Source organism: Azolla caroliniana, unplaced genomic scaffold (assembly GCF_043228905.1).
Source record: "Azolla caroliniana isolate FFs.n. ecotype wild unplaced genomic scaffold, voAzoCaro1.0.p SCAF_4, whole genome shotgun sequence".
NCBI classification, from domain to species: Eukaryota; Viridiplantae; Streptophyta; class Polypodiopsida; order Salviniales; family Salviniaceae; genus Azolla; species Azolla caroliniana.
The window spans coordinates 14020849-14092937 of record NW_028230439.1 but is presented as its reverse complement, the minus strand read 5'-3'; the positions used below and the strand labels follow the sequence as shown (position 1 = coordinate 14092937).

General features: G+C 46.7%; 1 pseudogene; it reads left to right on the top strand.

The window, feature by feature from the left end:
* The first annotated feature begins 26791 nt into the window (after positions 1 to 26791).
* LOC147865114 (secreted RxLR effector protein 161 pseudogene) lies at positions 26792 to 27340 on the top strand (annotated as a pseudogene).
* Positions 27341 to 72089: the final 44749 nt, after the last annotated feature.

Genomic DNA, 72089 nt, shown 5'->3' with positions numbered 1-72089 from the left:
TTATTCCTCTTTTCTCTCATACTATGGCCACTGTTAGCGCTCAAGAATATCAATATGTTTTTTCGGAGTTGCAATGCTTGAAAGAGAAGTTTCTCGCATTGGAACAAGAAAATCAACAACTGTTGGCGGAGCTTCAGCAAATCTCCTTAGAGAAGCAGTAGACGCAACAACAACATGGGGAACTAGCATTACGCGTGCAACAGCTCGAAGCAACCATAGTAGCAATGCAACAACAAGGACCCAATACGCAAGGGGTTCATAAAGAACCTAAGATCGGCCTTCTCATGAAATTCAATGGAACGCAATCACAGTTTAGAGGATTCCTTAAGCAAGTACGATTAGTCAATCAAATGCATCCTTCTCGATATCCCACCGATGCATCACGAGTGGGACTAGTAGGAACTCTACTTAGTGGCACGACTTTGGCATGGTTCGCCCCGCTGTTAGAAAAAAGCTCTGCCTTGTTAAACAATTTTGAAGAGTTTATTACCGAGTTCAAAGCCTGTTTTGGAGATACCGATAGTGTTAGAACAACAATAAAAAAAATCCAAAGATTGCGCCAAGGTGAGCGGCTAACCTCGGCTTATGTTGCGGATTTCCGTCTTCTCGCCACTGATATTCCCTAGGATGATGAGGCACTAATAAAGCAATTTCGTTTTGGCCTACGTAATGATGTTAAAGATTTACTCTTAACATTTTTCCGAGGAGCCAAAGTCATTGACAAAAGCAATCAGTCGTGTGGTGCGATGCGATAATCGCCTCTTCGAACGACGTTCGGAATGTCAGTTCCAAATGCCAAGGACAAGATTGGAGCCCACCTATGCTTCATTCGTAGCAAAGCCTTTCCCAAGGAAGTCATTCAATACGTCTCCAACAAATACTCTGACTCCAATGGAAATCGACACCACACATCGTTGCGGACCACTATCGGAAGAAGAAAAGCAGCGCCACAGGGCAAATTGATTATGTCTTTATTGCGGTGCACCAAGGCATATTGCATTGAACTACCCCCATCGGACGGAAAGGAAGGTAAATCAAATAACCGCTAGTACTAATAGTACTAAACCCGAGTCTATTTCTCTAGGTGTGTTTGATAGTCCTAATAGCGCAAGCCTTTCAAACAAATTTGAAATGCTTAGTCAACTAGAAGAAGAGTTAAACGATTAAGTCCAGCCAAAATAGGAGTCGTTTTGTTGGACAACCCTAGATCTGTGCAGCCCATTAGTGGTTCCATTTCCTCTAAGCAAGTTAGCAATGTGTTCTTAGCTCAAGTAATGGTTAGTACTAAAAGTACTCCTCCAATACATGTCTTAGCACTCTTAGATTCTGGAGCCAACTCTTGTGTTATGGGCAGGACCATATAATATCCCGTGGTGAGAATTTACCGTAGTATTCTATACACGTGGATAAGTGTGAGGGTTGAACAAGAGTGCAAAGAAGGGGAGGATTACTTTTAATCCTCGGGATTGAGACAACCCATTAGGCCCAATGTGAACTTTGTTTGGGGGCCTTGGGTATCGCTATAAATAAGAGGCCTAGCTACCCTCATTTCATCATCTTTTGACTACGTTGAAACTCTATTTTGTGGTGGTTCAACTGTTGCAACGAGCGCGCCAGCACCAGGTACAACTAGACGCCACAACGGTGGTATAGGACGCCGATCGAGGCTCGAGTCCGTCTCGATCCCTTCACTCGGGGGTGGTCGGGTGGATCATCACCCTTCTTTCTCTCTCTCCTTTCTATTTATCTATCTATCATTCTTTTATCCTTATCATATGCTTACATTACGGCATATCTCTAATAGTTGGTATCAGAGCTCATGTTCTAATGTTTCTTTTGTTGTCTTTTTTCTTCGTGATTGATGGTGAACGATCGATGTGTGGTCGGCCTTGATCCAGACAACAATCAACAAAGGAACTTCGGTAATCTTTCTTGTTTTTTTTTCTATTTCTTCTTCTCCCTTCTAATCATGTATATGGTCATATGTAATTTTTTCCATTAATTAAATGATGTTGTAGTGGTAATTAATTGGTTATATAAAACGTTTACATATGTGCAGGAGGTCAATACCTCATTTGACATATATTTAATATGTGATTAGTATCGTATGTGTATGAGGTTAATACCGCAATTACGTATTACGTTCACAAACATATGTTACATTTGCGTATGAGGTCATTACCTTGATTTGTATGTAAATGATATGCGTTTGGTGTCGTATGCGTATGAGGACAATACCTCAATTGCGTATTACGATTAACCCTTATTATTAGATGTTTCGTGTGTGTAGAGGGTATATGCCTCGATTACATCATTTTTGGCTATTTGATGTAAAAATTTGTTTAATATATGCATATGTGGTCACTTGTATACGTATTGGATCATATATATGTGATAATATACATATGTGTATATAAGTTATTACGTGATTTTAATATCGAATGTTTTCCTTTTCGGGGAAAGGATTTTGGTGGCTGTCCTCACATTTTTGTGCGAATGGCATTGTCACCATCCCCTTTTTCAACAATTTTTTATTGTTGACATCCCCGTTGGTGACTTCGATTTTATTACGTAAAGAAATGCCTATAGCTACAATGATGTTGAGAACGTAGGGCTTGACCCACTTCATGTGAGGTCGGTCACTCTTATGATACACATATTCAACATCCCTCCCTCATTACATGGATACGATGTCACCATGAGATCATTCTTACGAAACGCATTCGTGATGGCGTAACCATGTCATGGGCCACGTGGGCTCATTTGGCTTGACCATTAGGTTGCACTTTGGTGTATGCCATCGTAATTAAGAGACTTGAGGTTAGGTAACGTACCAACAAAGTTCGTGGTAAACGACGGGGAAATAAGGAATCTTGTACGCATTAAATATTAAACATTCAAGAAGAGCGACCTACTTGGTTGGCTCAAGTGTTTAATGCATTTGTTCTCGAGGTCTCGAGTTCAAATATGACCAAGACTATACCACATCGTTGATACATATGACTATAACACATGTTTAGTCTTGAGGTCTAAGTGCGCTTCGGGTGTTACCCGTTCCTTTGGGTGAACACCTTCGATAGATCTGTGTCTATCGGTCTTCAAGGGCATGGTACGTGAAGGCTCGTACAGAGGCATCGAGAGAGATACAGGGCTCAGAGAGAAAACACTAGCGAGGTTTTGATAGACGTGGCAGCGTGAAACTCATAGGTATAGATCGAACCACAGACTGATGCAGCACAAATAGGCACAATTAAGATATATTACTATGGCAGAAAAGGGTTACATAACACGGCCTATGGCCGGTGACCTTACGAGTTTATCTAATTACGAATGACTAAGCTAGTGCTTCCGCCTATATTTTTCTCTCTCCTTTTCTGAGGTACTGCTCCTCGTTTAAATAACTTTTCCCCTAACACACAGCCGAGCCATCGGTGGCCCGTGATACTCGGACTCGACGTTTGCTAATTTCCTAATTTTACATTTCTGTCCTCTGGACAACACCTGGCACGCCCATGGGACAGGACCTTGTCCGTCGGACCCACGACTTACAAAATACTACAATATTACAAAAATTGCCTTTTAGGCGTGATCCTCGTTTCATTCCTCCTTTAAGATGTCGAGGATGCTTTCGGGGTCCGGGGTGGTGGCAGGGTGGTCTGGCTGGACTGTCGGTGCGGGGGGTTGAGTTTGGTCTGGGGGTGGCATATCTTCTCGGGCGTCTGCCTCGGGTGCAACCGATTCTTCTGGTGGGGGTGTGGGTTCGTGGGCGCTGACCTCTCCTTCGACAGGCTCTGGTACCGTGTGGGCGTCCAAGGGATGTCTGTTGGCCGGGGCAAGTTCCTCCTGTGCTGGTCTGTGATCGCCTTGCTGGGAGGTTCTTCTTTCTGCTCTGTGGCCGTTGGAGGGCTGGTGGGGATGGCTGCGAGTCGTTCTCATTCGAAGGCTTCAGCTTCCAGGCGAAACAACATCTGACCGTCATTGAAGTCCTCCATTATTTGCTCGATTGCCGCGGTGTGAGATTTTGCCAGGGACTGGTAATCCTCGGTTAAATCTGCACGCAGGTTTTGAATGCTGGCTTCGTCCATTTTGTAGAAGCTGCGGCCCTCCTTCCGTCGGTTCTCAGCGTTGGCGCGTAAAATATGCAATTCGGCAGCTTGGGTTGCCCATTCGTCTCCTGCGCGACTTAATGTTTCCTCGACCTTTTTGGTAAGGTGTTGGCGCTGTTTCTCGAGCAGTATGCGGATGCGTGTCTCATCCATGCCGGGCTGTGCTCGGATGGCTGCTAATTCCTGTTTTAAGCCGTCGACCTCGGCCTGAATCTTCTGTGTCCTTAGCTCATAGATGGCCTGACTGTTCTTTGCATCCACGGTTGCGAGCTAGAGAGCCTGCTCGTAATGCTTGGTGAGTTCTTCGGTGACCTGCTCCCGTTCTTTCTGACACGTGGCCCGGATTTGTTCCCGTTCGACGATTCTCTCTTCTTGAAGGGCGAAGTAGGAATCCGATAAGGCGTCTTTTTGCTCTGAAAGTAGCTTGCACTTGATGAAAAACTCGTCAGCCATCTCTTTAAGGGTCGTACGCTGACTCTGCAGCTCGGCATTCTCCGCGTTCATCCTCTCCTCCCGTTGGCGATTTCTTTCCTCCTACCGCTGGTTCCAGTCTTTTGCATTGTCGAGCGCAGCCTGTAGGTCTAGAACCTCCTTCTCTTTCTTCACCACTGTGGCTGCGTATTCCTCCAGCTTGCTTTTGAGTTCGGCTTCCTTGGCCGCGGCTTGCGCTTGTACCCGGCCCAGTGCTTCGTTCTGCTCGTGTATCCTTTGGTCGGCCTGGGCTCTTATCTCGGCCATCTGCTTGAAAGCTTCTTCTTTTAGGCGAGCCATCGTCAGCCATCTCTTTAAGGGTCGTACGCTGACTCTGCAGCTCGGCATTCTCCGCGTTCATCCTCTCCTCCCGTTGGCGATTTCTTTCCTCCTGCCGCTGGTTCCAGTCTTTTGCATTGTCGAGCGCAGCCTGTAGGTCTAGAACCTCCTTCTCTTTCTTCACCATTGTGGCTGCGTATTCCTCCAGCTTGCTTTTGAGTTCGGCTTCCTTGGCCGCGGCTTGCGCTTGTACCCGGCCAAGTGCTTCGTTCTGCTCGTGTATCCTTTGGTCGGCCTGGGCTCTTATCTCGGCCATCTGCTTGGAAGCTTCTTCTTTTAGGTGAGCCATCGCCTCTTGATGCCGTTGCTCGTGTCTCTCGGTTCGCCGTTGTTCTTCTTTAAGCTCCGCACGGTAATCCCGGAGCGGAGGTTCTGTCTGGGTTGCCACCTCCTTGGTTGCATGAGGTGCGGGTAGTTCGGTTAGCTCCACGGCCGTGGCCGCCTCGGTTGTTGTGCAGGCATCGACCATTTGTAACGAGTCCGTTTGTGTACTGGCCTGCACCTTCAGGATGGAGTCGGTGATGGTGCTTTCATCCATCATTGTTATGCGTGGAGGCGTTGGGAGGGCCTCGGTGGTCGTTACCGGAAGGCTCAGGACTTGTTGTTCCGGCCGGTTTTGCTCCCAGGCTGCCAGCTTCTGGTTCGCAGCGTGCCATAGTTCTGTAGCCATCTTAGCCTGTTTTTGGGCTACTTTTATCTTTCGGGCCATGTCTTTGGTTGCCCGCGTTGTGCGATCCAGGTCCCGATATGCCTCGATAAGGGTCGTGTTCAAGTCGGGGACCTCCATGAGGAGAGCGGCCTGTTTTGCCTGCTTCTTCCTCCTGATTTTTTGTAAAGCCCTGTCCTCCTGGGGCTCAATTTCACCTATTAGCGCGCGTTGAATCATTTTTGTTTCGGCGTGCTCTTCCGCCATCTGAGCGGCTGCCGCGACTTGGGCTTTGGCGAGGAAGTCGACCAGCTCGAATGACGTACCGAGGCGTAGGAGCGCACTAAATTCGTAAGCCTCCGCGGGGAGGTCCTTATATCCGAGGACTTCATCCTCCGAGATCTGTATTGTCTGCCCATGCTCGATCGTTCCCTAGTTCAGCGATGCCTCCGTAGGGGTGATGGCCAGGTTGCTCTATCTGACCACTAAGACTTGCTCCTGATGTGGCTCCTTCTGTTCTTCCGAGGACTTGCGGTTGAGTCGTCTTCTTTTGCTTGGCTGTGTTTGGGGTTCCTGGGCCGGTAGTGTCGTTTCCTCCGCCTGCTTCCTTTTCTGGGGTCGTGGTGGTGCAGCTTGTTGTGCGTTGGGGCGTGGGCTAGGTCCTAGGGACGTTACCGAGGGGCGCGACGTTGGCTGTCGAATGGTGACGTCATCAGCCATGTTGTCTTCCGTGGCTACCTCCCCCTCCCATTCTTGGCAGGTCTCGGAAACTATCCTTTTTTGTTGGGGTTGGGCGGGTGGTGGTGCAGATGCGGTTTTCTGGTCGGCGGCAGGGGGTGAAGGCGATGTGGGCTCCTCCCATGCTTCGTGGCTGATGGCCACGAATTTCTCTCTCTGCCTTCGTGGTGGTGGTGGGGACGTGAGTGCGCGAGGGGAAGGAAGTGAAGAGGGTGGGTATAGCACCATCAAAAAGTGGGTAAGAACAGACAACATCTTCTTACCGGACTGAACTGAAGCTAAGGCAGCGCGGAGTCCCTCGCCTGTGATGATTCCCCAATCGATTCTGTTTCCTTCATAAGCGCTGATGATGATGGCTGCCTTGTTCTGCGGCATGCTCGTTGGGTTCGTATGCACGAACGCATACTCCATCAATATACGAGCAATCTCCCCGAAAGCTTTGTTGGGCCCGCCATACGTGCGATATGCCTTCCCTATGGATGAGTACTCACCGAAGTACGCCTTCATCTTTGATGCCGGGGGTATGTCGACCTCATGGTCCCCTCCCCGTTGCAGGTCCAAAACAGCCCGAAACACGTTGTTGGTGATGGCTTCGGGACTTATACGTTTAGCCACAGTTTGGGCATCTGGGTGCGCGGGGGCATCGATGATCTTCAGGTAACCGCCCATTCCTCGTTCCTGGAGCCAGGCATGGGTTTCTGTTGAGGCGGTAAGAGGCATGGTGGAGATGGAGGCTGGGTTCGACTGTGTGGAAGCGTGAAGCAAAGTGATGAGGTGAGGGCGAGCCACAGGAGGAACAACAGGAAGGGGAAGTCCAGCAGAGAGGTTATGAGAGCGAAAGAGGGCTTGAGAGCAAGAGCGCTTAGCATGATGAGGGCGAGATGGGGTTTCTGATCTTGAGAGCAATGGAGATTGGGAGCGATAATTGTCTGTGCTGCGTTTTGGAAACGGTTTTAGTAACTTATTCCTAGGGTTTTGTGCCTGCAGCGAATCCTGAAGATTCTGAGTCGTGGGTGCCATAATAAGTGACTAGCACCACGTGTCCTGAAGGTGAGTGGGGTGCTTCTAGTGCTTTGCATGTGGTTTGCATGTGTGAACAACTTAAATAGGTTCTAACTGAGTGGTGGCGAGGGGTGCTCCTAAAATTGTGGGTGCCTAGGTGGGTGGTGTAGGTGTAGCTAAACAGTGGCTAAACTATGGTTAATCCTACCTACTACTACTTTTATTAATTTCAAGAAGGTGGGTGAGTCCTTATTCAGGGGGACACGTGGCGTCCTCCGTGGTGATCTCCCGAGTCTCGTTGGTGCCGTGTGGCTCGGTAAACGGGTTGGGTGGTGTAGTCCCTCGATATGGTCTAAGCCGAAAACCATTGGCCCAGCTTTTGACCGTGTCGCCGGCGAGTGTGCCGAGCTGGAACGTCCCATTGAACTCGTCGATGATCCAGAATGGACCGGTCCACCGAAATCTTAATTTTCCCGGCATTGACCCGAGTCGTGTTTGGAAAAGAAGAACTGGTTTGCCGATGGTGAGCTCCTTCTCTAGCCCATGTCGATGTCGATCCACGAAAGCCTTGCGTTGCCGTTGGCGTTGTTCGAGCTGGGCCATACTCTCTATCCTATCTTCCCCGAGTTTGAGGAGTTGTTCCAGCCGGTATTGCTCGGATTCGGCCTCGGGGAGCTGTGCTTTGACTTGAACTCGGAGGCTCGGGACTTGGAACTCGACGGGCATTACAGCTTCTAACCCGAACGCCATTCGAAAGGGGGTCGATTGTATGCTTGTTTTGAAAGTCGTACGATATGCCCATAGCGCGCTCTGGAGTTTGTCATCCCAATCGGTCCTGTTTTCATTGACGATCTTCTTCAGTATGGTTTGGAGGATTTTATTGGTCGATTCTGCCAAGCCGTTCGCCTGCGGGTAGTATGGTGTGCTTTTCTTGTGCACCACCGCGTAGTGGTGTGTAAGCTCACGTATTATATGATTGATGAAGTGCCCACCTTGGTCACTAACGAGCTCGATTGGACATCCGTAACGGCACCAGAGGTGCTCGTACACAAATTTAGCCGTGGATGCCGCCGTGTTATCTTGGAGTGCCTTAGCCTCGACCCATTTGGTGCAGTAATCCGTGGCAATGATAATATATCTATTCCCTGTTCGGGCCGCGGGTGGTTTGAAAGGGCCTACAAAATCCAAACCCCATTTTTGAAATGGGTCCAACGGAAGAATCGGCTGGTGTGGCATCCGTGACTGTTCCATTGGTTGCCCCAGTCATTGGCACAAATCGCACTGCCTGCAAAACTCGTGAGCATCTTTCTTCGTTGTTGGCCACCATAATCCACTTTGCCAAACTTTCCTTGCCGTGGAATCCCCGGCGTAGTGTCCCCCAACTACTCCTTGGTGGGCTTCCTGAAGAACGACGTTCTTCTCGAACTGCCGAATCGCTCGGCGCCATATGCCGTCCGAGCCTTTGTGGTAGAGAATGTCCGAGACGAGGCAAAAATTCCGGCTACGCACTACTAGGCGTTTTCTCGTGTCAAGGGTCATGTGCTCGGGAGGTACACCGGTAGTGAGAAAATGGGTCATCTCCGTGATCCATTCATCTCTGTTATCGTCTGGTACAATGGTCAGGTTAAATAGGCTGGTGTCCGGTAGCTCGTCGTACGTTGTTTTCGCCGGTTCTCCTGACTCAAGACGGCTCAAGTAGTCGGCGATGGGATGTTGTACCCCGGGTCGATGTTGAATCTGAAAATCAAAGTCTTGTAGTAGGAGCATCCACCGAGCCAACCTTCTGGTGAGGGCTTGTTTATTGACCAAATAAATAAAGGCCGAGTGATCCACGTGAAAGGTAAATTTTCGGCCCAAGAGGTAATGCTGAAATTTATTGATGCTATAAATCATACCGAGGGCCTCCCGCTCGGTGGTGGAGTAATTCTTTTCCGCGGTCGAGAGTCGTCGGCTGGCGTAGTACACGGGCCTATACCAAATTGGGGGTGTGCATTGCATCAGAGCACTTCCGATGGCGATGTCCGAAGCATCTACGAAGACGTGAAACGGTTCGGACCAAACCGGAGACTGGACCTCCAGGGCATGTGACAACATTCGTTTCAGGGTCTGATAAGCCGTATCCTCGACTGACGTCCATTGGAAAGGAAGGCGATGGACTGCGGCGTGTAAGGGTGTCGCGAAATCGGCCATGTGTCGTATCATTCGGCTGTGCCACCGGATCTGTCCCAAAAACCGGCTTAGTGCCTTAGCGTTCGAGGGTGTGGTGGCATCCATGATTGCCTTTACTTTATCCGGGTCCATAGCGATGCCTTCTTGACTGACAATGTGGCCGAGAAGGTTGCCGCTGGTGACTAAGAACGCGCATTTCGCCGGGTTTAAACTCAATCGAGCTTGGCGACATCGGTCCAGGCAGAGTTGTAACTGGGTCATGTGTTCCCGTCGATGGCCATACACGGCGAAATCGTCGAGAAAAACTTGCATGAACGTCGGGATGTAGTCATGAAAGATTTCAGTGATGATGCGCTGGAACGTAGCCGGTGTCATTTTTAGACCGAACATCATGACTTCTGCTACAAAAACACCCCATTCCGTGACGAAAGCGGTTTTCTCCTGATCCTCCAGGTGCATTCTTATCTGATTATAGCCGCTGAACCCGTCGAGGAAACTGTAGCATTCGTGGCCGGCTACCGTGTCGAGGACGCTATCCGTGAATGGGAGAGGGAAACCGTCGGTGACTGTTGCCGCGTTAAGCTTCCGATAGTCGACGCAGACGCGGATTTTTCCGTTCTTCTTTGGGACCACTACGATCGGGCTCAACCATGTAGCCCGTTTAACAGGGCGAATGAAGCCCACTCGGAGTAACTTGTCAATTTCCTCTTTGACTTTAGCGGCGTAGTTGGGGTTCATCCTGTAGCGCCTCTGCTGAACCGGCCGAGTGTCGGGTAAGATGTGAATTTGATGTTGGTATTATTGAGGATCCAACCCCTTCATATTAGTGTAAGACCAAGCGAAAACATCCTGGTAGTCGGTGAGTAATTTAACAAGACATGCCCGTTCACCGGTTGGTAGATTATTGGCAATTTGTACCGTACGGGGATTCTCGTCTGAACCGAGGTTTATTGTTTCCAGGGTTGATGCTTTCACTCGTTGTGAAATGGCGAGTTCGCGTTTGAAAGCCTCCCGAGCATGACGTAGCTCGGCAATTGTGGTTGCATCGGGTTCATCCTGGGGTGGTGACTCCTCCGTGACTTCCTCGTCTTTAGATGGCTCGATGGTTGGTAAGGCATTGATTTCGAAGAGAGGAATGATCGTGGGATGATCATCTAGGAAGTCATCGACCTCCTCATCGGCCAATCCGTCGAGCATATGGACCCCTTCCGCGTATAACGGCGAAGCGTTGAGGGCGACGGGGACTCGTTCTTTAGTGATGATTCGGACTTTTGTCTTCCCTCTTCGGAACGAGATCATGTTGCGTTGCCAATGTTGCTTGATATTCGCTGTACGCAACCATGGTCAACCTAGTAACATTGGGTAGGCGCCTTGTGTCTCCAGTCGTAGCACGACGGCCGAGATCGTGAACATGTGGCCTCCGAGTGTGAAGTCGAGATGGCGGATTAAACCAATGGGGCGAACGGAGCGGGTGTCGGCCATCCGAAGCCAAAAGGGGCATGGTTCCCATTGATTCAGGCCGAGTTTGAGACACGTTGATTCGCTAATAATGTTTACGCCGGATCCACCGTCGATGATGCATCCATGCAGGTCTTGTCCCTTAATGATGATTCGCATGGCTGGGTTCTGAGAATCCATGAGTGGTGAACCGGTTCCTGCTTCGGTGAGGTGTACTGGTGGTGTCACGGCCTTAGTATTGGCCTGTAGTGCCGCCAGGGTGTCCCGAAATCTCGGCATGAGTGGTAGCAGTTTATGTAGGGGCAGTGAGATGCGGGAGTTGGTAAGAACATCCCATAACTGGTTGTCCTCCGACGACGTGGATGGTGTCGGGGTTTGTGGTACTTCACTGGGCCCGTCCTTCATGTCAGTTTGCATGCATGCAACATTATTTTTATTGGCCGTGTCAACCCATTCTTTTGCTACCTGTCGTACTTCATCCTGGATTTGCCACTGAGTAGTCTGCGCTTTACTCCGGGTAGTGACCGTTTGAACATCGTCCATGATATTGTTTACCGCGGGTGCCTTGCCACGGTTGGTTGTCGGAAATTGCGTGGCGTAGTGGCCTGGTTGGTTACATTTAAAACATGTCACGTTAGCCGAGCTGCTGGTGTTCGCTCGGTCTGTGTGTGGAAGTTGTTGTTGTTGATCCTCGGTCTCGTTTGGTGGTGGGTTGTTCTGAGGTGCGTTGGAGTTGCGTTGGTCATGTTGAGGAGCGTCCCGTCGGCGGTTGTGATTTGGTCTTCTGTTGTTGCGTGTGTTGCGATTGCCGTTTCGCCGATCCATGCGTGAGTTCCTTCGGTCATACCGATCATCGCGATCGTCATCGTATCGAGCATAATCGTCGTGCCAGTCATCGCGATAATAATCACGGCGATTATCACGTTGGTAGTCATCGTTTCGGCGCCATCGATCCGGGGATCGCGGTTGGTCGTTATCCTGGTCGTGGTAGATATATCGCTCCTCCTGCCGAGAGTATGTATTGCATGGCTTGATCTGGCGGACAGGTGCTGCCGTTGTGCGGTTCAGCATATTATATTCGCACTGCTCGACCATGTGAGCTCGAGACTGACAGATCGGACACTGTGGTCGGTGGGGACATTCGAGGGCTAGGTGCCTTGATCCTGAACACGTCGTGCATTGGAGGGCTTGGCGAAAGCGATTGTCCTCTTGGGGAAGAGCGTTTTGCAAGGATGTCATCGAGAAGGCCGTGCCGTGCTGGTTCCGATCGAGGGCGAGAACGCGCGCTATGACTTGTTCGATAGTATGGTTGGCGAAATTTGTAAGTGCGAGAGTCGTTCGTAGAGGCTCTCGTAAACTGGAAAGGAAAGTGTCCGGTATATGTTGTGCCAAGACATCATCGGCCACTTGTCTGTAGAGATCTTGGAACCGGATCGTGAACTGCGCGACCGTTTCGTGCGGTTCCTGGCATACAGAGAAGAATTGCCGTAGCAGTTCCCGTTTAGGCACCTCGCGATGAAAAAGCTCAAGGAACTTTGTGCGCATGATTTGGAAAGTGGTGGCCTCTCCTATTTCGAGGCGAGAGTACCATCGTGCGGCCGGTCCATTGAGGGAGAGTGTGAACTCGGCAATCTTCGAGGCATCGATTTTGGCCGGTGTGAGGCGGTGCGTGGAGTGGTTAGCCTGCCACGTGGATATGAAGGCACAGATGTGTGACTCCGCGTCAGGTCCGTTGGCATATCGTGGGTATGGGTATGGCATAATGTCGTACTATGGTTCTTCTAGTAGCACCGAAAAAGGGTTTAGTTCCGGTTGATTGACCTCTGGAGGGCTCGACGGGGGTTCTGGTGGTGAATCCACTCGCGATCGAGTGTCCGGTGGCGAGGATTTCCCTGGACAAGCCCCCAATTGATCGGGAAAGGATTGGTAAGTGACCGCCGAGTCCGAAGTTCCTTCGACTGGCTCAGGGCGTCGGGCAGGTGGCTGAGACCTCGTGGTGCGAGAGGGCGCCGTAACGGCGGCTGGTGCTTCCCTTCAACGAAGTTCGTTGTGCACTCACAGCTGTAACCGGGCGTGCCAAATTGTGTTACCCGTTCCTTTGGGTGAACACCTTCGATAGATCTGCGTCTATCGGTCTTCAAGGGCATGGTACGTGAAGGCTCGTACAGAGGCGGCGAGAGAGATACAGGGCTTAGAGAGAAAACACTAGCGAGGTTTTGATAGACGTGGCGGCGTGAAACTCATAGGTATAGATCGAACCACAGACTGATGCAGCACAAATAGGCACAATTAAGATATATTACTATGGCAGAAAAGGGTTACATAACACGGCCTATGGCCGGTGACCTTACGAGTTTATCTAATTACGAATGACTAAGCTAGTGCTTCCGCCTATATTTTTCTCTCTCCTTTTCTGAGGTACTGCTCCTCGTTTAAATAACTTTTCCCCTAACACACAGCCGAGCCATCAGTGGCCCGTGATACTCGGACTCGGCGTTTGCTAATTTGCTAATTTTACATTTTTGTCCTCTGGACAACATCGGGGTCCTCGTAATAATACTTAAAGAGCCGAAACCACATATGTGGGCACCATAGTTTATTGTTAACATTTTTTTCGTGTATAAATTATTGATGACGCGAACATACATGGTTAAGCCTCAGGGAGCCGCCATGAAAAAATCGTTATAGAGATCAGGGAAAGACATTTATTTGTCACCCCCATGGTTTTTAAAACACCTTTGTGTTACCATAGTAACCTAATCTTCAACCTCATCTCATACTTCTAGAGGGGTATTGAGGTGAGATCATGATATCGATTAATGTTTGTCCATGATATGTTTACATCACGACATGATGTTATGACTATTTCTCTGACCTTATCCTATTTCTTTGCCAGAAAAAATCATTCAATGGCTCAAAATAACGACTTGATGTCATACGCTTAAGCGGAAGGAACTCAAGGAAATCCTCCTGGACAAATGTCCATTGAGATGTATTTTTCACAAATAAGCCAATACCTTAGTTTCGCCGCTCAACAAATGACCAAACTTCGGCAATCTCAAAGTGCTCTCGAGGCACGTGTCATTAGTTTACAACGTGAGACTAATTGACCTGATGAGCGACAGGTGAACCATCGTTTGTCGTTAAAAATCGAAGAAGCAATCTGCACGTTGTTGGGCCGATGGGAGTCTCATTTTGAGTTCTATCCCACGTCAAATAGTACGAAGATTGCATATGTTCGGCCGAGAACTAGGGGGTAACGCCGCCGCGTTACCTGGATAGATTTTGTCACAATTTTTAAGGGGCAATCTCTCGAACCGAGGCAACTCAATCTTTAATGAATCTCTCTAGCAAGAAGTTTTCCTCACTAGAAGACTATGTCCACCATGCTAGAACCCAAATCCAAAAATCGGGTCTAGAAGGGGACAATCGGTTAATAGCTTGTTTTGTCAATGGCATCCCCAATTCGGACTATCACTGGATAGTGCACGATAAGGATCCAAAATCCTTTGAAGAGGCCGTTGAAATAGTTCTTTGCTATCAATGCACTTCAAAGAAGGACCACAACAAACCCAACAAAGCGCTCGGGACTAAGCAGTTGCAATTCGCTGGGAAACGCAAGACACCCAACGAATTCACGAATCGTGATTGTAAGCGACAACATCCTTTTTGCGTATTCTACAAAAAGAAGGGTCATACAAAAGAGCAATGTCAAAAGCTGCAATGGAAACAACACAACATCAAAGCTAAAGCTGCAGACTATAAAGGTCAGATTCCTAATGTCCTTCGGGTCTATACACATCATTTAAGTAATTGTGAATGTTCTTTCCCTCACTATGTATTGGGTCCCAATGATTTACTACGTGCAAACTGTTACAAAGGTGCTTTGGCTCTTCTGTGTGCACAGCGGATCGTGATGTGCTAGATCGTTTAGTGCTCAAGACAGAAAAAGGGAAGGGGAAGGAGGCTTACCGCTGCACAATCCAAAAAACTTCTACTTCATTACACGTAGAGCTCAACTCGCTCTCGTCTACTTTTTGTTTTTCTGTTCTTACTCTCTCTACACTACTTACTACTTTTCTACTTTTTACCTAAGTACATAAGTGACTTATATATGCAGCTAATTAGATGTCTGTAGCTAAATAGTTGTTTCACCTTTATGTCCACTAGTAGCTAATTAGCTAATAGCTACTATAGCTTATTTCTGAATAAGCTTCACATAGCTTTGTTGAACTTGCTTCTCAACACTCCAAATCAAGCTCAACTTATCCTTTCTTGAGGTCTTCTTCAATCTTCTTTTGTTCATGCTTTTTAGCTACCATGCCGATGGTTATAACTCCCATCATGTCTCTAAACTGTGTATGTTTTTCCATGCTCAATCCCTTCGTAAGAATATCAGCCACTTGTTGATTTGTACTTACATACAACAGATCCACTTCTCCATCAATCACTTTTTCTCTAACAAAGTGATAATGCACTTCAATGTGCTTTGTTCTTGCATGGAACACTAGATTTCTTGCGAGCTGAATGTTGCTCTATTGTCACACCAAATTGTGACAACACCATCTATATATTCTCCCAAATCAGAAAGCAATCTTCTGATCCATACCTCTTCACAAATAGCTATTGCAGCTCCTCTATACTCAGCTTCCGTACTTGACAATGCAACATTAGCTTGTTTCTTGCTACTCCATGAGATGGCTACACTTCCCAATGTAAACATATATCCACGTGTGTATCTTCTGTCAGTTTGGCTTCCAACCCAATCAACATATGTATATCCTTCCAACTTTATGTCTAGATCAGCCCTATAAACAGTCCATGGTACTCAGTAGCTTTTACATACCTCAAAATTCTTCTTATGCAATCCAAATGTGGCTTTGTTGGTTGCATAAACTGGCTGACTAATCCAACAACATAACTCAAATCAGGTCTTGTTATGGTCAAATATATGAGGCTGCCCACCATAGACCTGTACATGTTTACATCTTCTATTTTGGCTCCCGAATCAGTCCTCAATTTGCAGTTCTTATCTAGTATACCAATAGGTTTGCATCCAAGCATACCATACTTCTTCAACATAGTTGTTGCATACTGTTTTTGCAACATATATATACCACTTTCAGATCTAATCATCTCAATGCCAAGAAAGTATCTCAGCTCTCCCTAATCCTTCATCTGAAATTGCATTTCCAAATTTTTTTTCAACTTACTTATCTCTTCCATAGAATCACCTCCAATGATTAGATCATCAACATATATCAAGATCACAACAATGAAATCATTTATCTTCTTTAAATCTAATGATGGATCAACCTTTGACATTTTGAAAGCAAATTTTTTCAGAGATTCTGAAAGTTCCCTGTGCCATGCTCGCGGTGCTTGTTTTAGTCCATAGAGAGCCTTTTTCAGCTTACACACATATTCAGGATGCTTCTTGTCTTCAAAACCTAGTGGTTGACAAATATACACTTGTTCTTCTAAGTTACCATGTAAAAAAACATTTTTTACATCCATATGGTGCAGAACCCATCTTTTGGCTGCACTCACAACAAGTAGTGTTCTCAAGGTTGCCATATTTGCAACTGGTGCAAATGTTTCATCATAATCAATTCCTTGCATTTGGGCAAATCCTTTTGCAACAAGTCTTGCTTTATGTCTACTAACATTTCCATTGGAATCATGCTTTGTCTTGTAGACCCATTTGTAACCTACCACATTTTTTCCTTTTGGTAACTTCACTAAATCCCATGTTCTGTTTTCAGCCAATGCATCAATCTCTTCTTGCATTGCATTCACCCATTTTTTCTCAGCTTTTGCTTCATCAAAACTGTTTGGATCAGGGATTTGTACCACTTTAGACATGTATGCATAATGCATAGCCATATATGTGCCATAGCCAAATATTTCAACAGTCTTTCTCTCTCTATCTGATCTTCTCAGTTTCTAATTTGCATCCTTCATTGCTTTTTCCATACTAGGGATTTTCAGGGCTCGTATACCAATCTCATCATCCAATGATATATCTGAATTTGCATCTTCCATGTTTTTGGACCCATCATCTAGCATTTCATATTCTGGCATTTTCTGTTTTCCCTTTTTATCATCATATTTTTTATGTCCTGCATGTTTTCCACTCCATGCATTTGAATCAGATTTACCACCTAAGTTTTTAGATGGTCTAGAGCATTCTGTTGATTTTGGACTTTGTTGTCCAACATTGCTTCCATCTCTATGGCTCTCTCTTACATTTTCAGATTTATCTCTGTCTTCATTTTCATTGTCTTCATCAATCTCTGCATTCTGTTTTGGGTTGTACTAGCTGCCCAACTCATCAAATATTACATCCCGACTTACCACGATCTTTTTTGTCAGAGGGTTATAACATCTATACCCTTTTTGCTCTTCTGAATATCCAACAAAAATACGTTTTTCAGCTTTTGGATCAAGCTTATTTCTCACTTCAGCAGGTACATGTACAAATGCAAGGCATCCAAACACTTTTAAGTGTTCTAAACTAGACTTTCTACCATAGAAACACTCTTCAGGAGTTACTTCATGTACTCTCAATGTTTTACATCTATTTAGAATGTAGTTTGCCGTGTTTACAGCTTCTGCCCAATAATACAATGGCATATTTTTCTCTATCATTAATGCCCTTGCTATGTTCACCAAAGTTTTGCTTTTTCTCTTAGCAACTCCATTTTTGTTACGGGCATGACCATTTAATATGCCGTGGTGAGAATTTACCGTAGTATTCTATACACGTGGATAAGTGTGAGGGTTAAACGAGAGTGTAAAGAAGGGGAGGATTACTTTTAATCCTCGGGATTGAGACAACCCATTTGGTCAAGTGTGAACTTGCTTGGGGGCCTTGGGTATCGCTATAAATAAGAGGCCTAGCTACCCTCATTTGATAATCTTTTGACTACATCGAGACTCTGCTCTTGTGGTGGGTCAACCTTGTAGCGAGCGCGCCAGAACCAGGTACGACTCAACGCCACGGCGGTGGTATGGGACGCCGATCGAGGCTCGAGTCCTTCTCGATCCCTTCGGTCGGGGGTGGTCGGGTGGATCGGCACCCTTCTTTCTCTTTCTCCTTTCTATCTATCATTACTTTATCCTTATCTTAAGCTTACTTTAGTACCTAGATCTCTAATATTTGGTATCAGATTTATGTACTAATGTTTCTTTGTTTTTCATTTGTCGTTTGATTGATGGTGATCGATCAATGTGCGGTCGGCCTTGATCCAGACAACGATCAACAAAGAACTTCGGTAACTCTTTCCAGAATTTTTTTTCTATTCTCTCTTCTCCCATCTAATCATGTGTTTAGTTTATATGTCATTTTTTTTCATTAAGTCAATGATGTTGTAGTGGTCTTTAATTGATTATCGAAAACGTTTACATATGTGCACGAGGTCAATACCTCATTTGACATATTAATAATATGTGATGAGCGTCGTATGCGTACGAGGTTAATACCTCAATTACGTATTACGTTCACGAACATATGTTACATTTGCGTATGAGTTTAATACCTTGATTTGTTGTAAACGATATGCGGTTGGTCTCGTATGCGTAAGAGGTCAATACCTCAATTGCATATTACGATGATCTCTTATTTCTGGATGTTTCGTGTGCGTAGAGGTATATACCTCGATTACGTATCTCGATCACATCATTTGTGGCTATTTAATATAACGATATGTTTAATATAGGCATATGTGGTCACATATATACGTATTTGATCGTATATATGTGATAAGTAAACATATGTGTATATTCGTTATTACGTGATTATATCGAAAGTTGTCCTTGTCGGGAAAAGGATATTGGTGGCCGTCCTCACATTTTTGTGAGAGTGGCGTTGTCACCATCCCTTTTTCAACAATTTTTTATTGTTGATAACCCCATTGATGACCTCGATTTCGTTACGTAAAGAAACGCCAATAGCCATAATGATGTTGAGTACATAGGGCTTGACCCACTTCAAGTGAGGTCGCTCCAATGACGCACGTATCCAACATCCCTCCCTCGTTACATGGATACGATGCCACCATGAGCTCGTTCTTACGAGAGGCATTCGTAATGACGTGACCATGTGATGGCCCACGTGAGCCTACTACGAAATGAGGGCTCATTTGGCTTGACCATTAGGTTGCACTTTGGCGTATGCCATCGTAATTACGAGACTTGAGGTTAGGTAACGTACCAACATAGTTTTGGTAAATGAGGGCGAAATAAGGACCCTTGACATATATGTTCTTTTAAAAAAAAACATATATGATCAATTGCCTCGCATATCTCTTATACGCATCAAACATTAAGCATTCGAGAAGAGCAACTTACTTGGTTGGCTCGTGTTTAATGTATTTGTTCTCGAGGTCTCGAGTTCAAATATGACCAAGACCATACAACATCCTTGATACATATGACTATAACACATGTTTAGACTTAAGGTCTAAGTGCACCTCAGGGTCCTCGTAATAGGACTTAAAGAGCCGAAACCACATATGTGGGCACCGAAACGTAGTTTATTGTTAACATTTTTTTCGCGTATAAACTATTCATGACGCGAACATACATGGTTGAGCCTCGGGGAGCCACCATGAAAAAATCGATATAGAGATCCGGGAAAGACATTTATTTGTCACCCCCATGGTTTTTAAAACACCTTTGTGTTACCATAGTAACCTGATCTTGAACCTCATCTCATACGTCTAGAGGGGTATTGACATGAGATCATGATATCGATTAATGTTTGCCCATGATATGTTTACATCACAACATGATGTTATGACTATCTCTCTGACCTTATCCTATTTCTTTTCCAGAAATAATCTTTAATGGCTCAAATTAACGACCGGATGTCATCCGCTCAAGCGGAAGGAACTCAAGGGAATCCTCCTGGACAAATGTCCACTGAGATGTATTTGGCACAAATAACCCAATACCTTAGTTTCACCGCTCAACAGATGACCGAACTTCGGCAATCTCAAAGTGCTCTCGAGGCACGTGTCATTAGTCTACAACGTGAGACTAATAGACCTGATGAGCGACAAGGTGAACCATCATTTGTCGTTAAGCCATTTACGGGAGACAAAAAGGAAAAAACCGAAGAAGCAATCTGCACATGGCTGGGACGATGGGAGTCTCATTTTGAGCTCTATCCCACGCTAGATAGTACGAAGATTGCATATGTCGGCCGAGAACTCGGGGGAGCAAATATTAGAGATCTAGGTACTAAAGTAAGCTTAAGATAAGGATAAAGTAATGATAGATAGAAAGGAGAAAGAGAAAGAAGGGTGCCGATCCACCCGACCACCCCCGAGCGAAGGGATCGAGATGGACTCGAGCCTCGATCGGCGTCCCATACCACCGCCATGGCGTCGAGTCGTACCAGGTGCTCTCGCGCTCGCTACAAGAGTTGACCCACCACAAGAGGAGAGTCTTGATGTAGTCAAAAGATGATCAAATGAGGGTAGCTAGGCCTCTTATTTATAGCGATACCCAAGGCCCCCAAGCAAGTTCACACTTGACCAAATGGGTTGTCTCAATCCCGAGGATTAAAAGTAATCCTCCCCTTCTTTACACTCTCGTTTAACCCTCACACTTATCCACGTGTATAGAATACTACGGTAAATTCTCACCACGGGATATTAAATGGTCATGCCCGTAACAATTTTGTTGTGGAGTATATCTACATGTAAACTGTCTCCTTATCCCTTGATTAGATAGAAAATCAAAAAACTCATTTGAGAAGTATTCTCCTCCTCCATTAGATCTTAGGCATTTTATTCTAGCTCCAACCTACTTTTCTACCATGCATTTAAACTTACAAAAACAATCAAACACTTCACTTTTTTCTTTCATGAAGTAAACCCATGTTATCCTTGAGCAATCATCAATGAAGGTTACATAAAATCTGCAGCCACCAATAGATGCATTTTTTGTTGGTCCCCATGCATCCGTATGTACCAAATCCAACAGATTTTTACTTACATGTCTTTCATGAGGGAAAGGCAACTTGTTTTGCTTTCCATATTGACATGCTTCACATACTTTTCCCATCTCACAGTCTTTTAGCTTAGGTAGTCCAACCACTACATCTTTCCTCAACATATTTTTCAAAGTTTGCATGCTTATGTGATTGATTCTTTTATGCCACATTTCCACATCTGAGATTACACTCATTCCTTCTACAAACATGGCTATAATCTTCCTAGGCATATCCACATCTAACACAAACATCCTTGCTTCTCATTTTCCTTTTGCAATGAGCTTTCCATTTTTCTCTATGAAGCATCCACTTTGCTTAAACTTAACCTGCATTCCTTGCTCTACTATTTGTCCAACAGAAATAAGATTTTTAGCAAGGTTTGGAACATGCATTACATTCAAAATATATTTTGTCTTTCCTCTTTCTTCCTACAATGGGATATCTCCAACATGCTCTATTTGGTGACTAGTATTTTCACCTGTCTGTACATAACCAGGAATCTCTGGTTCTCTTAACCTTTCAAACTAGTTTTTATGTCCTGTCATATGATTAGATGCCCCAGAATCTACATACCACATAAACTCTTCATTGCATCTCTATGAACATTCAACCACTGTTGTTGTTTCATGTTACATCACAAATGCACCATCTTTATCACAATCTTCACTAGTTTAGGCATAATTATTTAACTGTCTCTTCCCTCTTTTCTCTTCATTTTTCTTTTTATAGCATTCAACCTGTGTGTGGCCTGGTTTTCCACAATACCAACAACCATCATCATTCAAATAGGTTTGCTTACCTCTTCCTCGATTGGTCCCCCTGCCTCTGATGTTGTTTCTTCCACTTACAGCCTGTTGTCCTCTTCCTTGATAACTATTGTTGTTGGTTCTAGTTGAACCAAATCTTCCATGGCCTCTTCCTCGGCCTCTTCTAGCAATATTGTAGGGCTTGGCCCTCATTCTCTGAGTTTCCTTTGTTTACATCATCCATTTGATTTCTTTCTTCTACTACAAGCATTGAAACCAGATCTAGAAACTTGGGATATTATCCTTTATGAGAATAGATGTTTTGAAACTCTTGTATTGAGGTCCTCGGCCTCTTAAGCATATTTCCACCTTATCATCATCTTCTACCTTCACATTGATAGAAGCAAGTGATTCACATATGCTCTTTATTTTCAGAGCATACTCATTCACTAACATCTTACCTTTTTCCAAGGTATTTAGCTCAGTCTTCAACTGGAGCTTTCTTGCCTTTGTATTCACTGCAAACAGTTTTACTAAATTATCCCAAGCTTCTTTTGGAAGCATAGCATCCTATATGTGTCCAAGCATCGAATCTGAAATGCTAAGTGATAGCCAATGCATTACCTTTCTTGCCCCTTGATTCCAATCTTTAAATGCTTTGATCTGTGCTGTTGTGGCATTTTCTTCCGGGATCTTTGGAGCCTCTTCTAGGTCTCCTTCAATGTAATCCCAATATCCTTTCCCCATAAGGAAATTTGTCATTCTAAATTTCCATGCCGGGAAATTGTTTTTATCTAATTTCTCTGTAACGATTTGGCCTGCATTCTCAGCAACCATTTTCTCTTTCTATTAGGGCTTTTGCTACAATTACTTCAACAAGTAACTCTCTGATTCAGATCAACAAACAAAGGCACTGTTATACTCTTCTTTATGAGCAACTCTGCTCTGATACCATGTTACGAAGGCGCTTCGGCTCTTCTGTGTGCACAACGGATCGTGATGTGCTAGATCGTTTAGTGCTCAAGACAGAAAAAAGGGAAGGGGAAGGAGGCTTACCTCTGCACAATCCAAAAAACTTCTACTTCATTACACGCAGAGCTCAACTCGCTCTCGTCTATTTTCTGTTTTTCTATTCTTACTCTCTCTACACTACTCTCACTCTTCTACACTACTTACTACTTTTCTACTTTTTACCTAAGTACATAAGTGACTTTATATATGCAGCTAATTAGATGTCTGTAGCTAAATAGTTGTCAATAGCTAAATAGTTGTTTCACCTCTATGTCCACTAGTAGCTAATTAGCTAATAGCTACTATAGCTTATTTCTGAATAAACATCACATAGATTTGTTGAGCTTCCTTCTCAACACAAATAGGTATATCAATGGATCTCCCGTACAATTTTTGTTTGATTTAGGAAGCTCATACAACTTTGTGAATGATCGTTTGGTTCATATATGGGGAATCCAACCCACCGTTAGTGATCACACCTATACGGTGCACTTGGATGATGGAAGAGTACAATACATCAATGGGGCGATTCATTCATTAGGAATTTCTATTGATACTAATATAGAGGAAGTAGACTTCCATGTAATGAATCTTTGTACCACTTATGTAATACTGGGTTATACTCGGTTCTATAATAAAAGCTCTTCTTTATCTATTGATTGGGTTCATCATTCAATAACATTTGTACTGAATGATTGTAGTCATTTTATTCAATGTGTAAATAAACAATCCCTCTCGATTGTTTCCTCTCCATCAATATCCGAGTTGTCTTGTTCTACTCTATTTTATTGTGTACTTGATCCGGACATTCATGTTTACAATATCGATAATGTCTTGGTTCAATTAACATATTTTGAACAATATCAACTTGATGAAATCTTAAATGATTTTCGTGATGTTTTTTCTGAGTGAACTACCAGATGGGTTACCTCCTAAACGTAATATAGACCATCGTATAGATATTGTACTTGGCGTTGCACCAATAAGTATACCTCCTTATCGCTTAAGTCGATTCGAAGAGGATGAGGTATCTAAGCAACTCAAGGACTATTTACAAATGGGTTATATACGTTATAGTAAATCTCCATGGGGTGCACCAATTCTCTTAGTTAAAAAGAAAGAGGGCACATGGCATATGTCTATTTATTACCGATGCTTGAATAAAGTGACGATCAAGAATTCGTATACATTGCCCCGGGCTAACGATCTAATTGACCGTCTCTAGGGAGCTCGGTATTTTACGAAACTTGATCTCCATACTAGCTACCATCAAATTCGTATAAGTGAGGACGATGTTCCTAAAACAACATTTCGTATGCGTTATGGCCATTATGAGTTTTTGGTTATGCCTTTTGGTTTGACCAATGCTCTAGCTACATTTTAACAAGAAATGAAAGACATTTTCCGAGAACAAATTGGAAAATTTGTCGTTATTTTCTTGGATGATATTTTAGTTTATAGTTGTACATTACAAGAACATGCTAAACATGTCCGCTTTGTTTTACAAACGTTATGCGAAGATCTCAAAATGTGAGTTCTTCAAGAAATCAATTACTTATCTTGGACGTCTCATAACCGAACGAGGAGTTGAAATTGATCCTTCTTGCATCGAGAAAATCAAGCTTTGGCCCACTCTTCGGAATATTCGAGAAGTTCGATCATTCCTTGGTTTTGTCGGGTTTTTGCGAAAATCCCTTCGTAATTACTCCCAATTGACAACGTCATTTACTGATCTTCTAAAAGATCAAACGCGTAAGTCTACAAAACCTATTGTCTAGAATGCTACACTAGCTAGACCTCGCCTTTAAGGAACTGAAGGACCTGGTATGCAAGGCTCCTTTGCTTCTTTTACCTAATCCTTCAAAACCTTTTGAGGTTGAAACCGATGCAAGCGATTATGTTATAGGTGTTGTCTTATATCAAGATGGTAAACCAATAGCATTTGAGAGTAAGAAACTTGATTCTGCTCAATGTTGATATATCGTTCAAGAAAATGAATTATTTGCAGTTATACATGCGCTCAAAACATGGCCCCATTATCTTTATGGAAATCGCTTTGCGGTAACTACGGACCACGAGTTCTTGAAACTTAAGTTACAATGGGTTGATCTCATCCAGGACATTGATTTTTCCAACGATATCGTAAAGGTTTCATGAACACTGTCCCTAATGCACGAAGTCGCATCTGTGAAGTTAACATGCTTAGCTTCACTGAAATAACATTAGATCTTTATGATCACCTTCGAGGAAAGTATCCTGATCACATTTATTTTGCGAAATACTAGGCAAGAGTTGAGTCTGGAATAGACACCACCACATCCTCGAAGGAATACTTCCACATTGCTAACGGTCTACTCTACCGTAATGGGAAGGTTTATATACAACAAGTAACAACTTAGCCTAATGGTAAGTCAATTGTATCTTAACTTGGAGGTGCAAGGTTCAAACTTTACTTCCACCCCTTGGTATGCACGAGTCATTTCATTCATATTTACAACATGCTAACGTACGAGTGTGCCCCATTCATTCGTGTGCACATTGCACCTTCTCGATTTTCTCCGTTCCATGTGATTTTCACACCGTTGCCAAAAAACTTCACGACAGTGTAATCTATCTCATTATCACCCAACCTGACCTTAGTTATCTAGTCATCCTCCTTCGTCAATTCATGCAAACACCACATGATATGCATCTAGATTTTTCTAAGAGAGCGCTACGTGAGTGGCAACATGGATTATGCATTCTCTATAAACAATTTGATTCAAAGGGTACATAGGTGCTGACTGGGCCATATCATGGAGCAACAAGACGCATCCAATTGTCACGTTATCAAGCATAGAGGTTGAAAACTATTGTGAAATGTTGACCCTCCTTATGGGAGAAAAGGCTGATGTGAACCAAAGCCGGCTACGGAGCTGGCTATGCACAAAGGGTCGGCTATGAGCCGGTCGTGATCAGTTGGGTGCCGATCCGGCCAAGAACTGTTATATTGAGCTAGGGACAAATATCTAAATACATATTTTTATATATATGTATGTATGTAAGAATAAACCCTAGGTGTGCAAATCTATATAATCAGAGATATACACATACACATTAGTGGGTGAGAGTTATTAATCAAGGAGCAATGAGGAAGAGGAGCAGAAGGACCAATTGATGGGCTGTTTCCCCCCCATCAATGCAACGATCGGTGTTGTGTCGATGCCACTACTTCTATTGCTATCGTGTCGGCGACCAATGCAAAACAATAAACCTAGGATTCACTTATTTATGCCTCTTTTTCACACATTCACTAATTTTGTCGCAAACTTTTTATCATCAAAATACTATCAGAGCATTTAAAACACATAGGCACAAATTTACACAATTACACATTTTCCCACCCAAATATTGCACAAAGAGGACAACATATGTTTCATTGACACATACAACATTATTCCACACACATAATTCCTATCAACAAGGGCACCATTAGAATTCAAGATAGGAAACCCAAACAAAAGAAGCATGAATGAGTGCCAACTCATCTAGTGACTCTACATTTCTACCACAATGCCATCAAAACCATCCTCCTTAGTTTAGGACTTGATGGACTTGTTGTACATGTCACACCGGTCTCTTATTGAGGTATGTTCTTCTATTACAATTATAATTTCCAGTTGAGCAATTGAATGAACCAAAGAATTATCTCCTTGTCAACGGTTTTAAACTCTAGTAAGACTTCACATCAATCACATCATAGCATGCTTGGGTGACTATTTAGAATGATATGTTTAGGTGTTATAATGGATTATATAAATGGCAAGCATAATTGGTTGACGGTAAATGTTGATCATGGGTTGAAAGGCTTACATCATGGGATTTGGATCCTTGTTCATTTTGAGCCTTTCATGAGGTACATTCCTCTCTAAGAACTTTGTCGCAATTTAAATCATGAGTCCAAGTCCTGGTGAAGGTTGTGGTTTATGTTAATCATGATTGATGGTTTATGTACAAACATTAATGGTGAAGGTTGTCGTTTATGTTAATCCTAAGTCCTAACAAACATCTAGTCAAGTTTTTAATGAAAAAATACATTGATAAAGTGTTGGACAGATTTTGTATGGCTACTGCAAAGCCTGTTGCAGTGCCATTACAACCATATGATAAAATCTCTAAGGAAGATCTCCTAAGACACAAGAAGCAATCAATGACATACAAGGTGTACCTTATGCTTCAGCTTGTGGTTCACTTGTATACTATGGTTGCTACTAGACCTGATATTGCCTATGCAGTGGGAGTTGTAAGCCGATTCATGGCTAATCCGGGCAAGGCACATTGGAATATAGTAAAGTTCATTATGAGGTACTTAAAAGGGACTGAAAATAAATGCCTCTATTATGGAAAAGACCCATTAGAGTTAAAGGGTTTTTGTGACTCTGACATGGCAAGTGATCTGAATACATGGAAATCCACAAGCGGCTATGTATTCACACTTGCAGATGGTGTTATATCATGGTGTAGTAAGCTGCAAAAGATTGTTGCTTTGTCCACTACCGAGGCCGAATACATTTCAGTCACTAAGGCTTCTAAGGAAGCAATATGGTTAGCGCGTGTTTGCAGTGAGTTTGGTTTGCCTAAACAGGCACCTATGCTTGGTTGTGATAGCTAGAGTGCCATCTATTTGGCAAAGAATGTTATGTTTCATGCACGCACAAAACATATTGATGTGCGATATCACTTCATTCGAGAAGTTCTTGAGGATTGCCTTATCACATTGATTAAGGTCCATACATCACAAAACCCTGCAGATGTACTCACAAAATGCTTATCCAAAACACAACATCAGATATGTATACAAATGGTGGGAGTGACGTAGCTTAAAGGCGTCATTTATGCCTTTAAGTGGGAGGTTGTTGGGGTAAACACCCTAAATGACCCCTTATATTGTGTAAATGTGTATAGGCCTATTTATAAAGGCCAAAAGTCACTAATCACTTTTTGTTGAACGGGCATGCTCAACCAGATCCAGATTGGTATTTGGAACGGAGAACCAGATAGGTACCTAAATTGGTGTTGGATATATCGGTATGCGGAACTTAGAGCCCGAGCGGAGAACCGGATCGTACTCTGGAATAGTGAGAACCGATAGGATGTTGGAGCCTACTGTTTGAGCCTAGTACGTAGGCATATTCCTTAGAGTTAGTGTCAGTCGCTCATATGAGCATTGAAGTACATGTCAATACTTCTGTCAGTCCTTTTAAGGACTTGTATAAAGAGTGTTCTGTAGGACATTTGTATGAATAGAGTGTGATTATTTTGAATTGAGTTTACTGTTCTACTCTCTCTGTCTCTCCCGTGTATTCAAGCTTTCCATTAAACCTTCGTTCTGTGTTCTGTTGTTATTCTGACTAGCTGATTTTGTCTTAGCTTCTGCACATTATCTTTTACATGGTGTCAGAGAGCCAGGGTTGAGAATCCTCTACTGCCAACGAGTGACACTCACAAAAAAACCCTATAACACCCGGTAAAGAACACAAAGGAGAGAATGGACCAAGGAATGCCTAGCTCACTCCCAACGGAGAAGCTCGACAGATCCAAATATGCATCTTGGTCGTACAAGATGCACCAGTACTTGCTCGGGTATGGCTACTGGAGTTATGTCGACGGAGCTAACGATACGGCACCTGATGCGGCACACAGGGACTTCCCAGCTTGGGAACAAGCGGCAAGCAAGGTAATGTACTGCTTCACCTCTAGTGTCGGTGATTAGCTGCTCAACCATATCTGGCATGCCAAGATGCCAAAGGAAGCTTGGGGAAACCTGAAAAGAGGTCTTCTCCACAAGCACCACAGCCCGGAAGCTGCAACTCCGATAGGAATTGAGCAATGGGGCCCAACTACACGGCCCATATCAAAAACATCTACAATTCACTTGCCTCCATCAACGTGACCGTCGAGGAGGATGAGATGGTGCAGGTCTATCTCAGGGGCCTGTCATCGAAGTTCAGAGCATTCTGGTCTGCAGTATGTACAAGGGAGCATACACCCTCCTTTTTCGACTTACAGTCGATGGTCCTTGTAGAGGTGAACCACACGGGTGCGTCGACGAGCATGCACACCGACAACAAGATGTTGTACACGGAGGAAGAGAGGTCCCGTGGTCATGATGGACGGAGTGGATCGGCCCACAATGCAGGCGGCCAACATGAGCAGAATCGGAGGCACAAAGATGGTATCGATAGCAATTTCGGACCCTCCAGAAGTAGGGGGAGTCAAGGTGGTAGAGCCAGAAACTGGCAAGGAAAGGCCGAAACGGAATGCTGGTACTGTGGTCGGAAGGGCCATAAAGAAAGGGAGTGTTGGAAGAAGAGAGCTGATTCGGACAAAGCCGGATCGAGTCAGAAAGACGCGGACATGCGTCATCGATCGCACTTCGTTGTCGGGTCAGAGAGAGTCGGGTCGGAACCGGCCCTCGTAATGAAGCATAAGGCCAACCGGATGGGAGTATCCAACTCAAAGTCGGAAGAAGTTTGGTATGTGAACTTCGGAGCTTCAAACCACATGATGAACCACAAAGAGTATCCAACTCAAAGTCGGAAGAAGTTTGGTATGTGAACTTCGGAGCTTCAAACCACATGATGAACCACAAAGAGTGGTTCTCCTTTCTCAAAAAGTTGGAGAAGTCGGGGGTAGTCGAAATCGAGGACGACACCCCGCATCCCATCGTGCGCATGAGATGTCCCTCTGAGCCATGTCGGTTAGAAGGGAATCATGAGGAACGTCCTACATGTACGGACAATCACCAAGAACTATGTCGGTCAGTCTGATCGTAGATCAAGGTGTTGTCCACCATAGGAGGACAAATGTAAATAACACATAATAAAGAAGCGTATTAATTATAATAGAAGCGTTGAAGTAACGGGTGTAACGGTTCACGCAGGAAGCATAACCGACTAGGGCATGTGTATATGAAGGGCCTATGAACATTGTAAAGGGTTAGCGCATTTTTGAGCACAGTCGTTTAATATAATTTCTGTCTTCTCTAAGCTCCATCTCTTATCTCTGGTCTCTTCTCTGTTCTCTCTGTGTGAGTGTTTAAGCGTAAATGTGCAAGAGGAGTACATGCGCATTGTTACGCACATTAGGAGCTCGGTTGTAGCCGTCTCCAGTTTTATGCCTTACGTAAACACGCTCTAACGGTATAAGTCAATACGTTCCAAGTGCTACGCAAGATCCTACCCTTGCACCACGATCACCTGGATACCTACCCCAAAGGACTAAGGGCAGGCAATGTTCCTAACTGGCAACATTTTTGGCACGCCCGGTGATCTGTGAATCCTCATAGCCGAGCAGCAAGGGATGGATGTCTAGCCGCCGACGTAATAGAGAACCCACTTGACAAGATGAACCACTAACTAGGTCAGTCACTTGACAGACAAAAGAACGCGTTGTGCGAAAACCACGCCTCAGTGACCGTGCCCCTTCTCTCCTGGAATATACGATAGAATCCACGCTCACGAAGCAAAGTGGCATCAAGCAGGAAGCCCTATCGCCACCGGATCAAGCTATAGTTACAAAGGCTCACAAGAAGCCTCATCTCGATAGCAGCAACAACCCCTTTCTCAGCACAACCGTCGCAACCAGCATGGCTTTCTCCTACCCCCGTTTCAACGGCGAAACCGATGCCACGAACCACATTTGGTCGCATTCCTCAGCATTTGGAACGCTAATCACATGGCACAATGACTTCCGGAGGTTCACGCAACGAAGATCGTCGAGTTCAGGATAACCTTAGACGACCGCGCTGCTCGCTGGCATTCCTCGCTCAATATCATGTCGTTCACGACGTTTGACCAGCTTCAATCGTCATTTTTGTAATTCATCCATCGGAGTGTCCCGCAACGTGAGATTATCGGCCAGTTTTACACCATCAAACAAATTTCGAAAGAATCCGTAGATGATTTCAGTCTACGATTTGAAAGCCTACGGCGTCAACTCACACGTGTTCCGATGGAGGACGAGGCTAAGGACATATTTTTGGCAGCGTTACGACGACCCATCAGGACTACACTGACTACACAAAATGTGAAGGATGAGACGGCGGACATGATTATCGAGTCGGCGTTGCAGCTCGAACTAGAAGACGAGGATGAAGGATTTTCTATGGCATCGCTCCGGCAGGCATTGCCCCACGACAAGGAATATCGATTCCGCCAAGGCATTCAATGTACAATCTGCTTGAACTCAGGGCACTCTGTAGTGGATTGTAATATGTGGATATGTTGCCCCATTTGCCATTCGCGAGCGCATACGGTGGACCAGTGCGAATATAATATGTTGAACTAGGCCACACCGATAGTTCACCATATGGAACCACAATGACAATACTACCGAAATGACCAAGTTCGTCAAGAAGAACGTTACCGTCATTTTGAGATTTCTGTGGTCGTGCTCGCGTTGGAAGCCCCAGGAGCATACCCAATTTTGTTAGGCAGACCATGGTTACGGTTTCCTAATATCAAGTAGAATTGGCAGCATAACTCCATTAGCTTCCGACGTGGACGAAGCAAGGTCCGCGTACCGACGCAGGAAACATCCACACTGACCAAAGCTATAATGCCACTATACACAAAAGAAATTAATATGCTAGAAGGTTTGGAGGATACAGTGTTGGACGCGTACCTCGACGAAAACCCGCGGATAATACCATTATTTGAAATTGATGTCCTCGAGGCCGCTAGTGAGTACGCCCCAACAAGTACGCCCCAAGAAGAGGAATACGAACCTGATCCCGAGTCTATGTTGGAGCTAAGCAGAGCACGAGAAGCGTTCGAGAAGAAAATGGAAATCTCGCAAAGGGTTATCACGTCCGCATTGGAGGAGATTAATATCGGAACCACAAAGGTTCCACAGCTGCTCTCAATCGCTAAGGACCTGATGCCAAATGAGAAAACGGCCATGACGGTGCTACTCCGGGAATTTAAGGATGTCTTCACATGGTCTCATGAAGACATGAAGGGTTGGACCCGAAATTTTATGAACACAAGATTAACTTGGCCATAGATGCAAAACCGGTGCAGCAGAGACGCTATTGTATGAACCCAAATTACGCAGCCCGTGTAAAGGAAGAAATTGACAAGCTCTTGAAAGCGGGGTTCATCCGACCAGTAAAACAGGCCACATGGTCGAGTCCGATAGTGGTGGTGCCAAAGAAAAATGGGAAAATACGTGTATGCGTCGATTACCGTAAATTAAATGTCGTTACAATTACAGATGCATTTCCCTTACTATTTACGGATAGCGTATTAGACGTGGTTGCAGGCCATGACATGTATAGTTTTTTGGATGGCTTTAGTGGATACAATCAAGTACGAATGCACCCAAACGATCAGGAGAAGACTGCGTTCGTCACGGACTTGGAGTATTCGTAGCGGTGGTTATGATGTTCGGCCTAAAGAAGACCCCCGCCACGTTTCAACTAACTATCATGGAAATCTTCGGTGACTTTATACCTACGTTTATGCAACTCTTTCTCAATGACTTCACAGTATATGGGACGCAAGGAGAACATTTTAGCCATTTGCGGCTATGTTTTGAACGAGGTCGTACCTCACGCCTCAGCCTTAATCCGGCTAAATGCGCATTCGGGGTCACCAGTGCAACTCTTCTTAGACACATCGTGAATAAGGAGGGGATTGCGGCAGATCCCAACAAAATTAAGGCTATCGTGGAAGCAAAAACTCCCAGTAACGCAAAAGCACTTAGTCGCTTCCTCGAGCAAATACGCTGGCACAACCGTATGTTATGATAACTGGGCGGATTTCGCTACCCCCTTCCACATCGCAATACACTGTACTCCATTCAAATGGACAGCAACAGAAGATAAGGCATATGAGGCACTCAAAGTAATATGGATCCAAGCGCCCGTCGCACAGCCCCCAGATTGGTCTAAATCATTCCATGTATTTGTGGATGCCTCCGACATTGCAATCGGCAACGCGCTAATGCAGCTCACTAAGCCTAGTTGGTACCGGCCGGTATACTACTCCAGCCATAAATTATCGGATGCAGAGCGGAATTATTCAACAATAGAGCATCAAGCCTTGGGGATGATTTACAACAACGTAAACAAATTCCGACATTACTTACTAGGGCGGAAGTTCATGTTTCATGTGGACCACGTGGCGCTACTCTACTTAGTCGAGAAGCAGGCGTTAACGGTGTCGTAGTGTATTTCGTACACTACGTGAAAAATGTATAAAATAATTGATTGAATAAATATGAAGAAAAAGAAAGAAATATCAAAAAATATATTACATGCATAGGGCAAGATTCAAACCTTGTACCTCTATGTTAATAATTTGACACCTTACCATTACACTAACACAACATGAGTGTTAAAAAAACAGATATCCCACATAGAATAGTTTTTCATGCATATTTTCTAGGAAAAAGCTTTAGTTAGAAGAAAAACGCATGATAGGAAAAAGCGACACATGCACATTTAGCGTGCATGAACACTATAGTCAATAAAAAGGCATGAGGTTAGAAAAAGCATGATCACTTTTAGAAGAAGCATGATAGAAAAAGCATATAGTCTATAATTAGAGAAAAAGCATGGATTGCTAAGACTCTCTCATCACTATATAAGTATGTGGAGCACAATGTAATAAGGGGGAAATAAATAAATAAATTATGCGTGTGAAATCTTTTAGAAATTGGATATATTTCTAAAAACACCAATTAATAAATTATATTCATGGATTCACGAAATAAACTATACTTGTGGGATTCACAAGGTTTCTATATCTCTCTCTTTCAATCCAAATTCATAGTCTTATCAAGATATTGATTAATAAAATACATTATACTTGTGGGATTCACAAGTTTCAATCTCTCTTTCTTATAATCGATTCATATTCATAACTAAACTCGTCTCAAATTCTTCCTCCTTGTTCAAAACCCTAGCGGTTCCCACCCGACTCACGCAATGATTTGGCGTCGAAAGGCATGACAACGGGGAAATTAGCCAGATGGATGCTGCTACTCCAGGAATTTGAATTCACAATCCAGCATCGGACAGGTACACAACATGTCGTAGCTGATTATCTAAGCAGACTAGATAACGGCGACAACGCAATAACGTGAGACGACGATTTCCCCGACGCTGATATTTTGCGGGTTGCGGCTATAGCGACACAAGACAAGAAGAGTTTTTTGGACCGGTGGCTGATGGAGATGACCTACTTCTTGACAACGGGACTGTCACCGCCACAACTATGAATGGACGAAAAGAAAAGACTTGTCATACGAAGCCGCAATTTCTGCCTAGTTGAGGGAGTCTTATATCATAAGGGGAGTGATGGTATCTGGAGGCGCAATATACGACAAGAGGAGAAGGAAGCTGTTTTACGCGAAGCTCACTATGGAACGGCAAGAGAGCATTACACAAGAGAGGTTATGGCCCGAAAAGGACGCATATCAATATTGTAAACAATGCGACCTCTACCAACGCATGGGCCAACCTACGGAGCTCCCATAGATGCTGCACCAGCCAATGCTCCCGCTCGACCCCTTCCAGAAATGGGGTCTCGATTTTGTCGGCCCCTTTACTGCGGCAACAACACGAAGATGGCATAAATATATCGTAGTAGCCACGGATTATTGCACGAAATGGGAAGAAGCGAAAGCATTACGGGATAATACCGCGGCATCGATGGAAAAATTCTTATACGAGCACATTTGGTGCCATTTTGGCTGCCCAATAGAACGCATAAGCGATCAAGGAAGCCATTTTTTGAATATGGTTATCCACGACCTCACACACCATTACCCCGTAGTACATAAGAAGAGTATGTCGTATTATCCTCAGGCAAATGGATTGGCGGAATCAACGAACAAGACGTTGGAGAATATCTTGAAAAAGATAGTTAATGAGAATAGACCGGATTGGGACACTAAGTTGCATAGCGCCTTGTGGCCTTACCGCACAAGCTACAAGACAAGCATGCAATCAACTCCCTTCTGACTATAGCATACGGGTTGGAAGCCATAATGCCCATTGAATTTCAGGTACCCAGCTTGCATGTTCAAGTCCGCGAAAGACTATCGAAAGGTCAGTCCGAACAGATACGTTTACAACAATTACTGGAGTTAGGTGAAGCACGATTCCAAAGTATGGAAATCCTGAAACACGAGCAAAGACGGTGTAAAGTGTTCGTAGACCGACACTGAGGCACTTGTGAAAAACACTTCAAAGTTGGGAAAGCCATTTTAGTTTTCCAAACCCGGATGGGTCAAATGCTAGGAAAATTACGATTCCGCTGGACAAGGCCGTATTGGATAATAGGGGCGGAAAACGGAACCTTTCATTTAGGGACCCTTGCAGACGAAATATTGCGGCAAAAAGTGAACTGGTTCCTCCTGAAGCCGTACTTCGGACCTACGCCACCAAATTTGTTTCACGTCGTTGCTTCCCGCGCCAACCAGTAGCTAGGACCCACTTGTAAGAAATGTAATAGTAATATTGTACTTTACCGTTAAGAGAAAACAAAGTAGGACAGGACGGTCACAACTATTCAAGGGATTTTATGCATGCACACTTTCCAAGGGAAAAAACATGCGTCGGCACAATGAGCCACAAGCCCATGAACCCTAAGTCACAAAAAGAGGAGAACAAACGGTTTTCTGCACATTACAAAAAACATAATCAAGCCTTTTGCTCCCCTCGCTCTCCTCACTCTCCAATTTTTCACAAGCATCACGGTCCAAGCAACACACATGCCCTAATCCCTAATCACTCGTCACACGATCCCTACCATGGTACTATGCCAATCCCCATCTCCTCAGCACTACGACGATGGCTCCTGGAAAAGGGCTTTGAAGGCTACATCTGGGTAGCAGAGGCACCACCACACCTATTGCCCAAGAAATTGCCAAGAAGCCGAATGTCAACACAATTACGAATGCCAGCATCAGAAAGAAGCTAGGTTTGATGGTGGTAGGAGAGAAACATTTCGAGATTCCCCCTGCAGAAGACCTGGAAAGATATTTCGGAGAATACTCAACCTCCGCCAAAGCCTACAGAACAAAGGACATTCTGAACGCTTTTTTCCGGCAAGTTGCGAAATTTTTATTGGAAGTCGGCTGCATCCATGTGAACGCTTATGGGATGCCAAAGCAGAAAGCTGGCATCGTCATTGACATGTTCGTGGGCCGCATCGTGGATTGGGGAGTAATCATGGGCCCAACGTTAAGACAAGGCATGCACACCTTTCAAGTCGGGAAGAAGTTGCGTCCGATAATACAACAATACTTAACCATGTTGTTTCCTCCCTGAGAACTACCCGCACCGGATACAAGACCCACACCTCCACCTTGGTCCGCGAAACGGCGATTAACAGACCTAGCGGTGACGGAATGGGAGGAAGAACCAAACCCTACCACCGTCGAAATAGCGTCGACGCAAGAGGAAAGGCAGGCCAACTATGTGAATTCCAAAGAAGCGCCATCTACGGCCGAACAAGAACAACCAAAGCCGAGCCACAGTAGACCAAGGCCTAAGTGTCGACAATTGGATCGCAAGGATGGTCATGAACTGGTAAAGGATGTAGACGCACGAGTAGACGATTGCGCGCGCCCAAGGAGCCCACATTTACATTGGAGCTCATCCGCGAGCCGCAACCAATCATAACGGACAATTGCAATGTGGAAAAGTCATGCTTACGGTAGAAAGTGAAGTGTTACACTATCCAGAAATTCCGGATACGACCCATGAGTTCGGCGGGTCGTTACAATTCAGGACCACATATGAACTAATGGAATTCCTGGCGACACAACATATCAAGGTGTCCCAAGGAATGGCCGAGGAGCACGCCGACAGCAGATGATTGAGCGTGCACTAACACAGATGGTGGAGAGCGAAGATGAGGTACATGCTAAATTGTCGGCGGATACGACCCATGAGTTCGGCGCGTCGTTACAATTCAGGACCACATATGAACTAATGGAATTCCTGGCGACACAACATATCAAGGTGTCCCAAGGAATGGCCAAGGAGCACGCCGACAGCAGATGATTGAGCGTGCACTAACACAGATGGTGGAGAGCGAAGATGAGGTACATGCTGAATTGTCGGCATAGGAGACGTGTGGTTGACAACACTAACCGGATGCAAGTTGCTGCTGAAGGATGTCTGACACGTTCCAGAGGTTCGTCTGAACCTGATATCAGCCGGTCGGCTAGATGATGAAGGCTACACGGGTAGCATCCGGAACAGTGTTATGAAGTTCAGCAAAGGGAGCCTGATTGTGGCTCGTGCCCAGAAGGTCAACACGTTGTCGCGTTGTTACGCGCGTGCGTGGAGAAAGGCGGGACCACAGGGGTCTTGGACTAGAGAGTGATGGAGCGTAGGAAGTCGTGCTTCACTATTTCTGGGGCATCCCAGAAACACACCGGAAGCAACCGGAGGGAGAGAGAGAGAGAGAGAGCGTGTTTAACACCGACTCACGCACACACACGCACACGCACACGCACACGCACACACAGCCCAACCCAACTCACACCGTATATACAGAAAACGCAGGAGAGGGTAAGCACCCGACACCAACAACGACGCGAATATACACAGACAAACGTATACGTATATATATATATATATATATATATATAGAAGAAGAATACATTCCCGGCTTCGGGCCGGACTGAGGTAGGTTACAGTAGTCGTCTGCTGCCAAGCCGCCATCGGGGAGCTCTCAGCTCGTCGTGTCGAGCGGGGTCTTGCACAGGAGGCCGAACCAAAGCAAACCCTAAGCAAACACGTAGAAGGAGAAGAAGAAGAACCTAACTCTAAACCTAACGGTATACCCTCTAATGCAAAATGGGCAACCCTTTACCAAAGGGTGTTCCCTTCCTTTTATAGAACAAGGAGAAGGACGCGTTACAATGTGGGATAAATCCTGACTTACATGGGATCGTCTGTCCCGACTTTACTACTCTTCGGCGCCATAAAGGCGCCCTCGATATTCACACCAAATGTACATGGGTGCGTACACACGCTGCACCCCGCCGGCGTAGACAATGTTTCCCGGTTTTCGCCTCTTGCCGAAATTCTTCACGACATCCACCCCCACCTAACCGCACATCCTCCGGTATGTGCCAAAACATAGGGGAGAGAACACGAGATTTTCGGCCACGACGCCCGACCGAGTCCTTAGCGTCCTGATGGGCCCGCTCGGCTTTGTCTTCCACTTCGAGCAAGACCACCCCGTCCACATGAACCATAGCCGCCTTCCGGCCCACCATCCTCGCCGAATGGTCTCGAACCGTCGGCGCCATCCGATCCACCACACTCGACGATGTTCGCCGAGTCGTTGCCTCCACCCGATCCGCCACGTCCACCGTGGGTCCTTGAACCACCGACTACATCCGACCCCCCGTATCCGATGCCCGTGCTTTCCTCCCCGTTCAGTCCTCCCGAACGCCGTCGCCGACCCGGTTGCTCTTCCTTTGTCCGCCTCGTATATCCTCCGGATGCGCTCCCGGTCACATGCCGGATTTTGCCCTTTGCGTGCCGCACACCTCGGCATGCCGACTCTCTCCGCTCCGCGCTTGCCTTCCGTAGGCTTTCCCCATATGTCCATGTTGCCCTCCGAATGTGTGCTCGGCTTCGATCCTTCGATGACCCCATCACGCGTTTTTCGCTTTCCCCTTTTTCGCCGTGCTCTCTCGTAGTAGAGCGTATCGTCATCCCGACCTCCGTGTCAGTGTCCCTCGAGGCTCTTGTTATCGCCTCGCCTCGACTTGCACCCTCTTGGCCCGCTTGGCCTTGTATGCCCTTCGGGAAGCCGCCGCGCTTTCTCTTCCCGGTGTGTACCCCGTTGTTCTCCGCGCATCTCCTCCGTTTTCCTAGATACGACTCTCCGCTCATGCCGGTCGCGCTCGGCCCATGTCGTCGATCTTGGTGTTTCGCCGCGCCGTCCTTCGTCCCGCGCTTGCCTCTAGAAGGCTTGACCCAACCGTCATCATCGGTCAATCGTTGTCGCCCATCCGCCGTATGCATGCTTGTGTCTTGGCCCTCCATCGGCCGTATTGCATGCGTCTCGTGTCGTGCTTCCGCCGTAGACCCGACCTCCGCGTCGGTCTCCAACTCCTCGCCGCCACCCACCGCTTCTTCGTTCTCCTTTCGATCCGCGACCGCCGATGCCTCACGGGTAGGTGTGGAGGGTTCCTCCCACTCTCGGTTCACCACCAAGTCCTCGCCTCTCAAAGGCTCAATCGGTCCACCGTTTCCGGTCACTCGTTGACGCTCTCTCGGATGCATGCTCGTTCTTGGGCCCTTCACCGACCGTAGTGCATGCTTCGAGTTACGCCCTTCATCCGCCGTAGACCCGACCTCCGCGTCGGCCACTTCTTCCTTTGTCACCGTAGCCCGTTCCGACCCGAGCTCGCCATCTTGGACCCGCTCGTCCATCATCTCATACCGGATACCCGCTCCGATAACTTTGTCCAGTTCGGCCTCCGACTCCTCGCCACCACCCGCCGTCTCTCCGGTCTCACGTTGATCCGCAACCGCCGAAGTCTCTAGAATGGGTGTGGAAGTTCCCTCCCACTCTCGGTCTTCTAGGTCTTCTAGCAAGCCGTGATCACCGTGACCACTAGGCCTCCTTCTCGCTCTCACCGGCTCCCACCGTAACCGTACCCGGACGGCTACGAATCGATCAAACAATCCTGGTCTTGCCGGCTTCCTTCGGTTCATGCCCGATGGACCGGCCCCCGCTTCACTCTTCTTCCGCTCCGCCTCCCGGTCGGGTCGGATTACCGACTGGCTCATCTTTCGGTCGGGTCGGTTCCCGACTTGCTCCTCGATGCCGCTCTGGACCTTTCCTTCGGTCTTTTCGCACGTGCCCACTCCAGGCCTCTCATTCTCACGGCCACCGCCCATCTCCCCGGTCTTATGTCCGCGCTCGGATCCTCCGCATCCTCCAATCGCCTCCAGCCCGTCTCCATAACAAGCCCTTCTTCGGCTCCGATTTTCGCCTTCACAAGCTCACATACCTCCCGTATTAGCACCTCTAGGTCGAGCTCCTCCGAACCGTTTTGCGTTGAGCTCTCTTCCGGCGGTAGTGCGTACCCACTCACCGCTCTCTCTTCTCCGCCGCTTGCAGGCCGTGTTGTGGCCGACCGCCTCGCATCATGTTGCCGGCACACCCACCGATCGAACTCATGTCCACCTCTTCCTTCCGGTTCCGTGTACCCGTACGCCTCCAATAGGGCTCCCTCAAAGGACACCCACGACTCATGAGCTTCTCGTAGCTCCTTGACCTCCTTGTGCACCGATACGGCCGCCACTCGAGGAAAATACTCTAGCCACATTGCCTCGTCTACGCCCCCTTTCGCCATCTCGGCATCGTACGCTTCCAAGAACCTCGGGACATCGTCCCCGTTGAATCGGCCGACTCGATCGACCACCCTCTCGATGGCTTGTTGAGCCGCATCTCGCCTCGCCTTTTTCCGTCGCGCATCCATCATGATCTTAGCAATCATCTCCTCGAAGTCGAAGTCTTCTTCAATCTCCATGCTCCCTTGCCGCCCTTCACGTCGGGTTCACCAAAGATGCCGCATTGTTACGCGCATGCGTGGAGAAAGGCGGGACCACGGGGGTCTTGGACTAGAGAGTGATGGAGCGTAGGAAGTCGTGCTTCACTGTTTCTGGGGCATCCCAGAAACACACTGGAAGCAACCGAAGGGAGAGAGAGAGAGAGAGCATGTTTAACACCGACTCCCGCACACACACACACACGCACACGCACACACAGCCCAACCCAACTCACGCCTTATATACAGAAAACGCAGGAGAGGGTAAGCACCCGACGCCAACAACGACGCGAATATACACAGACAAACGTATACGTATATATATATATATATATATATATATATAGAAGAAGAATACATTCCTGGCTTCGGGCCGGACTGAGGTAGGTTACAGTAGTCGTCTGCTACCAAGCCGCCGTCGGGGAGCTCTCAGCTCGTCGCGCCGAACGGGGTCTTGCACAGGAGGCCGAACCAAAGCCAACCCTAAGCAAACACGTAGAAGGAGAAGAAGAACAACCTAACGGTATACCCTCTAATGCAAAATGGGCAACCCTTTCCCAAAGGGTGTTCTCTTCCTTTTATAGAACAAGGAGAAGGATGCGTTACAATGTGGGATAAATCCCGACTTACATGGGATCGTCTGTCCCGACTTTACTACTCTTCGGCGCCATAAAGGCGCCCTCGATATTCACACCAAATGTACATACACACGCTGCACCCCGCCGGCGTAGACAATGTTTCCCGGTTTCCGCCTCTGGCCGAAATTTTTCACGACAACGTTGTACCTGATGAATGCCCAGTTATGCCCAGAGGAAGTGAACGTGGCATCCGACACTGCTGGTGAACTGTGGCACAAGAGGCTGTGTAACCTGAGCGAGAAGGGGATGAAGAGGCTTGCAGACGATAACCTTATTCCAGTGAAGAACGTGCACTTGGAGAAGTGCACTGATTGTCTAGCCGGTAAACAAAACCGGACCTCCTTCCGATCGAAGCCACCGATGAGACGTAATGCACCATTGGAGTAGGTGCATACTGATGTATGTCAAGTGGACACGAAGTCACATGCCGGATCGCAGTACTTCGTGACGTTCATAGATGACCACAGCCGGAAGCTGTGGGCCACACCGTTGAAGACGAAGGATCAGGTGTTATCCATCTTTAAAGAGCTCCACGCGAGAGTGGAAAGATAAACCGTCCGGAAGCTGAAGGCGGTTTGAGCAGATAACGGAGGTGAATACCGGGGGCAGTTCGAGGAGTATTGTCGCTCGAAGGGAATCCGGCTCGAATTTACCGTGCCGAAGATGGCCGAGAAGATGAACCGAACCATAATGGAGAGGATCCGGAGTATGTTGGCGCATGCAAAATTACCCAAGACGTTTTGGGCTGAGGCGTTGTCGACAGCGACGTATGTGATAAACAGATCACCCTCAGTGCCCTTGGATGGAGACACACTGCAGAAGGTGTGGACCGGTAAGGAAGTGTCCTACCGGCATCTAAAGGTGTTCGGGTGTCTCGTGTACGTGCATGTTGCTAAGGACGGGAGAGGAAAGTTGGATCCAAAGACCCGGCCATGCATATTCCTCGGATACAGCGATGATGAGTTCGGCTACCGAGTGTGGGATCCGGTTGACAAGAAGGCTTTCCGGAGTCGAGATATTATCTTCATGGAGGACAAGACTCTTGCCGACTGGGAGTCGGAGAAGAAGATAATGAACTCCGATGAGTCGGACACACCCGGCTAAGAGCTGGTTAACACTCGAGGAAGCAGCCGGTTACGGTGAGAATACCGAACCGGCAGAAGAAGAAGTAGAGGAAGCTGAAATTGGAACCGGCCAAGAATCCGAATCGGATTCGGATGAAGAACAAATAGAGGAGCCGGTTGCCGAAAGCCAAAGATGGAGATATCCTCTCAGAGAGAGAAGGGTCCCCCGGAGATTTCCGGATGCAGAGCATGTGCTGCTGACCGATTAGGGAGAGCCGGAAAGCTTCAAAGAAGCGAAGGATGACACCCACAACCGCAAATGGTTAAGTGCCATGCAGGATGAGATGGATTCCCTGCATGAGAACCATACGTACGAATGGGTGGAGTTGCCGAAAGGAAAGCGGGCACTCCGAAACAAGTGAGTGTACAAGTTGAAACCAGGAGATTCTTGCACCCCCCCGAGAAACAAAGCCAGGATCGTGGTGAAGGGGATCCAACAGAAGAAGGGTGTGGACTTCGACGAGATATTTGCCCCGGTAGTAAAGATGACCTCCATCCGGACGGTGCTGAGTATAGCGACAAGCATGGACCTCGAGGTAGAGCAGCTGAACGTGAAGACGACATTCCTTCACGGTGACCTCAAAAGGAGATCTACATGCAGCAACCGGAAGGATTCGTGGAGAAAGGGAAGGAGCAGTTGGTTTTCCGATTGAAGAAGAGCCTGTACGGACTGAAGTAGGCTCCCCGACAATGGTACCGGAAGTTCGACTCCTTCATGACCGATCAAGGGTACCACAAGACACAAGCTGATCATTGCGTGTTTGTGAAAAAGTTCGAAGGAGGCGACTTCCTAATACTCCTTTTGTACATGGACGACATGTTGATCATCAGATGGGACCAAGCCAAAATACGAATGCTAAAGAAGGCTCTCAATTGAACCTTCTCAATGAAAGACTTGGGTTCGGCAAGACAGATGTTGGGGATGCATATCATCTGGAACCGGCCAACGAAACAATTGTGGCTGTCACAGGAGAAATACGTGACAGAGGTGCTTCAGCAGTTCAACATGTTGGAAGCGAAACTGGTCGGATCGACACTCCCGGCAAACTGTAGATTATTCGGTAAGCAAAGCCCGAAGACGAAAGCAGAGAAGGCTAATATGATCAAGGTTCCATATGCCTCTGCCGTCGGGAGCTTGATATACGCAATGGTGTGTACTCGACTGGATATTGGATACGTAGTCGGAGTGGTGAGCCGGTTCATGAGCAATCCCGGCAAGGAGCATTGGAACGCGGTCAAATGGATACTCGGGTACCTGAAGGGAACTTCGAATATGTGTCTCCGATTCGGCTCCTGTAAACCTCGACTTGACGGTTTTACCGATTCAGTCATGTCGGCTGGTATCCAACATCCGGGTATATAATGACATATGCAGGGGGAGCTGTTTCGTGGTAGTCGAGGTTGCAGAAGACGGTTGCATTGTCAACCACGGAGGCGGAGTACATGGCGGCTATGAAAGCCAGCAAGGAAATACTATGGATGAAGAACTTCATCGGAGAGCTCGGTATCCGGCAAGATGAATACCGGCGGCTCTATTGCGACAGTCAAAGTGCCATCCACCTTGCTAAGAACGCAGCGTACCACTCCAAGACGAAGCACATCCAGCGTAGGTATCACTGGATCCGGGAGTGAGTAGATGATTGAGAGTTCGCGCTGATGAAGATCCGCACGGCCGAGAACGGGTCAGATATGCTGACCAAAGTACTGATACCCGACAAGCTGGATGCATGTCGGAAGCAGATCGGACTAGTAAGATATCCCATGCCAGAGTGAAGGGGGAGTTTGTTAGGAAACAGATCCCTCCGAATGGGATTGGAGTACCCGGCAACGGAAGACTCGGTGAGAACCGGATGACAAGTACCCGACAAGGAAGAATCGGTGAGAACCAGATGTGGAGTACCCGGCAACGGAAGACCCGGTGAGAACCGGATGACAAGTACCCGGCAAGGAAGGCCCGGTGAGAACCGGATGACGAGTACCCGGCAAGAGCCGGATGCTGAAGGCCCGGTGAGAAGTGCTCACCAGATGAAGGGACATATTCGTAAATATGTTTTCTAAGAGTCCATCGGGGCTATATTTGTAAATAGCCAAAAAGTCATATTAGTATAAATATGACTTAGGGCAAACTTATAGTAGTGTTGTCATTCTTGTTGGTGCAAGATTTGCGTGCGTAACTGTGTACAAAGAGAGAGAGAGAGAGAGAGAGGAAGAGGTCGTTGCCTTTGTTGTAACCGCCGCCTGTGGCGAAGATAGCAAGCTCGAGGTTGTTGCCTCGGTGCTTTACTATTGTACATTGTGATATAGTGATAGTTTGTAGTCTGTGGGTTGCTGTGGTTTTTCCCTAGTTTGGGTTTTCCACGTTAACATCCTGTGTAATCTTCTCTTTACTGTGTCGTGCGTACCTTAACCGTTTTCTGTGTTTGATCCTAGACTCGGTTGTGGCCGAGCGTTGTGTTTTAGGGAGCGTGTGTTCCTGTCAGAAAGTTGCGTAAGTATATATGCAACTAGGGCAAATTTTTAGCGTGCAACAGTGTGTGTACAGAAGTTGTAGTGCGCGGGAGAGAGAGACAGAGTGTGTGTGTGTGAGCCGCGCCATAAGCTATGTGAGTAACAGCAAACGCGAAGAGCCTTGTGTGGTTGATACACTCTACAGAGTGTTGTATTCCTCTCAGTGCTATATATCCACTTTGTATAGTGAAGAAATCTGTTCACCCGTGGTTTTCCCCATTTTTCGAGTTTCCACACAAATCTTTGTGCACTCTTGTTCATCTTGTTTTTCTTGGCATATTTCTATGATTCGTATGTCAGCAATATCTATTTATTGTGAATTAAATTTCCGCAATGATTTCTCAACAAACTAGTATCAGAGCTTGAGGTGCAAGCATGGAAGGAGGTGTTAGCGGTTTCCCAGGTATGATAGTTCTGAACTCACAGAACTATGCAAACTGGAAGATAAAGATGGAAGACCTTCTCATAGTAAAAGACCTGTATGAGCCAGTCGACAGAGCAGAAATACCCAGGGGGGTATTGGAGTCGGACTGGAAGCTTCTGAATAGGAAGGCAGTGGCCACAATCTGACAATGTGTCGATGTAAGTGTCCTTTAGCATGTGGCGAACGACACGAATGCCCACGAGATGTGGCAGAAGCTGTCGGGTCTGTACGAGAGGAAGAACGCACTAAACAGAACCTCGCTAATGAGAAAATCATACGCCTGAAATAAAGAGATGGTCAGAGCAGCGTCGAACACATAAGCACAATAATGGGGGTATGTGAATCAACTTGCAGCAACCAAGTTTCCCCTGGATGATGCAATGTAGGCCATCCTGCTGATGTGCACATTGCCGGAAAGTTGGGAGAACCTGGTGGTTATTCTTAGCACCTCCTGTCAAGAAGAGAACTTGTCTTTACAGACGGTGAAGACAAGCATCCTAAATGAGGAGGCAAGGAGGAAAGACAAAGGAGTCTTGTCCCAAACGGAGTCGAATCTGACTCAACACATGGACAAAGGAAGAGACCGGCGAAGAAGAAGTCTGCAGCGAGCGGACAAATCCCATGCCAGATCGAAGTGCAGACGTAAGCCTGTGTGCTTTTATTGCGGAAAACCTGGACACTTCTAGAAGGATTGCCGACACATGAGAAAAGGCAAGAGTGTCAGAAACAATTTCAAACCATGGAAGATTCTAGATGAAAAGAACACTTTGGTCATTACTACGAGCAATGAGGAACTTCTGTTCATTTGTGAATAGATAACTGCAAATCTCGCGAGTGAAGAGTGCACTTGGGTGATCGACTCCGGTGCATCCTTTCACATTACTCTGTCGAGAGAGCACTTCTCAACTTACATAGCCAAGGATCATGGCTATGTAAAGATGGGTGATAGTGGAGAGTGCAAGATAACCGGAGTCAGAAGTGTTTGCTTGACGACGTCAACAGGGTGTCGACTAACGTTGAGGGATGTTCGACACGTCCCCGATATCAGATTGAATCTGATATCGACTGGAAGGCTTGATGACGAAGGCTACAGTGGTAGCTTTCGGAATGGCAAGTGGAAGTTCTGCTGAGGAAATCTCATAGTGGCCCACGCACAGAAAGAAGGCACATTGTACATGATGCATGCCCGACTGTGCAAATCGGAAGTACACGTGGCAGCTGACTCGGCAGGGGAGATATGGCATAAGAGCCTAGTCCACATGAGTGAGAAGGGAATGTAGAGAATATGCGGAATAATGCTCGGCCACAACCGAGTCTTCAATCACTTCGTTGAGAATTAGAAACACAGAAATGGGAATGTGGAGATGGATGTATGTATACACAAAACACTGTAAACAAGAGGGTACACAAGATATTAACGTGGAAAACCCTGAGAGGGAAAAACAACAGGACCCCATAGACCCCAAATTATCACTATTTCAAAAGAATACAACAGAGGGGCATAGAGGTAACGACCTCCTGCTCACTCTCTTCGCCTGGCGGCGGTTACAATAGAGAATCACTTTGTCTCTCTCTGTCTCTCTGTCTCTCTCTCTCTCTGTTACGCTCTGTACAACAGTTTCACCAACCACACAAAGAATGACCTACACACCACATAAACCTGTTTGCCCTAAGTCATATTTATACTAATATGACTTTCGAGCTATTTACAAATATAGCCACAATGGGCTAACAGAAACATATTTACATATATGTCCCTTCATCCGGTGAGAGGTTCTCACCGGGCCTTCATCATCCGGTTCTCACCGGTCCTTCATTATCCCATCCGGAGGGACCGAAATCCTAAAAAACTCCCCCTTCACTCCGGCATGGGATGCCTCGTCAATCCGATCCGCGTCCGACATGCGTCCAGCTTGTCGGGTGTCAGCACTTTGGTCAGCATGTCCGACCCGTTCTCCTCCATGTGGATCTTTGTCAACACGAACTCTTGATCTTCAACTCACTCCCAGATCCAGTGGTACCTACGCTGGATGTGCTTTGTCCTGGATTGATACGCCGCGTTCTTCGCAAGTTGGATGGCGCTTTGACTATCGCAATAGAGCCGGTATTCCTCTTGCCGGATCCCTAGCTCTCCGATGAAGTCCTTCATCCATAGTATTTCCTTGCCTGCTTCCACAGTCGCCATGTACTCCACGTCCGTGGTATACAACACAACCTTCTTCTGCAGCCTCGACTGTCACGAAACCGCTCCCCCTGCATATGTCATAACATATCCCGATGTTGACTGGCAGGTATCCACATCAGCCGACATATCCGAATCGGTGAAACCGTCAAGTTGGGGTTTACCGGAGTCAAATTGGAGATACATACTTGAGGTTCCTTTCAAGTATCTGAATATCCATTTTACCGCATTCTAGTGCTCCTTGTCGGGATTGCTCATAAACTGGCTCACCACTCCGACTGCGTATCCGATATCCGGTCGGGTACACACCATTGCGTACATTAAGCTCCCGACGACAGAGGCATATAGTATCTTCATCATATCCGCCTTCTCTGCCTTCGTCTTCGGGCTTTGCTTACTGGATAGCTTGCAGTTTGCCGAAAGTATCGATCCGACCAATTTCGCGTCTAACATGTTGAACCGCTGAAGCACCTTTGTCATGTACTTCTCTTGTGACAGCCACAATTGCTTCTTTGACCGGTCCCGAATGATATGCATGCCTAGTATCTGTCTTGCCGAACCCAAGTCTTTCATTGAGAAGGTCCGGTTCAGAGCCTTCTTCAACGTCCGTATCTTGACTTGGTCCCATCCGATGATCAACATGTCGTCCACGTACAGGAGGAGTATCAGGAAGTCTCCACCATCAAACTTCTTCACAAACACACAGTGCTCGGCCTGCGTCTTGTGGTACCCTTGGTTGGTCATGAAGGAGTCGAACTTCCGGTACCATTGCCAGGGAGCCTGCTTCAAACCATAGAGGCTCTTCTTCAATCGGCACACCAGGTGCTCCTTCCCTTTCTTCACAAATTCCTCCGGTCGCTACATGTAGATCTCCTCTTCAAGTTCGCCATGGAGGAACGCCAGCTTCACGTCTAACTGCTCTACCTTGAGGTCCATGCTTGCCGCTATGCTCAGCGCCGTCCGGATGGAAGTTATCTTTACTACTGGGGCAAATATCTCGTCGAAGTCCATGCCCTTCTTCTGCTGGAACCCCTTCACCACGATCTTGGCTTTGTATCTCGGGGGGTTACCAGCAACTCCAATTCATACGTGTGGTTCTCATGCAGGGAATCCATCTCATCCTACATGGCACTCAACCACTTGCAGTTATGGGTGTCATCCTTTGCTTCTTCGAAGTTTTCTGGCTCCCCCTCATCGGTTAGCAACACACGCTCTACATCCGGAAATCTCCGGGGGGCCCTTCTCTCTCTGAGAGGATATTTGCGTCCATGGCTTTCGACAACGAGCTCCTCTGTTTGTTCTTCATCCGAATCCAATTCGAGGTCTTGTCCGGTTCCGGTTTCTTCTTCTTCTTCTGCCGTAATCGGCCGGTTCTTCGAGTGTCAACTGGCTCTTAGCCGGGTTGGTCCGAATCTCATCGAACCGATCCTTACCGGTCGACTCAGAGTTCATTATCTTCTTCTCTGACTCCTAGTCGGCAAGGGTCTTGTCCTCCAAGAAGATAATATCTCGACTCTGGAAAACCTTCTTGTCGATCGTATCCCACACTCGGTAGCCGAACTCATCATCGCCGTATCCGAGGAATATGCAAGGCGAGGACTTTCGATCCAACTTTTCTCTCCGGTCCTTTGCAACATGCACGTAAGCGAGACATCTGAAAACCTTCAAATGCCAGTAAGACACTTCCTTACCAGTCCACACTCTCTGCAGTGTGTCTCCGTCCAAGGGTACTGAGGGTGATTTGTTTATCACGTACGTCATTGTCGACAACGCCTCAACCCAAAACGTCTTGGGTAGCTTAGCATGTGCTAGCATACTCCGGACCCTCTCCATTATGGTTTGGTTCATCCTCTCGGCCAGCCCGTTTAGTTCCGGCGTCTTCAGCATGGTAAATTTGAGTCGGATGCCCTTCGAGCGGCAGTACTCCTCAAACTGCCCCCGGTATTCACCTCTGTTATCTGCTCGAACCGCCTTTAGCTTCCGGTTGGTTTCTCTTTCCACTCTTGCATGGAGCTCCTTGAAGACAGATAACACTTGATCCTTCGTCTTCAACGTTGTGGCCCACAGCTTTCGGCTGTGGTATCTATGAACGTCACGAAGTACTGCGATCCGGCATGTGACTTCGTGTCCACTTGATACACATCGGTATGCACCAGCTCCAGTAGTGCAATACGTCTCATCGGTAGCCTTGAGCGGAAGGAGGTTCGGTTTTGCTTATCGGCCAGGCAGTTGGTGCACTTCTCAAGGTGCACGTCCTTCACCGAAATGAGGTTGTCTTCGGCTAACCTCCTCATCCCCTTCTCGCTCATGTGACACAGTCTCTTGTGCCACAGCTCACCGGCAATGTCGGAAGCAACGTTCACTTCTTCCCGGCATAACCAGGCATTCATTAGGTACAGTGTGTTGACTTTCCGGGCCCTAGCCATTATTAGGCTCCCTTTGTTGAACTTCATGACTCCGTTCTGGATGCTACCCGTGTAGCCTTCATCGTCTTGCCTACCGGCTGATACTAGGTTCAGTCGAACCTCCGGAACGTGTCGGACATCCTTCAACAGCAACTTGCATCCGGTTGGTGTTGTCAACCACACGTCTCCTATGCCGACAATTTGGCATGTACTTTCATTCCCCATCCGGACACAACCGTGCTCACCGGCTGTGTAGGATGAGAAGCATTTTTGATCCGGGGTTAGGTGGAACAACACTCCGGAATCGACAACCCACGTTGTCTCGTCGCCGGCATGGTTCAACTCACTCTCCTTGGTGCTGAGCATCAACTCCTCTTCACTCTCCGGTCTTTGTCGTTCCAGTCCGGTGACCACTTCGAATCGGTACTATCGGTTTCCTTGTCTTTCCGGAAATGGCGACAGTTCTTCTTGAAGTGCCCCATCTTCCCACAGTAGAAGCAAGTGGGCCTTCCCCTTGACTTTGACTATGTCCCCGACTTTTCCCGGTTCTGGGGACTCTGGTTCCTTTGTCTTCCCTGTTCCGATTCGGTAATGAGCGCTTTGGAGTCGGAGCCCGTATCCTCGTCTTTCCAACGCGCCTCCTCATCTAGCAAGCTCGACTTGACTCTTGCTAGGGATAACTATTTTCCTTCCAGCCCGGCATTGCCCAAAGTGACAACCAACGTCTCCCAACTATCCGGGAGGGAACCGAGCAGGAGCAGTGTTAGTACCTCATCAGTGAGAGGTACTTCCAACGATGTTGCTTGGTGAATGAGCCCTTGGAAGGCATTCGTGTGATCCGCCATGCTGGAGCCATCTTGGTATCGGAGCCTCACTAGCTTCTGAAATACCGAAACCCGATTTATAACATTTTTGTTCTGAAAGATAATGTCGATCTTCTCCCAGAGCCATGAGCCTTGCTCTCTTCATTGAAGTTGTTTGTACAAGCTCATGTCGATGAAGCACCGGATGTAAGCCGTTGTCTTCATGTGCATCACCTCCCACACCGTGGCATCGATCTTGTCCGGTCTCTTATCCCCGAACTGAACCGACAACCAGAGATATTTGACCACGAGCATGTCCCTCATCTTCGACTTCCACACTGAGTAGTTGGAGCCGGTGAGCTTGAACATGCCGCCCAATGATTCTTCCATTTTCTGTGTTGTTTTGCTCTGATACTAGATTGTAGAGAATATGCGGAATAATGCTCGGCCACAACCGAGTCTTCAATCACTTCGGTTAGAATTACAAACACAGAAATGGGAATGTGGAGATGGATGTACGTATACACAAAACATTGTAAACAAGAGAGTACACAAGATATTAACATGGAAAACCCTGAGAGGGAAAAACCATGGGAGCCCACAAACCCCAAAACTATCACTATGTCAAAAGAATATAACAGAGGGGCATAGAGGCAACGAGCTTGTGCTCACTCTCTTCGCCTAGCTGCGGTTACAACAGAGAATCACTCTCTCTCTCTCTCTCTCTCTCTCTCTCTCTCTCTCTCTCTCTGTTACACTCTGTACAACAGTTACACCAACCACACAAAGAATAACCTACACACCACATAAACCTGTTTGCCCTAAGTCATATTTATACTAATATGACTTTCGAGCTATTTAGAAATATAGCCACAATGGGCTAACAAAAACATATTTACATATATGTCCCTTTATTCGGTGAGAGGTTCTCACCGGGCCTTCATCATCCGGTTCTCACCGAGCCTTCATTATCCCATCCGGAGGGACCGAAATCCTAACAGGGAATGCACCACCTGTTAGCTGACCAGAAACTTCTACCAGAAGTCAAGGGAGTACACCTGGAGAAGTATGTCGACTGCTTAGCCGCAAAGCAAAACAAGGTGGCATTCCACTCGAGACCACCGAGGAGAAGAGAAGTTACACCGGAACTAGTGCACACGGATGTGTGCTATGTGGATGCCCCATCACATCGAGGTGGACAGTACTTCGTGACATTCATTGACGACCATAGTTGGAAGACATGGGCCTTCGTACTGAAGTCGAAGGATCAAGTACTGTCGGTTTTCAAGGAGTTCCAAGCAAGAATCGAAAGAGAGTTGGGTCAGAAACTAAAGGTTGTCTGAACCGACAATGGTGGCGAATACAAAGGGTAGTTCGAAGAATACTGCAAGTGCCAAGGTATTCGAATTGAATACACAGTACCAAAGACCCCAGAGTTGAACGGGCTTGCAGAGAGGATGAATCGAACGATCATGGAGAGAGTGAGGAGCATGCTCTCTCATGCGAAACTGTCGAAATTCTATTGGGCTAAGGCAATGTACACAGATGTTTATCTTATCAACAGGTCTCCCTCAGTACCTCTAAAGGGTGATGTCCCACAGAGGGTGTGGACACCTGAGGGTGTTTGTATGTTTGGCGTATATGCATGCACCAAAGGATCAGAGGTCAAAGCTCGACAGCAAGTCGAAAGCATGCATATTCATGGGATACTCGGAAGATGAGTTCGGCTATAGGTTGTGGGACTTAGTCGACAAGAAGGTAGTTAGAAGTCAAGATGTAGTCTTTCTAGAAGACAAGACAATTGAAGATCGGAAGCAACAGAAGTCGAAACCGACTCCCTAGTCAACCTCAACTACCATTGACTTAAGGCCAAATGTGTCATCACCAGCAGCTGTAAGGAGACACATGGCTGACAGAGCAGAATCCGAGTCGGTCGACTCAGAAAGACCGACAGACTATGAGTCAGAGTCGGCAGACCTGCTAAAATCAATTGATGAATATGAGTTGGAGTTGTCCAACCTGGAGATGCCGATTCATGAGCAGAATCCCGAGCAGAGAGAAGAGTTGGCAGAGACATCCGGAAAAGAGCCAACAGCGAGTGGACGAAGGTACCCACTCAGAGAAAGGAAGGCACTAATTACATATGCCAGTCAATACATCCTCTTGACTGATGACGGTGAACCGGAGTGCTATGAAGAAGCCATTGCCGACGAGAGCAGAGAAAAATGGTTGAACACGATGCAAGAGGAGATGGAATGCTTGCACGCGAACTACACCTACGACCTAGTTGTTGCAATTCCGTGCTCGGCCACAACCGAGGAACAGGATCGATTCGCAGAAAATGGGAAATACAAGAATGCACGAAGAACAACAGAGAGAAGAGCACACAGGATGTTTACGTGGAAAACCCTAAATGGGGAAAAAACCACGGGAGTCCTCTAACTCCAACTATCACTATACACAGAGATGTACAATGGTGAGGCTACAAGGCAACAACCTTGAGCTCGCTGTCCTCGCCACAGGCGGCGGTATTACACAGAGGCGTCGACCTCTTCCTTCCTCTTTCTCTCTCACTCTCTCTCGGCTGCTCTCACTTCGCTCCCTCTTAGTGGAAAACAGAAAAAAATGAGCAACAACATAAACTGTTTGCCCTAAGTCATATTTATACACATATGACTTTCGGGCTATTTACAAATATAGCCTCAAGGGCTCTTGGCAAACATATTCACAAATATGTCCCCGCATCCGGATCTCTCTCCGGGTACATTCATCATCCGGTTCCGTAACCGGGGTCTTCATCATCCGGTTCCGTAACCGGGGTCTTCATCATCCGGCTCCGTAACCGGGATCTTCAGCATCCGGATCCGTAACCGGGTACTCGTCATCCGGCTTCATGCCGGGTACTCTTCATCATCCGGTTCCGTAACCGCAACCGGGCTTGCCGTCATTCATCTCCGGACATCCCATCCGGAGGGACCGAAATCCCAACAAACTCCCCCTTCACTTCGGCATGGGATGTCTCTCCAATCCGACCCTCTTCCGGCACGCTTCCAGCTTGTCGGGTGTGAGCACCTTGGTCAGCATATCTGACCCGTTCTCGTCCGTGTGGACCTTCGTCAGCTCGAACTCCTTGTCTTCTATCCTTTCCCGGATCCAGTGATATCTTCGCTGGATGTGCTTCGTCCGGGAGTGATAAGCCGCGTTCTTCGCAAGGTGGATGGCACTCTGACTGTCGCAGTAGAGTCGGTACTCCTCCTGCTGGATACCGAGCTCTCTAATGAAGTCCTTCATCCATATTATTTCCTTGCCGGCTTCAACAGCTGCCATGTACTCCGCCTCCGTGGTTGACAACGCAACCGTCTTCTGCAGCCTCGACTGCCACGAAACGGCTCCCCCTGCATAGGTCATCACATACCCTGATGTGGACCGGCTGGTATCTGCATCAGCCGACATATCCGAATCGGTGAAGCCGTCGAGTTCAGGCTTACCGGAGCCGAATCGGAGGCACACGTTTGCCGTGCCCTTCAGGTATCGGAGTATCCACTTGACCGCGTTCCAATGCTCTTTGCCGGGATTGCTCATGTATCGGCTCACCACTCCGACTGCGTATCCAATGTCTGGTCTTGTACACACCATTGCGTACATCAAGCTTCCGACAGCAGAGGCATATGGTACTTTCATCATGTCCTCTTTCTCAGCCTTTGTCTTGGGACTTTGCTTGCTGGACAGCTTGCAGTTTGCCGGGAGGGTCGAACCGACCGGTCTTGCTTCCGACATGTTGAACCGTTTAAGCACCTTTGTCACGTACTTTTCCTGTGACAGCCACAACTGCTTCTTGCTCCGGTTCCGGATGATGTGCATCCCTAGTATTTGTCTCGCCGGACCCAAGTCCTTCATTGAGAAGGTTCGGTGAAGAGCCTTCTTCAGCATCCGTATCTTGACCTGGTCCCGTCCGACGATCAACATGTCGTCCACGTACAAGAGGAGTATTAGAGAGTCTCCTCCTTCGAACTTCTTCACAAACACGCAGTGGTCAGACTGCGTTTTGTGGTACCCTTCGTCGGTCATGAAGGAGTCGAACTTCCGGTACCATTGCCGGGGAGCCTGCTTCAGTCCGTAAAGGCTCTTCTTCAACCGGCATACCAGGTGCTCCTTCCCTTTCTTCTCGAATCCTTCCGGTTGCTGCATGTAGATCTCTTCTTCGAGGTCACCGTGAAGGAATGCCGTCTTCACGTCCATCTGTTCTACCTCGAGGTCCATGCTTGCTGCTATGCTCAGCACCGTCCGGATGGAGGTCATCTTCACTACCGGGGCAAATATCTCGTCGAAGTCGACGCCCTTCTTCTGCTGGAACCCCTTCACCACGATCCTGGCTTTGTATCTCGGGGGGTTTCCGGCATCTCCCGGTTTCAGCTTGAACACCCACTTGTTTCGAAGTGCCCGCTTTCCTTTCGGCAACTCCACAAGTTCATATGTGTGGTTCTCATGCAGGGAATCCATCTCGTCCTGCATGGCACTCAACCACCTGCGGTTCTGGGTGTCATACTTTGCTTCTTCAAAGCTCTCCGGCTCCCCCTCGTCGGTTAGCAGCACGTGCTCTGGTTCCGGAAATCTCCGGGGGGCCCTTCTCTCTCTTAGAGGATATCTCCGTTCCGGAGATTCGGTAACCGGCTCCTCCGTTTCCTCTTCATCCGAATCCATTTCGGGATCGGGGCCGGTTCCGGTATCAGTTTCATCTTCCTCGGCCGGTTCTGTTTCTTCACCGTCTTCGGCCGGATCCTCGAGTGTTAACCGGTCCCTTGCCGGTCGGGACTGCTCCTCGTAGAGTTTGTCCTCACCGGTCGACTTGGAGCTCTTCATCTTCTTCTCCGACTCCCAGTCGGCGAGTGTCTTGTTCTCCATGAAGATGATATCTCGACTCCTGAATATCTTCTTGTCGACCGGGTCCCATACTCGGTAGCCGAACTCGTCGTCGCCGTAACCGAGGAATATGCATGGCCGGGTCTTTGGATCTAGCTTTCCTCTCCGGTCCTTTGCCACATGCACGTATGCGAGACACCCGAACACCTTCAGATGCCGGTAGGACACTTCCTTACCGGTCCACACTTTCTGCGGCGTGTCTCCGTCCAGAGGTACTGAGGGTGATCTATTTATCACATACGTCGCTGTCGACATTGCCTCAGCCCAAAACCCCTTGGGTAATTTCGCATGCGCCAGCATACTCCGAACCCTCTCCATTATGGTCCGGTTCATCCTCTCGGCCAGCCCGTTCAGTTCCGGCGTCTTCGGCACAGTAAACTCGAGCCGGATCCCCTTCGAGCGACAGTACTCCTGGAACTGCCCCCGGTATTCCCCTCCGTTATCCGCTCGTATTGCTTTCAGCTTCTTGCCGGATTCCCTTTCCACTCTCGCGTGGAGTTCTTTGAAGACGGACAATACTTGGTCCTTTGTCTTCAACGGTGCCGTCCACAGCTTCCGGCTGTGATCATCAATGAATGTTACGAAGTACTGGGCTCCGCCATGTGACTTCGTTTCTACCTGACACACATCGGTGTGCACCAACTCCAAAGGTGCGCTACGTCTCGTCGGTGGCCTTGAGTGGAAGGAGGTCCGGTTTTGCTTACCGGCCAGGCAGTCGGTGCACTTCTCCAGGTGCACATGCTTCACTGGAATAAGGTTGTCTTCTGCAAGCCTCTTCATCCCCTTCTCACTCATGTGGCACAGTCTCTTGTGCCACAGCTCACCGGCAGTGTCGGCTGCCACATTCAGCTCTTCCGGACATAACCGGGCATTCATCAGGTACAGTGTGTTGTCTTTCCGGGCCCGAGCCACTATCAGGTTCCCCTTGCTGAACTTCATGACACCGTTCCGGATGCTACCCGTGTAGCCTTCATCATCTAGCCTCCCGGCCGAAATCAGGTTCAGTCGAACCTCCGGAACGTGTCGCACATCCTTCAGCAGCATCTTGCATCCGGTTGATGTCATCAGCCACACGTCTCCTATGCCGGCTATCCGGCACGTACCTTCATTTCCCATCCGGACACAGCCGTGCTCACCGGCTGTGTAGGATGAGAAGTATTTCTTCTCCGGGGTCAGGTGGAACGACGCTCCGGAATCGACCACCCAGGTCATCTCTACACCGGCAAGGTTCAGCTCCCTCTCTTCGGTAATAAGCATTATCTCTTCTTCACTTGCCGCGAGTGCCGTCGTTCCTTTCCGTTCCTGCCCTCGCCGATCCGGACCTCTCCGGTCCGTGGCTCCCCGGTATGCACCGTTTCTCTCCGGTGACTTCTTCGAATCGGTGTCGTCGGCTCCGTTGTCCTTTCGGTAATGCCGACAATTCTTCCGGAAGTGCCCCGGCTTCCCACAGTGAAAGCATGTTGGCCTTCCTCTTGACTGCGACCGGGTCCCCGACTTCTCCCGTCTTTGCGGACTCCGGTTCCACTGTCTTCCCCGTTCCGATTCGGTAAGCAGCGCCTTCGAGTCGGAGACCGGTTCTTTATCTCTCCGACGCGCTTCTTCGTTCAAAATACTTGTCTTTACCGTTTGTAGAGACAAGTTATCTTCAGTGCAGGAGGTGCTGAGAGTCACCACCAAGTTCTCCCAGCTGTCCGGCAATGTACACATCAGGATGATGGCTTGCATTGCATCCTCCAACGGGAACTTGATCGCCGCAAGCTGGTTCACGAATCCCATGAACGTGCTTACGTGTTCCACCATACTTTCGCCGTCCCGGTACTTGAGGTTCACTATCTTTCTCATCAGGGAGGTCCGGTTCAACGCATTCTTCCTCTCGTAGAGGCCCGACAGCTTCCTCCACATCTCATATGCGTTGGTGTCGTTCGCCACGTGTTGTAGAACGCTCACGTCGACGTATTGCCGAATGGTTGCAACGGCTTTCCGGTTCAGAAGCCTCCACTCCGTCTCAAGTACCCCCTTGGGTATTTCCGACCTGTCGATCGGTTCATACAGGTCCCGAACAATGAGCAGATCCTCCATCTTTATCTTCCAGTCGGCGTAGTTCTGCGCGTTCAGCACCATCATGCCCGGAGGCCCACTACCGCCGCCTTCCATTTTCTGTGTTACCGTCGCTCTGATACCACTTTGTTGCAATTCCGTGCTCGGCCACAACCGAGGAACAGGATCGATTCGCAGAAAATGGGAAATACAAGAATGCACGAAGAACAACAGAGAGAAGAGCACACAGGATGTTTACGTGGAAAACCCTAAATGGGGAAAAAACCACGGGAGTCCTCTAACTCCAACTATCACTATACACAGAGATGTACAATGGTGAGGCTACAAGGCAACAACCTTGAGCTCGCTGTCCTCGCCACAGGCGGCGGTATTACACAGAGGCGTCGACCTCTTCCTTCCTCTTTCTCTCTCACTCTCTCTCGGCTGCTCTCACTTCGCTCCCTCTTAGTGGAAAACAGAAAAAAATGAGCAACAACATAAACTGTTTGCCCTAAGTCATATTTATACACATATGACTTTCGGGCTATTTACAAATATAGCCTCAAGGGCTCTTGGCAAACATATTCACAAATATGTCCCCGCATCCGGATCTCTCTCCGGGTACATTCATCATCCGGTTCCGTAACCGGGGTCTTCATCATCCGGTTCCGTAACCGGGGTCTTCATCATCCGGCTCCGTAACCGGGATCTTCAGCATCCGGATCCGTAACCGGGTACTCGTCATCCGGCTTCATGCCGGGTACTCTTCATCATCCGGTTCCGTAACCGCAACCGGGCTTGCCGTCATTCATCTCCGGACATCCCATCCGGAGGGACCGAAATCCCAACACTAGTAGAGCTACTGAAAGGTAAAAAAGCACTCAAGAATAAATGGGTCGACAAGGTGAAGACTGGAGAAGTCGACAACAAGCCTAGGTATAAAGCCCGCATAGTGGTGAAGGGTTTCCGACAAAGGAAGGGCGTCAACTTTGACGAAATATTCGCACCAGTCGTGAAGATGACATCGATTCGAACTGTTCTAAGCATAGTGGCCAGCATGGATCTGGAGATCAAACAGTTGGATGTCAAAACCACATTTCTGCACGGCAATTTGGGCGAAGAGATCTACATGCATCAACCTGAAGGCTTTGAAGAAAAAGGGAAAGAGAATCTAGTGTGTCGATTGAGGAAAAGCTTGTACGGTCTGAAACAAGCTCCACGCCAATGGTACAAGAAATTCAAGTCCTTCATGATGGAACATCGGTTCCAGAAAACACAGGTCGATCACTGTGTGTTCGTCAAAAGGTACGAGGAAGGAGATTTCTTGATTCTCTTGCTATATGTTGATGATATGTTGATAGTCGGTCAAGATGCAAGGAAGATTGGAAGCTTGAAGAAAGGTCTCGGCAAGTCATTTGCCATGAAAGACCTTGGACCGGCAAAGCAAATCCTAGGAATGCACATAATGCGAGACAGAGCTCGGAAGGTGCTATGGTTGTCACAACAAAAGTATGTGACGAAGATCTTAGAGAGGTTCAACATGTCAGATGCAAAGTCGGTCGGCTCCGTGTTGCCGACAAATTGCAGATTAAATGCGAAGCAGTGTTCGAAGTGACAGAAGGAGAAGGCTGAGATGAGGAAGGTACCATATGCCTCAGTCGTTGGCAGTCTAATGTATGCTATGGTATGTACGAGACTGGACATAGCATTTGTTGTAGGAGCAATAAGCTGATATATGAGTAATCTAGGGAGAGAACATTGGGCAGCAGTGAAGTGGATACTCAGGTACTTAAGGGGCACCTCAGGTGTGTGCCTAAGGTATGGTGTCGGAAAACCTGTGATGGAAGGTTTTACCAATTCGAACGTGTCAGGAGATGTCGACTCGAGCCGATCCACGTCAGGGTACGTGATGACCTATGTAGGGGGAGCAGTGTCATGGCAATCATGACTGCAAAAGTCTGTAGCCTTGTTGACTATAGAGGTAGAGTATATGGTAGCGGTAGAAGCCGGAAAAGAGCTTATCTGGATGAGAAATTTTCTCACCGAACTAGGCATGAAGCAAAAGGAGTTCTTGCTTCATTGTGATAGCCAAAGCGCCATACACCTAGCCAAGAACGCGGCATACCACTCCCGGACCAAGCACATACAGAGAAGGTATCACTAGTTACGGGAGAGACTCGAAGAAGGAGAATTTGCTCTTGAGAAGATCCATATTGACGACAATGGATCCGACATGCTGACAAAGAACCTACCTTGGACACACTCAGAGTCTGTCGACCAAATACAGGATTGACAAATTTCCATCCACAAGAGTGAAGGGGGAGTTTGTTGGGAATATGTCCCTCCAATGGGAGGAAGTTCCAACCGTCAGGAAAGCCGACAGTTGAGGAGCCGAGTTGATGAGGGACTCGGCCGAGGCTATCCCTCCAGTGGGAGGAAGATCCGACCGTTCGGAAAGCCGACTATCGAGGAGCCGAGTTGATGTGGGACTTGGTTGCGGCCTATCGGCCTCGGCCGAAACCGGAATTGTGTAAATAGCCAACTCAGGAGACTATATTTGTAAATAGTCTAAGTGTGCACCCCATGAGGGCTACGTATGTAAATAGACAGAAAGTTGCGTAAGTAGATATGCAACTAGGGCAAACTTTTAGCGTGTAATAGTGTGCATACAAAAGTTGTAGTGCATGGGAGAGAGAGAGTGAGAGAGAGACAAAGAGTGTGTGTGTGAGCCGCACCATAGTTCTGTGAGTAACAATAGATGCGAAGAGCCCTGTGCGGCTGATACACTCGATAGAGTGTTGTATTCCTCTCGATGTTGTATATCCACTTTGTATAGTGAAGAAATCTGTTCACCCGTGGTTTTCCCTGTTTTTCGGGTTTCCACGCAAATCTCTGTGCACTCTTGTTCATCTTGTTTTTCTTGGCATATTTATGTGATTCATATTTCAGCAGTGTCTGTTCATTGTGAATTAAATTTCCGCAACGATTTCTCAACAAGCAGCACTCACGGCAAAACCAAAAAGGCCTATGAAGCTAGCTGAAACGGAGATTGACCGCCTCATATCATAGCTCCACCAATCATCTGACAAAGAAGCAGACATCAGGGCGAAAGGACGCAAGGCGGTCAAAACACTTCAAGATAAGCTCGATGTGGAGGTAGCGACACATGGCCGAACAAAGGAAGAGAAGGAAAAGCTGGAGGAGGAAGCAAGCAAAAAGGAGGTCGCCATTACGGGATTATGGGAATTAGCACAAAGGAAGAAAGTGTGTTATGAAGAGCAGCTTGCACATGAGCATGAACAAACCCACCAAGTCGAGAGATACGCCTAAATAATGAAATGGGTACGGCTATATATCAAAATATCATCCAAGAAAGCGACAACAAAATCACCGAGTTGATCTCGGAAAACGTCATTCATCGTTTGTTGGAATGTGGTTAGAGCATCAGTCAACCCGAAAGGCATGACTAAAAACTCATAATGGCCATAGTGCGTACGAAAAGTAGTTTTAGGAATATCATCCTCGGCAATGCGAATTTGATGATAACTTGTTCGTAAGTCAATTTTCGTAAAATATCGAGCCCCATGCAAACGATCAATCAAATCATTAGCACGAGGTAACAGATATGCATTTTTAATTGTCTTTTTATTCAAACGGCGATAATTGATACACATTTGCCATGAACCTTCCTTCTTCTTTACTAATAGAACTAGCGCGCCCCAAGGTGATTTACTATACCTAATGTGGCCCATACTCAAGTATTCCTTAATTTGTTTAGCGATCTCATCCTCTTCTAATCGACTAAGTCGGTAAGGTGGAATGCTCACCGGAACAGCACCAAGAATGAGTTCAATTTGATGGTCCACATTACGTTTTGGTGGTAAAGTGGCAATTCCTTAGGAAACACGTCTTGAAAATCGTCTAAAATAGAGTCGAGTAATCGTTGTTCATAATGTGGTAATTGTGTGGCGTCAATATTAAAATAATAAAATTGAAGCGCAGGATCAATTACACACGAATAAATTAATGAACTTGAATACTCACTTAAAGATTTGGAACATTGAATAAAATGTTTACCATTATTAAGTTCAAATGTGATTGAGTGATTAACCCAATCAATGGACAAAGAAGGGTTTTTATTAAAAAACCAAGGGTATCCTAAAATGACATCTGCAGATTGTAGTTTCATAACATGAAAGTCAAGCTTCTCCAAATATGTATCTATTTGAATTGGTAGTTGACAAACAATGCCATTGATGTATTGAACACTTCCATTTGCTATGTGAACTTGATAAATATGATCACTTGCGTTTATGTGGAGTTCCATTTGTTGCACAAAGTGATCATTAAGAAAATTGTGAGAACTACCGAAATCAAATAAGAAATGTGCTTGTGTTCCATTGATATACCCGATTGCTCGGAGTAAATCATTAGGTCCAAGTAAATGTGAAGGAAAAGTGCATTCACATTAACTTAAGTGGTTGGTATGAACTTTAACAACATGAAAAGACTCACCTGTGTGACTCGTAGATTTGTCTTCAAGAGGGGTGTTCATTGACTTCCTCTCAACATAAAAGGACTATATCACGTCGACATATGCTTGGAGCTGTTATAAGCAAACTCCAAAATTGGGAGATAACGTTCCCATTTTGTTGGTTTTGCAGCAACATATGCTCGAAGCATGTCCTCAATAACTTGATTTACTCGTTCTGTTTGTCCATCGGATTGAGGATGATCCGTGGAGCTCATGCTCAACGTAGTTTCTAACTTCTTAAAGACTTGCGTCCAGAAGTCACTAGTAAATTTTGAATCTCGATCACTCACGATATCCATCGGTAACCCATAAAAACGAAATAACTCGTCAACGAATTGGTAAGCCAATTCAGGAGCTGTTACCGTGGTTTTAGTAGCAATAAATCTGGCCATTTTAGTTAGTCGATCAACCACAACCCAGATGGCATCATGGCCTTTTTGGGTGCGAAGAAGGCTAACAATAAAATCCATGGATATACTTTCCCACTTATTATTGGGAATGTCCAAGGGATGTAAAAGTCCTGCGGCTTTAAGTCGCTCAGCTTTGTTAACCTGACATTGGGGACATTTAGTCACATAGCTATGTATGTCAGGGCGCATCTTAGGCCAATAAAATTGAGTGGAGATGAGAATGAGTGTACGATGTATTCTAGGGTGCCCTGCTGAGGGTGCATCATGGCATTAAAAAAGAATCCTCTTTTTGACCTCGGGTAAATCTGGAACACAAACCTTCCCATTACGGTAGAGCAGACCGTTAGCAATGTGGAAGTATTCCTTCGAGGATGTGGCGGTGTCTGTTCCAGACTCAACTCTTGCCCAGTATTTTGCGAAATAACTATCATCAGGATACTTCCCTCGAAGGTGATCATAAAGATCTGATGTTATTTCAGTGAACCTAAGCATGTTAACTTCACGGATGCGACTTAGTGCATCAGCGACAGTGTTCATGGAACCTTTACGATATCGTATGGAAAAATGAAAGTCCTGGATGAGATCAGCCCATTGTGCCTTACGACCTTTCAGCTTTTGTTGGTTACAAAAATATTTCAATGACTCCTGGTTCATAGTTACCACAAAGCGATTTCCATAAAGATAATGGCGCCATGTTTTGAGCGCATGTATAACTGCAAATAATTCCTTTTCTTGAACAGTATACCGACATTCAACAGAATCAATTTTCTTACTCTCGAATGCTATTGTTTTACCATCTTGATATAAGACAACACCTATAGCATAATCGCTTGCATCGGTTTCAACCTCAAAAGGTTTTGAAGGATCGAGTAAAAGAAGTGAAGGAGCCTTGCATACCAGGTCCTTGAGTTCCTTAAAGGCGAGGTCTAGTGTAGCATTCCACACAATAGGTTTTGTAGACTTACGCATTTGACCTTTTAGAAGATTAGTAAACGGCGTCGTCAATTGGGAGTAATTACGAAGGGATTTTCGCAAAAACCCGACAAAACCAAGGAATGATCAAACTTCTCGAATATTCCGAAGAGTGGGCCAAAGCTTGATTTTCTCGATGCGAGAAGGATCAATTTCAACTCCTCGTTCGGTTATGAGATGTCCAAGATAAGTAATTGATTTCTTAAAGAACTCACATTTTGAGATCTTCGCATAAAACTGTTTTTCACGCAATGTTTGTAAAACAAAGCGGACATGTTTAGCATGTTCTTGTAATGTACGGCTATAAACTAAAATATTAACCAAGAAAAAAATGACAAATTTTCCAAGTTGTTCTCAGAAAATGTCATTCATTTCTTGTTGAAATGTAGTTGGAGCATTGGTCAAACCAAAAGGCATAGCCAGAAACTCATAATGGCCATAGCGCATACGAAATGTTGTTTTAGGAACATCATCCTCACTTATACGTATTTGATGGTAGCTAGTACGGAGATCAAGTTTCGTAAAATACCGAGCTCCCTGGAGACGATCAATTAGATCGTCAGCCCGAGGCAATGGATACGAATTCTTGATTGTCACTTTATTCAAGTGTCGGTAATTAATACACATACGCCATGTGCCCTCTTTCTTTTTAACCAAGAGAACTGGTGCACCCCATGGAGATTTACTATAATGTATATAACCCATTCGTAAATAGTCCTTGAGTTGCTTAAATACCTCATCCTCTTCGGATCGACTTAAGCGATAAGGAGGTATACTTATTGGTGCAATGCCAGGTACAATATCTATATGATGGTCTATATTACGTTTAGGAGGTAACCCATTAGGCAGTTCACCCGGAAAAACATCACGAAAATCATTTAAGATTTCGTCAAGTTGTTGTTGTTCAAAATATGTTAATTGAACCGAGACATTATCGATATTGTAAACATGAATGTCTAGATCAAGTACACCATAAAATAGAGTAGAACAAGATAACTCGGATATTGATAGACACGAGGAAACAATCGAGAGGGATTGTTTTTTTACACATTGAATAAAATGAGTACAATCGTTCAGTACAAATATAATTGAATGATGAACCCAATCTATAGATAAAGAAGAGTTTTTATTATAAAACCAGGGATAACCCAGTATTACATCGGTGGTACAAAGATTCATTACATGGAAGTTTACTTCCTCTATATAAGTATTAATAGAAATTCCTAATGAATGAATCGCCCCGTTCATGTATTGTACTCTTCCATCAGCCAAGTGCACCGTGTAGGTGTGATCACTTACGGTGGGTTGGATTCCCCATATCTGAACCAAACGATGATTCACAAAATTGTGTGAGCTTCCTGAATCAAATAAAAATTGTACGGGAGATCCATTGATATACCCGTTTTCACATAGTAAATCGTTGGGAACTGTTGAGAATCAAGCTCAACTTGGTCTAGTGTGTGAACTCACCTTGAGAGTGAATAGACACTCCAACGGTCAAGAGTCACCATTAAGTCACCACTTTGTATTCTAGCATTTAGTATGAGTCATAGAATCATATTCTATGACACATAACTTATGAGCTTTCACATTCCCCATACTCCATGAGTCATGTAGTTAATGAAGAGAGAGGGTGACTATATAAAGCACCCTCGTCCCTCCTTGTTCAGTGTCGTGTCTTTCTCCTTTGTTAATATACTGAACCTTGTGTATACTCTCTCTCTCTCTCTCTCTCTCTCTCTCTCTCTCTCTCTCTCTCTCTCTCTCTCTCTCTCTCTTTCAAAGCTCTCTATAAGTTCACTCCGGCCATCATTTTCTACGTTCTATAGGTCGTTGGAAAGCTCTGTGAGAGAGCTTTCTAAAGAATGTTCATTTACCGAATTTCGTTACCGTGGCGAGAAGTTATGAGCATTTTCATCCGCAGCCATCTTTGCCCCACGGTTCCTCAAACGGAAGGTAGATTTTGAAGCCCTAAATCGAGTGAAAGGTACATTCTCTCTCCTTCCCTCTCTGTCTCTCTTTTCCGGTAGGGTTTGTCCGTACAATGGCAAATACTCGTAAAACCGCCGTAAAGTTCGGGGGTATGATTGATAATGAGCCGAGATCACCAACAAATCTCGATTCTAATGCAATGGACAAAATGCTTATGAGTCACTTGATTTCTCTTCAAGAAACCATAAACAAGCAAGGTGAAGAGATTAGGATGTTAATAAAAGAGAATACTAAGCTCCAAAGTGTTGTCATTGAGAATGAAAGTCTTAAACAAGTGGTTGCAAAACTTCAAGAAGAGATTCAAGAATGTAAAAGAGTTTCTTTTGAAACAAATGAGTGCCTTAACAAGATTGAGTTAAAGGAAGCATTAAAAGAAGAAAAATTGGACACGATGAGGCGGGATGTAAGTGAGATGAAAAATGTATGTACAACGAAGTCATGGGACGATGTATGTGGTGGGGATGTGTTATCAAACTCATCTAATATGCATGTGATGCATTAAGAGAAGAATATAGAAAGCATAGATGTCCGAGAATTGAAAGAACATGAACGACGATCAAAGAACATTGTCGTCCGTGGGATTAAAGAAGAGAGTAAGGAAACACCCGCATCCCTTGGAAAGGCCATTGGTGAATTTTTTAACATGCATTATGGGATGTCAGATGTGAATGTATATGGGGCACACCGAGTTGAGAAACATGGTGTTACTCGCTCAAGAGAAAGGCCTATTGTATGCACAATGACAAATGATACAAAGCGGCGAATCATACTCGAAAATAGTTGGGTATACCTCAAAGGTACACAATGCTTTGTGAGTGAAGATCGTACTATCTCACAACAAAATGCTCGTCGTAAAGCATATGAAGAAAGATTGAAAAACAAGGTTAAGGATGTGCCTAAAGATGGAAATGTAGGCAAATAAGGACACGTGATCTATGAGACCAACCCATGCCTTTTACGACTATGCTTTTGGAATTGCAATGGATACCCATGGAATGCGGGATTTGGCATAGAGGAGTTCACCGATGACTCGGATATCACACTTCTTGTTGAAACATGGGAGCATGATACTCAAAGGATTCAAGGTTTAGGAAACTATAATGTACACTCTTTGATATGGAAGAAAAATCCAAGACAAAGAAGAGGACAAGGAGGGGTGGCATGTTTGATTAAGAAGGAAATAGAGAAATATGTGTCAATCATAAAAAATGATGAAAATAAATGCTACATATGGCTCAAAATAGAAACACCTAATGATTTGCCCACTTTTGTAGTTGGATGTTACATTCCTCATCAAGATTCGAACTTTTATGCTTGTTTGGATAAAGATCAACCGTTTGCCAATCTAGAAGATGATATTGCTTATTTCAAATCCAAAGGGGAAGTTATTGTCTTTGGTGACATGAATGCTCATACAAGAAGTTTCCAACTTGATTCACAAGAATCTTTCATGCCACATATCTCAAGGATGCAAGAGGATATGCAAATGTATAACCGCTCTTCTAGCGATGAAAAAGATCCGGACCAATTTGGGAAGTTACTCCTACAAATGTGCAATACAACCGGATTGCTTATTGCAAATGGTATTTCCTCATGGCCCAACACTAATGGTTTTACATGTAGAAAACACAACGGCAATAGTGTGATTGATTATGTGCTACTTTCCAAAGGTATTTTGGATTGTATACATAAATTCTCACTTGGTGAATGGACACCGGAATCCGATCATAGGCCTTTATGTATTAATCTCAAATGTATGCATAGGTTTGATTGTGAGAAGGCTATTGAAGATAATAAACAATCGCACTTGAGCATGAACCTTAAGCGAGCACCCATGTATTCCAAGATGGTTGAGGATATGTGTTACCGGCCGGCAAAGGAGTCCAGAGTGGGAAACGGAGAGTTATTTAAGTAGTAGGAATGTGGTTGTAATTAAGCTATGAGTGTGGACGGACGGACCGGAATCGGTATGCCATTCTAGATCCGGACCGATCCCGAACAGGTGCGGATGGCACCGTTTTGTAATACAGACCGGAAACCTATTTAAAGGCCCGAATACAATGTAATGAATAGCGGTTAATTAATAAAAGCTTAGCGTTGTTATCTCTCTGTGTTAATTGCCATTCTGTCTTAATTGTTATATCTTACGCGTGTGATTATGAAAGACGATCATGCTAAGTAACTTAATTAAGTCGGATTAAGCGTTGAGTCTAATCCGGTTGCCATAACACCCTTTGGTGAAGTGTCTTCCGTAGACACCCTGTGTTAGGCCACTGTCCGGCCCTAAGAGTTAACACAGTTTTTGGCGACCACGATTCCTGTTTTTGCAGCGAACGACGGCACGGATGGATGTCTAGATCAACGCACGACCTGGTTACAGATCGAACTCGACGCCTTGCCGAAAGGCAAAGGAGACGTGAGGCTTTCCAACAAGCGGCGCAGGAAATTAGAGCGGATCACTCGTTTTCCAACGTAATCTGGAGAGTAGCGGAGGACTCCCTCTGGTTACAGCAAACATCGCACCCGGATGACGGAAGCAGCCTAAGCAGCCTCCGGGAAACCGAATCCCTTCTCCACGCGTTGGCAAATGGAGAAGGCGAAGCAGAAGCCTTTTCAGCATATGAATCAGACTCCGAAGGGGAATACAGCGTGCACACGAACTACCATAGCAGCAATGAAACCCCGGGCGGACCGGAGGATGAAGGATCGGATACCTTACCGATACCGGAACCGGAAGTGCTAACGCTGGAACCCCCGGAACCAGCAGAGGAAGAGCGACCTCCGACACCGGAAGTCGAAGAGGAGAGGCCTCCGTCACCAAAAGAAGAGGAAAAACCACCGACGCCGGAAACAAATCGGGAAAGACCACCGACACCGGAAACAAGTCGGGAAAGACCACCGACGCCGGAGAAAATTCCGGAACGAGCACCAACACTGCCAGCCCGCGCACCGATACCGGACGACGACATGTCGTTCCAGTACTCCAAGGATAGAGATGATCCGGACGCGGAAGCTCATGTGCACGCCTTTGAACAGACATGGGAAGCCAACCATGTGTCCCAGCGATTGACCCCGGATGAATAAGAACGCTCTAAGATAGCGGAATTTGGCGTCACATTGGAGGGACCGGCAGCAAGATGGCGCCGGACGCAGGACCCGTCTACCATCAACACCTTTGCAGATTTAAAAGCTAAATTCTTGCATTTTTTCCAAAAGGAGGTGGACCAGACCGTAATGGTAGGCTTATTTTATACCATCCGACAGGAGGCAGGGGAGAGCATTCCCCAATTTGTCATCCGGTTTCAACGGATGCATAGTCAGGTTGCCCGCGCACCCCCGGAGGAGGAATTTCGGACTATATTCCTAAACGCGCTCCGGGAACCCCTACGCACGGTTTGCACGGTAATTGACTTCCGCACAAGTACCATCGACCAGGTCATTGACCGGGTGAGAGAGATGGAAAAGACAAGCTCCTGGCTCACACTGGGAGCACTCCAACGAGCGTTACCGTCCGATGAAGACCTCCGGTTTCGGCAAGCAATACAGTGCACAACCTGCTTGAATTCCGGACACTCAGCTCTAGAATGCACTATGAGGACGCAATGTGTAATTTGTCAATCCAAGAGCCATACGACGGATAGGTGCGAGTATAATCTGTTGAACTGGCAAGCACCGCCCGTCCGACAAATTGAGCCACGCAGCAACCAAGATGAAGAAGAGGAACGCTGGCGACGAATGGACCGCGACCGACCGGCACAGGATGTCCGGTATGGCGATCGACGGGAGAAGGATGTCTGGTACGGTGATCGGCGGGATAACTATGACCGGCATGATCGGTACCGGGATTACAATAGACGATACGAACATTACGACCGGGAGCACTCCCCCGGATATTGTCAACAACAGGAGGAATACAGCAGATATAACGGGCAACCCCGTCAAGAGTACCGCAATAAGAAGAGCTATAACAAAAAACGGCATTTTAAGAAAGGCGGCTACCCACGGGATCCGAAACAAGGAGCTCCAAGCAGCCTACCGGTCCAAAACCCCGCGCGTACCACAGGACCTGCCCCAGGTACAACAGACAATGCCGAATCCAGCAATACCCGGAAAGCCTACTGCTACTACTGCCAACAGGAAGCCCATTATAGTAACCAATGCCCGGTGAAGAGCTATGAAAAACGACCGGCGGTAAATATGGTAGTCCCTGAGGTGGTAGATCTGCAGCAGGTGACCACAAGGTCGAAAGGCATGGCCAAGGAATGGGAGACGCAGGAGACCATCCGGAAACAAGCAACGGAATGGGTAAAGAAAGCAAACGAGCAGAATGTCACAAACTTACAGCGGCAAAAGGAGAACATCGTAGGGCTTGCCGGCGGTAGTCACTCCGAGAACGAGACATGGCAGGCGTTGCAAGAATGTCAGATTACGTTGCCACTAGGAAGACTCCTACAACTCGTGCCAAGATTCACGGAAGGACTGAAGATGGCCATGACGGCAGGAGAACCATCACCGGCACCGGTACTCTTCTCGAATCCGGAGGAGGGACCAACGGTGGTGGACACCAGCAGTCCGGTAATCACTGCCATTGTAAAAGGGAAAGAACTTCCCGGCACACTTATAGACGGAGGCTCTAGGGTGAATGTAATAAGCCTCCGGACGTGTGATGCCCTAGGAATCCACGAGTGGGAGCCGTGTCCGTTCTGGTTGCGGATGGCCGATACAAGCTCAGTGCGGCCGACAGGATTAATACGGAAATTAGAAGTCACCGTCGGCGGTCATACATTTCACATCTCGGTAGTAGTGCTACAATTACAGGCACAAGGCGCATACCCGCTATTGCTGGGGCGGCCATGGTTAAAAACGGCACATATCAAACAGAATTGGAGGAAAAATATAATTACCTTCCGGCGAGGAAAAGCCAAGGTACGGGTATCAACACAGCCAAGGACGAGCACTGGCAAGGAATGTACACCGTTGTATGCGGAATGCGTCAACATGCTAGAAGGGTTAGCTGACGAAGAAGAAGCTCAGTACTTGCAGGAAAACCCGAAGATCATACCCCTCTTCGAAATTGACATTGCCGAAGCAGTAGCACCATACTTACCGCAACCAGAAGAGGCTGAAGCAGAACCGGATAAAGACGCAATCCGGGAGTTACGGCAAGCGCAGGAAGCGTTGGAACGGGAAATGGCCATTTCACAGCGCGTAAAAGCGTCGCAACTGGAAGAGGTGAACCTAGGGACCACGGACGAAGCAAAACCGGTGCACATCGCCAAGGAGATGAAGTCCGAAGACAAAATGGCGATGATCACACTTCTCACGGAATTTCACGATGTGTTCGCCTGGTCATACGAAGACATGCGAGGACTCGACCCTCAGTTATACCAGCATCAGGTGCACTTGAGCAAGGACGCAAAACCAGTGGCACAAAGACGGTACCGGATGAATCCCAATTATGCCGCCAAAGTCAAGGAGGAAATCGACAAACTGCTAAGAGTTGGCTTTATCCGTCCGGTAAAGAAAGCAACATGGCTGAGCCCGATCGTAGTCGTACCGAAGAAGAACGGAAAAATTCGAGTTTGTGTGGACTACCGGAAACTCAATGCAGCTACGGTAACGGATGCGTTTCCACTTCCGTTCACAGATGGAGTGTTGGATGCCGTTGTCGGCCATGAGTTCTATAGTTTCCTAGACGGATTCAGCGGGTAAAATCAGATCCGGATGCACCCCGACGACCAAGAGAAAACGGCTTTCGTCACCGAATGGGGGGTGTTTGTGGCCGTGGTGATGATGTTCGGACTCAAAACGGCACCGGCAACATTTCAACGAATCATCATGGAAATCTTTGGTGAATATATTCCGGTTTTTATGCAGGTTTTCCTTGACGATTTCGCCGTCTATAGCCGAGAGGAGGACCATTTTCAGCACCTCCGCCTTTGTCTTGAAAAGTGTAGAGCGTACCGGCTAAGCTTGAATCCGGCAAAATGTGTATTTGGAGTGTCCAGTGGAACGCTATTAGGACATATTGTGAGCCAGGAAGGTATTGCAGTCGATCCGGACAAAGTGAAAGCCATATTGGAAACACCAGCGCCGACAACGGCAAAGGCATTAAGCCGGTTCTTAGGCTAGATCCGGTGGCACAGCCGGATGCTCCGATACTTGGCCGACCTGGCTACACTGTTGCATGCCGCCGTACATCGGACACCATTCCAGTGGACCGACACCGAGGATAGGGCGTATAGGGCCCTCAAGGTACTATTGTCGCAGGCACCGGTAGTGCAGCCTCCGGATTGGAGTAAAGAATTTCACGTGTTCGTGGACACCTCCGACATCGCAATCGGAAGCGTACTGATGCAGCTTACGGAGCCAAAGTGGTACCGGCCAGTGTACTATGCCAGCCGAAAGCTATCCCAAGCAGAATGGAACTACTCTACCACGAAACGGGAAGCTCTAGGGATGATCTACAGTGTGACAAAGTTTCGGCATTATTTATTGGGAAGGAAGTTTTCCTTCCATGTAGATCATTCGGCACTCCTTTACCTGGTGTCCAAAGCGTCACTCACCGGAAAATTGGCCCGGTGGACCTTACTGTTACAGGAATTCGAGTTTGAAATATTCCACCAACCCGGTATACAACATGCCGTGGTGGATTACTTAAGCCGATTAGAGTCCGGAGAGACGGGTGACGGAGTAGCGGATGAGTTTCCGGATGCGGAGCTGTTTCGAGTCACTACGGAGACGGTAGCAGATGAGACGGTGGCACAGGAAGACAAGCGGCTCACAAATATGCACCAGTTTCTGAGCACAGGACTGCCTCCGGAAGAGATGAACCGGGACGAACAGAAACGCCTGGCGGTGCAAAGCCGACATT